Source organism: Vanessa tameamea, chromosome 11 (genome assembly GCF_037043105.1).
Source record: "Vanessa tameamea isolate UH-Manoa-2023 chromosome 11, ilVanTame1 primary haplotype, whole genome shotgun sequence".
Taxonomy (NCBI): domain Eukaryota; kingdom Metazoa; phylum Arthropoda; class Insecta; order Lepidoptera; family Nymphalidae; genus Vanessa; species Vanessa tameamea.
The window spans coordinates 9,136,961-9,209,049 of record NC_087319.1 but is presented as its reverse complement, the minus strand read 5'-3'; the positions used below and the strand labels follow the sequence as shown (position 1 = coordinate 9,209,049).

The 72,089-nt window shown below is 31.0% G+C and overlaps 1 protein-coding gene across 5 annotated transcripts; it reads left to right on the top strand.

The window, feature by feature from the left end:
* Positions 1-12,873: 12,873 nt before the first annotated feature.
* LOC113402539 (transcription factor collier) lies at positions 12,874-66,512 on the top strand. Of its 5 annotated transcripts, none has more exons than XM_026642825.2 (16): positions 12,874-12,991; positions 14,365-14,500; positions 19,426-19,582; positions 20,901-20,964; positions 23,608-23,663; positions 32,653-32,726; positions 33,865-33,933; positions 56,194-56,275; positions 59,048-59,192; positions 61,081-61,238; positions 61,721-61,847; positions 62,723-62,814; positions 63,412-63,586; positions 64,462-64,587; positions 65,332-65,586; positions 66,314-66,463. In XM_026642825.2, coding segments are annotated over exons 2-16 (1,710 nt in total). In that variant the 5' UTR covers positions 12,874-12,991; positions 14,365-14,372; the 3' UTR covers positions 66,316-66,463. The 5 variants fall into 5 exon arrangements, with proteins under 5 accessions (XP_026498610.1, XP_026498608.1, XP_026498607.1 ...); XM_026642823.2 differs by having other exon boundaries at positions 12,906-12,991; positions 59,048-59,165; positions 62,726-62,814; positions 66,314-66,465; XM_026642822.2 differs by having other exon boundaries at positions 12,906-12,991; positions 59,048-59,165; positions 66,314-66,465.
* The last annotated feature ends 5,577 nt before the right edge of the window (positions 66,513-72,089 follow it).

The following is a 72,089-nucleotide window of genomic DNA, read 5'->3' as shown; positions in this document are numbered from 1 at the left end:
TTAGTAAATAAATATAAAATAACTCTAAACAAATGGTCAATTGTTAAACAGTTCTTACTATTCTTGTGTGTGTAGGTACTTGCAGAAGTACACTAAGATCAATATGGTACATCAGTTACAAGACTACTAATTAGGTCTAGCAAGTTAAACAAGATAGAACCGAAATACTAATTAAGTGATACGAGTTCCACCAAGCTGCTAAGTTCTGCTAAGTTCTATTGTCTTAGTTTGCTTGTTAGCTTAAACTTAGACGTGTAAACAAATGATACATGATTAATAATTTGATATTTCTTAAAAAGTAAATCACAATTTGTTATAATTATAAATTTATATTCTTAACAAACGCATTACATTTACGCTTGTCACCTCAATAATATAAATTTAAAGCAGGTAAAACGACAATGTACATTGTACAGCTATTTATGTGGTAATATTTTATATTAAAACTTTGCTTGGTACGAAGTAACTATGTAAATAGACTTAGTGGCTAGGACGCATTTAAACCAACCTGTAGATAGAATACGTTAATTATAGGTAAGCGATATTGTTTTCAAATATTGGCTAGGAATGGATTTTTCGTGATTTTTTATACAATGTTTGTATTTCTATTATAATATTTTGATTGTATGTATAGTTTTGTAAAATCAAATAAAGACACGCATTGGCCTTTAAACGTGGTCGTCCGTCAGATAGTACTTGACTGACAGTCAAGTACCAAAATAAATTAATAAAAACTTTATCAGTATATCGGAAAATCGAATGATTTCTAAAGTCTAAAACAAGGGCTGTTACAACGAAACAAAACTAAACATCAAATATATATAAACATAAACGTGGTCGAGAAGCTAGTATGCTATTCAACAGAATTATTTATTTCTACGTAACATTTTTAAACATATCAAACATCAACGTCAAAAAACACTCAAAAAAGTTAGTATAAGAGTGAACAGATGCACCACAATACTTCGTTAAGTAACGAACGCCTTTCAATAAATTACAAATACGATGTGCAGTCCGCAAGTGCATTATACGGTAATACGGGGTTTGTGTACAGTGCTGTAATTTTTATTTTAGTATTTATTTTGATTTAATTAAGTAGTTTTAATACAATTCACATGTTATGTTTATTATATTTGGTATATATATAGTATGAAATAGGTGGCAAACGGGCAGGAGGCTTACTTGATGGAAAGTGACTACCACCGCCCATGGATTACAACATCGGGTAGCTTGTGCGTTGCCGGAAACAGTACGGACCTTATTATATTATAGGTATATATTATTTTTAATTGTTTTAATGTTTGTTTTCAGTGAGGCTAAATCTTTGAACCGATATAGACTAAAAACTAACAGAGTATTAATAATATAATAATATAGATATTAAAAAGTCGATAATAATATATTTTTCTAGATTACTTATTAATTATCATCGTCCTCAAATTATAAAAGTTGTCAAGCAATTAGGTAACAAATTTAGCATTAAGAAGAAGACGATAAAGCATTGTTTACCTATCAACTCATTTGAATGTTATATTTAATTTAAGAGTAAAACATTATTCATATACATATTTATGTATGTATGTGTATGTGAATATATATATACGTATACGTATTTAGTAGTAAGCGAGATTTTTTTTTTTTAATGACGGTAAGATTTAAAAGGTTATGCTTAATCAAAACAGCACAGAGTAATGTGAGTCGTTAATAGCACAATAAAAAGCTGTAAAGAGTGGGCCACTCGACCCATTACCGGGCATAGGGCTGGTGCTTATTAAAAATGTGGCCTGAATATCAAATTGCTATCTCTCCATTGTGTTCGACCCTACGAGCTTCGCGACCAACGCCCTTCAAATTTTTGACAAGTTTTTGTACAGATTAACAATTCACAGAGAAATTCTTATTTCATATTCGTCAAACACGAACAAGTAATCTGTATAAGTATATTTTTATGATATTTAATATGTTTTGAATAAAATTAGACCCGATTTAGACCCATTGTTTCTGTTAGAGATTTTGTTCATTATAATTAAATATTAGTGTATTAAAGTATTATTGAAAACAAAACATAGTTGCTTCTTGACAATATGTCTTGTTCATATTTTTAATAATTTCGAACTCAATTAAGTATTATGTATACTTAATACCTAAAAATAATTACGATTATTTATCATTAACAGATAAACTGTACATTATAATTTTTTTTAAAAAGGTTCTAATATAAAAAGTATCAATCGTCCTGTAACATCTGATTATAGCTTATCTGTGCTCAAAACGTTGAGACAAGCAAAATCGTCATCCAGCAACAGTGCAGCCCGGTGCTTTGTTTGTTTTTTTTTTTTATAAATAAATTCAGTTGTCACATCTCAGATGATAAATGGTCGCAGCGACATCGTAGTCAGATGGCGAGTTCGGGCACTTGTCGCTCGGGGTTCGTTGTTTCGCGAGAGGGTCACGTTTTGTCATATTGTCTATGATTTTTATATAAGTCTAAATTGTGTCTATTGTATTTTGATGGAACAAGTGTTCATAAATGCAAAGTATACAATGAATCTAATACAATTTTATGTCTAGTATATAGGTTTTTTGTTTGATTTGATGTAGGAATGGTAACCATTAACTGGACTATTGGTAAACGATCACTAACGAGCATTGCGAGTAAGCTTTGACCATTCATAATAATACATACCATAAAATTAAAACGTTATTTCCTTACACAAAAATAGCCATTTCTGTTTTAATGAAGTTATGACATGTCTATATATAAAAAATGGGCTTTTTATTTGGAATTTCTTGCGATATTTTTCTGTAACCGAATAACAATTTTCATTCAATTACCAACACCTACTTACGTTACTAAGCATGTTATAAGTATCTGAGTATTGAGTACATGAGTATAAATTTGTTAACTATTTACGCGATAATTTGAACGAAATTATCTAACATTTCTGTTCAAAATATCGCGTAAAATTTTTAGGCGTAAATAATTGTATAAGCATATTATTAGATATAAAGTTAAATTCGAAAAGTTGAAAGATTGTAGAGAACGTGACTTAAAAATTTGAATAAAAAGAGCTCCGATCCAATTTCTAGGATAAATAAGAAATAAGCTTGCAAATCCATTTGCTGGGGTTTTCATTTTTTTTTTCGGCTCCATTACAACGAAGCTCTCCCAATTTGAAAATATTGAATAAGTAATATAATGCTTCCCGAAATATGATGGCAGAGATTATTCAAAGAAACAGAACTGGTATATTATGAATTGTGACTTTTCCATAGTTGCATCTTCTGGTGCACATGCTAGAATGAATATATATATATACTTATATTTGAATCGATGTGCTCAATGTATAGAGTGAACTCTTCTCAACGAGTGGGTGCTAAGGCTGGCGACGAAGTGAATTTCTGTTTAACGTATCTATCATATCTATTATTTGGGAATGTAGTTTGAAATTTACCGATTTTACAAAAAAATATGGACGTGATAAGTTGTTAAGGTAAGAAAACAATACGCTCATTATATCGTTCATAATAATGGACAGCTATGAAAAAAACAGATGTTAATGTTTGCCCAGCGCTTGTAATAGTATTATCTGCCTAAAATATACATATAAATGTATAGGCATATATATTGTATAGGCAATAGTGCCTGCAGTTACACTGGCTCACTCTCCCCACAAACCGGAACACGAGAATATAAAGCATTGCTGTTTGCAATAACAGGTCAAATAAAACTGGTCAATGAAAGTAATGTTCATTAATGATGCTATGGCATTTGTAACATTAACAATTTTTACTGTATGAGTTGTTCTATCTGTATCTATTATTTAGATAATCTTTGAAAGGTACGGCATGAGCTAAACACATTATGACGAATTACCTTACCTCATATAACCGCTAAAATTGCCCTCGTCTGGTTCTACTGAAAATATAACGCCATTAGGTTGATGCGAAATAAGTATGAAATGCTTGACATTCTGCAATTTTGAGGGTTCAGTGTTAGTAAAATTGTTATTTTTGTAGCGCACGCTGATTTGATTTGGACATTTTATATTGTTAATGTGGTTTCAGTTAAATTATATTCTTGTATACCTATCTATTACTGGTACTTACTGCAACCATGGTTATATCTAATATACACATATATCGTTACAGACTTTGATTATTTATGCGTCTATATAGACTGTCAAAGCTGAGAATCCGTCGAAAAATGCCACTGAGCACACCCACACTAGTAGAATGGTGTGACGTTTGGTGAGTGTCGTAGCTAACACGCACACGAAGATATTATTATCTTTAAACGACCAAACTTTATAGTTTGGTCGTTTGTTTTAGTTCTTTTGTAGTCTATATAGATACAACTTATAATGCGTACCTAATTATTATCTCTAAATTATTTTCAATAAATAAATAATGTTAATTTTATATTAATGCCAATAAAAATTATAATATAAATAATAACAAAGAAGACTTCAGTTTATTTTTAATTCCATTTATAGTTTACAAAATGTATAGTAGATATATTGATGTAAACATTTGTTTTTAAATAACACAAAATAACCTTAAAGCATTAATCACACTATCAAAATGACTATTACTAAATCTATATCTATACTGATATTATAAATCTGAAAGTTACTCTGTCTGTTACCTCTTTAAGCCGCTGAACCGATTTAGATGAAATTTGGTAGCTAAGGACAAAAGGTACTCTCTTCAATTCATCCCTTTAAGGATAAAATTTGTGTTGAAGGTAAAGTTAAATAAATGTTGTGCGGGTAAAGCCGCAGTTTTAGCTATATCTATGCGCCAATATTATTGTGTCCGTTTCTTTCAACCCTTTAGAAGCGACAGTTCTCCAAACTAAATTGCAATGTCATCATTCTTCTTATTTTAAAACGAACCGATTCATTTTCAAATAACTATGACTTTGTTTCCTAATTTCTGTAGAATGTGACCGATTATAATCCTCATCAGGAACAGTAGTTTTTAAACGACAGCCGTAATACATCTCTTGTTGTTATATTTGCGGTCTATTTGTCAAAGGCCTTCTGAATATGTATTCATTGTGGAATCCTTTATGTCAAAATGTTTAGCAATTTCACAAACACAGCGTGTGATTGTTTTTGTTATATTTATTATTTATATCTTTGGTACGTCGGTTTTGAGTTCTTGTGAAATATTATAGATAATGTGATGATACCTATGTAAGTTAGTAAGTACGGCTTAAAAATATACTTCAATACTACCCTTTCCGATTTAATGCTGATAAAATTCATACAAAGATACCCATCTCAATTCCTCCCCTTGAAGTTGTATTCAAAAATATTTTCTTAGCGGATGCTCACGTTGTAAAATAATTTACTTAACTTTAAATATTAACATTTTAGACAAACGATTTTATAAATATAAATATTTTATAACTGCGTATAACATATCCAATTAAATAAGTCTACCATCTATTTAACGGAAATAAGTATTTTAATTTACACTAAAAAGTAGATTGAGTGAGTATGATGAAGTAACTCGATTCGTAATTAATAATATTAATTAATTAATTACTAATATTTCTATTTCAAAAAAGAAAAACAGTTTGTAAAGCATTTCATTCGTTTTTTTTCTGTTTGATAAAAGTATCTCTATCATTTTTATTTGATAATACCAATTTTCTTAAATAAAAATTTTGTTTATAAAAATGTTAATTATGATATATTTCTTTATTAAACATTTTTTAGAACGTAGATTGAAATTTTTAATTAAAAAAATGCAACACCTTATACAAGAATTCTAAAAATATTATTAAGTTATTTGTTGTTGTAAGACGTTACGGTATAGTTAACATAATAAATAAACGAAATGAATACTTTTATTTTCGGTATGTTATTTGCCGTAATAAATAATGACCAAATCGGGGACATCCGTTGACAGCTTATTACTAAAAAATGACCACTGAAGTGGCCACAGGACATCAATATTCGCACTCGCTACACGGAAACATAATCAATTCTTCGCTTCCGTTCACAGCTGTCTGTTTTTGTCGCGGACGTTTTCAGGCCCTTCATAGAAAAGCAATCGGGTAGTCGTAAACGTTAAGGGTCTGGAAGTACCCCCCGGGGGCGTCTAAGGGTACTACGATGTTTCTTCGCACTAGAAAAAGTACGCTGGTAGCCCTAATCCGGGACAGCCGTCGAGGGTGTTGTAAGGACGGCAAAAAGCGTAATTTAAAGCTGACTTAAGGTTTCGAATTAAAATGAAGTGATACTCGACTTTCGTATACGTTTTTGCATTTTGAGTTATCTTCACTAGTTTTTATATTTAAATAGACATATAAATTAATCGGAAATGTAGATTATCGCCTTCAAGATTAGTCAGTATTTATTTAAATAACAGACATCTTTTAAACATGCTTAGATAATTCATTAAAAAAAAAATGGCGGTGAATTTAATGGAGAGATTAAACTACCATTTTTGCTTCAATTGCGCGTTCATGATTAGCACAGTTACTATTTTTAATAATTCTTACAAGAAAAAATTTAAACGCTCAATGTTATTGTATGCGTTCTAAAAGAATGTTTGTTCTTAGATCTTTTTAATTGCATGAACCAGTTGGTATAGTACCGTAAACGCACACCCTAGTGTTTCCAAAGTGATTTGGATGATTTTATTTAATTCAATTTAGTACAACTTCCACTATTACGAAATCATATCACAAAATATTTATTGTATTTATAAATTAACAGTGTTTGTATATAACTATATAATATTGATATAAGTACGTACATGTGTATTTTTTTAATTACATAATAAAATCATAACATAATTACTAATTAGGCTTTCTAATTCATAGCGGCATGTCCCAATAGACTTTGATCTAGTTATGTATTGATGTGGCAGAATTGTAGCTTAATTGTGATGCCTGGATCTAATTCCATTGTTCTCGATAAGGCCTTCAATCAGGATATAGAGTGCGTATGCAAATTACTTCGAAGTTACGCATTATAAATATCTTATAACGCGGTTTTGTATAGGGAATACATTTTAACAGTAAAATAATCTTTTATTAAATAAATCATTAATTGTTTTATTTTTTATCGTTAATCGATTTGTTTGTTGTAAAAGTCATTGAAATATAGAAATATTTTATAGAATATTTTGCATACTTCCTATAGTTAATGTATTTCTTAAAAAAATATTTCATTAATAAGTAGTTTGTAGAGTTTACGGCTAACTTGTGGTAGTAATAAAGGAACAACTATATCATACTATATACATATATCGTACCTAAAAAATAGGAGAGATTTTTTATTATTATTATTGTCTTTTAATAAATTTAAGCTTTTTCAGTTCATAATTCAATGCTTATATAATAGCTGATGGAAGAAAAACAAGTTAATATAAGAACGTTCTTTAAAACAAGGTTTTTTTATCTGTATTCAAATAAATAACCTATTTACATTGATTTTATCGTCACTAGAAGTACTAGAAAGAAACGCAATTTTAGTTGCGATCGGTTGTGTGGATGCTGTTAAAAATGTAATTGCAAAACGAATATATAATTTTAAAACTCTCTCTAGGCCTGTCTGTGTCGTTTTCTTCTACTTAATCACCATCTTAAGATAAACAAAACATATTCTTATATAATAACTCCTTACATTTTCATATTCCATGCGAATAGCATTAACACATTATGCATTACTGACAGTTCATTATTAATAAATCTCTATTCAAAATCAAAATATTCTTTATTCATCTAGGTTCATAAAAGCACTTTTGAATCGTCATGGTACAGTGTTGAATTAATTGTATAACTACCTACCACCTTTAAAATACAACACTACTCCGTAGTCGATGTTCTCGACTAACTACGCCATATCAACTCAGGTGTTGATACGACGAGCAATGCCTTAAGAAACAACCTTTCCCTCGTCTCTTTGGAATCAGGTATTTGGAAGGCGTTCGCAACCTTTCGGCCAGCCTTTCAACTGTAATTTTGTCACGCTATATCTAGGTAATATGATAACAAACTTTTTCAAAATATACTAATGTCAATGAAAATGCATAAAAGTTGGTAACAATATCAATTCTTCAACCAAAAGGCTAATATATAAAAATCAATGTTTTGTATTGCTTAATGAGTGAACCAGTGTAATCGATATGGATCTGGGATCTAGGATCAGTGTCAAGAATCACTTCTAATATTAGAGAAACTATAAACATCAGGACATTTTTCATCCTATGTTTGCAGAATCATATTAAAATTTAATAATAGGTATATTACTAATCTTCGTAATAAAACATAAGCTATTAAACATGTAATTAAATTTTAATTTGCTTATCAGTTGGTACATGTGATACATTATTTATACTAACACTGATATATGTCAACTTTTACCACATAAGCTACTTATAAGAACTTATCACTGGCTCCGTATGTAGATTCTACCAAGAAGAACCGCCAAGAAAGTCAGTACTTAGGTACTTTCTCTCAACGAATAATTCTGATTACAAATACATACCTACATACCTACATACATACATAATGGATATATGGATGATATATATATTCATATGGAAGAAGATGTTCTTTAGACAGACTCTTTATTCAAATAGATGTAAAATATTTAATTTAAAAAAGTTTGGTTACATTTTATGGGTGCTCCTGCAGTTTCACCCGTTTTAAACGTTACTCCGTGACCGTAGAGTAGTGTTGTATGAACTTTCTATAGCCCATTTATTGATAAAAGTTATAAACTTTGCGAATAAATGGGCTATCAAACACTAAAAATATTTTTCAAACAAATACATCCAGAGATGAATGTGTTAGATCAACAAAGCTTTATAAAATAGCATAGATAATTATTGTAAAAATATGCAGGTATATAGGTACTTTAATTAATAGGTTAAAAATATAAGAGTAGGGTTACCTGAGTACATGCCTAGTTTCAACTTAACAGGTTTCTTTTGGTTCAGTCATTCAGAACTGGTATGTAGTTCAGTAGGACATTTCATTGATAAGTACCTATAGCAATATAGGATTAATTTTATTATTAAATAATCTATTGAAGTAGGTCCTTGTTAAAATCATCTTTAATAATACATTTTCAATTTGGCGTGTTTCGTAGTGAAACTTCTTTACGTACTATAAAATTTAATATTTCAAAATGAGAGGGGTCAATCGCAAAATGTGTTACATTCGTTTTTCATGTTCTAAAGGCATTTCTTAGGTAGACACGGATGATGAAGGGACTGTTTTACATCTTACGTTCTTCGTAAAGTCAACCTTTACATAATTTTCTTTATATTTATATTTTCTTTTAACGTCGTACACAAAATCAATGAATAATTCACGTTAGACAAGTGTACCTATAACTTTCTCAGATAACACCGAGACGTAGGTACTCATTATCGATCATAGTTGCAAACAATATTTTAAACTCAGTACTCTGGTCTCTAGGCACTGGTGGGCGTGCCGAGTGGGCGGGGCGTAGGCGGTCCGCGGGGACCTCCCAGAGCGAAGCCTTAACTTGTTGAAACTGTTATTTGTTGTGGACGTCTGGTATGATGGTCAGAAACGTTGAAATATAGGTATGGAACTTTTGACCTCCTATAATTATATTAACATAGCAATTCAATTCATCCCATTTTACTTTTTAATAGAATTAAAACTTTTAATAAAGTCCTATGTCATCTTACAATTTATAAGATGCGGATCAGTAATTAACTATTTTCAGTTTCATAATTTCAAATTTCGAATAGTTATTTAGAAATATATTTTTGTTCTTTATCTGGTGTGTATCTGTGCTAGTTGAGCTCAAAATATTCTGCCAGTGTCATGTATAAATTTAAACTGAAAATTATTATGAGATAGGTTTTTGTTTTTGATACTTAGGTTGGTTGATTAGGATTAGTCTTGTTTCTTATTTTTAATGACAACTTAGAACAATTGTAAGTGATATTAGTATTGCAAGCTTAACGATATAATAAGCAACTGTTCCGATACACCTAGTTTTAAGTTATTAAAAAAAAATTGCACTATCAATAATAATCTCCAATAATCCAAAACACACTAAATATGACAACACAATCGGTTCACTAAAAAGTATAACTAGATTTATTGTAGAAGATCTGATCGAAAGAGGTTATATAAAGTCTTTGTTTGTAAATCTCTTTAATATAATAATGGAACATTGCAATGCATTATCATAATCTAAATTTAATTCGATATAATATATTGTTTATGATTGGTTTTATTTCTATAGACGAAACATCGAATTGATCGACATATAATATATAGATATCCTTTTCTTAGCAATAAAAAAGTTTTTATACGTTCCTTGCCAACATATGTTAGTTATTTTTGTGTAAAATTAAAATATTTCTTTATTAATGAATAGTTCCAAACATTAACTAACAAATCTAATCTACCTATATGTAATAAGGTTTAGCGGTACAATAATTAAACTTTTAAATACTAACTTGCGTGTATATGTATATAAAAGAGTATCTACTACTAGTGGATAAACATGATGTCCTAACGGGTATCGGTCTCAGAAGTCATTCTGCAGGAGATTAGCCTTCTATGCAGGCTATAGTATAGTACCTAAATGAGTATGACCACAAATACAAGTTCAGGGTATATCCCTTTCATAATCCAAACGGCAAGCCGATGCGATTTGTAAACTGTTTAAGCGCAAGACCATTGACTTTAAGCGCTTTCCAAGGAACGGGATTTTAGTCACTAACTTGCATTCGGACTCCGGGCTCGTACTAAGAATTTCTCGAGGAAATACCATATTTTTAATTAAATAATTACGATACATAAAATAATTAAGTAACAGATACTCTTATCGCATATGGTTGGAAGGAAATTTTTTATTGTTTTTTTATTGGAAATTAAAAACCTAATTATTATTTATTCGAGTAGGCTCATAAAATAACTTTCAAATTAATATGTGCTCTACGTATCTCTTGAATTTAAAGCTATCACGAGTTCGGAGATCGAGAATATATTCTGCAGTTATTTGGTTAATATTTACAACGCCTGAATGTTAAACGGAGATTGTGGTTTGAGATCCGAGGAACCAGTGAGTTTATATGTGCTTATAATTTCTGCTTATGACACGCGCTCGGTGATGAAGGAAAACATCTAGAACAAACTGCTTGTTGTAATATAAAATTTTGGCTCATGTGGTTTTGTGTGTGGCTATGTATCAACGCGGTGTAGTGGTATTAAATCCAAATATTCTCTCAAAGAGGGGGGAGGGGCGTCATAGGCAAATGGGGGGATATTAAAAGATGTTACTTTACTTTTTTTTGGTCGAACTTTAATCAAGATTCTGATTTTAAAATTCTAACTACACATTCCTAGCTCTTTTTAAACTTAGGTATATAACAGATATCTAAAAAAAATAATGTATTGTTATATTCTTTTGTGTTTGCTAAAGATTTTAGTTTGCTATTGGACTGCGAGCAAGCATTGCTAAGTCTTTACGTGCATGCTTAATTTATTTTTAACATTCATCAGTGACGAAAGAGTTAGAGAGCAAGGAGGTAATACACCTACTAATATATATATTTTTTAAAATATAACTGAACTATTTAAGTACAACCAAATACCGAGGTACTTTTGAATAGTCCATTTCCATACTACCACAAATGGTATACCTACGCAATAGACTAATACTATTCTAAGTCATACAGACATATTATTTATTGTATGTGAAACAAGAGGTTTATTTCATTGTTTTTACTTTTAAGCATACAAATAATTGTTTAAGCCCTTTTTAAATTACTGAAATAAACTTTAAGAGACTTATTAATTAACAACGTAAATCAAGGAACGCAAATGAAATCGTATATATGTAGACAATGCTAGTCACAAAATGAAACGATTTGCTCTCGCCAAATCTACCCGCTGTCAAAGTTCACATACGTAATAATTAATGTGGCGACAAAACCTCATCTCGCAAGTAGTTAAAGTCAATTCCCACTGAAATTTCATCATCGTCAATCTAACTTGGTTTAATAAGTAATCCTTGAGCTGTGGGCCGTCCCAAAGCAGAGCCTGGCTGGTCCAGAGAGATGTAGTATGTCTCATCTCCCGTTGTCCTTTACCCGCGCGCTCTTATGGTAGTCTCATAGGGAAACTTCGTCGGTGACCCGTCATTACCGACCACAGAGCTCACTAATAAAATTCCCTTGCGCATTTAAAAATTCGAATCAAGGGTAAATTGACTGATTTGTTATCGAATGTCGAATAATAAAATATTTTAAATTTCGAATAGTAATGCCGAAGAACGCAAGTGGCGCCACCTGCATCAGTCGCGTCGTCCCGCTCTTGAGGCGAGGGCGTGTCCCTAGGGCACCTCCCACAGTCCGCGGGGACGGACGGGGGCACCGCGATGCCCGAGCACTCGGCGGCGCGCTCCCGCGACGCTTGTTAGTGTTCCGCAAATCCACAGCGGGATCGCCCGTACAACCGGGACTCTATCCCAGAACGCTCATACGATAACACAGAGCCGCCTATCGGATAGTTATACAAATAATTTTTCAGGACGAATTTAAAAATTACTCTGTTACATTAAATATTCCGTCAATTTTATAAGTTAAATACAATTTTCTTATTTTATATAGTGTTATTTCTTTATAAATAATATTTTCGTAATAAAAAGTGTTTTTTTTTATTATTTTTGGTTGTAATTGATTATGCATCGGACATTTCTATAAAACAAATATCCGTTTATTTATGAAATATACAAAAACAGTGCGCGCTTAAATTTTTGAAAATCGAATCATAAACTTTAGTTCGAACGTTCGTTGTTTTCCGCGAGTGTTCGTGCGCTCTCGGGCGCCTCCAGGCGTCCGCTCGTCGAGATTCGGTCGGACGAGTTGAACGCGGCGGCGGGCGGGTACACCGGCTCGCCGTGGCCGCCGCTCGAGCTCGACCCCGTGGGATGGGGCCGCAAGCTGTACCCGTCTGGAGCGCCGAGATCATCAGGTAAAGTGATGAAAAACTTTGTACAAAATTATTAAGATATTTCTTGTTATTTTTGTCAGTATTTCATAGGCACTGCAAAATATTCAAATTAGAGCCAAGTATTAAATAGTTAAGTTCCTATATTATTTAGTTTATATATTCACCAATACAATACCAACAAACTGTCAGAAAATATAAAAAGTTCTGCATAGTTCTGTAGACCATCTCAAGTTGAGAAATAAAAATCGAAATTAAAAATATTGTATTTGCACAAAGTGTTTCCCGAAAAAAAATGAAATGTTCATATCTTTATAAATATTTTTATCACATAATAATTATTTTCGGAAATAGAATTTATAACTTTAACGCAAAATGTTTTGAAAGTTTTTTATATAATTTTATATTAGGTATTGTTTTTTTTATTATTGTTAATTTTGAATAAACCTGGATGGCAGACAATGTAACTTAATATTTCATAAAGTAAGATCGCGTTAAAGTCCCACTAGTTGCGGAATGCATTTCACATTTAAGGACAAGAATTTGGAGCTTAATCCACCACACACTATTTCAGTTTGGCGGATTTTTTATTTTAGTATTTTAATATATTTTACATTAAATCTCTAAGAGTCCAAGATTAAAAACATCAAAAATGCTATTTAGACAAATAAAAATTTTAATATGTAAACTACATTCTTTCTCTATTTGATATTGTAGATTAAAATTACCTATTTAAATAATAAAAAAAAAAATAGTATATATTGATTTTACAAGTTAGTATGACTATTACTAAATTAACTTATTGATATACTTAGTCGTTCAACTGTAGATATAGAGGCAAAAGTCGTAGATAGACAGCTATTCATTTTTTTTTAATATTACCAGAGACGAATAATTCAACAAATATTACAAACTTATATTTTTTAGTCATAATTAGTTATTAAAACAAATATAACACGTTCCATGCTTGTAATTAAAATATGCAATGCTTTATATTTAAATCAGTAAAATAATGATTCAATATTGATTACAAGAGACTATTTGAATAAAATATACTTTAATTTATACTCTGTGCACTTATTACTGTGTAAATAAATTTCTAGTTTGCTAACAATATTTTAAAAGTAAAAGTTTGTTCTCAGTTTGTTTATTCTAACAGTAATATGAGTTACTCTTTGTCCCGTAAAAAATCTATGCATAAAAACCCAATATTTTTTTTTATCTGCCCGACCGTAAGTTTGAATTTAAGACCTTAGATTTTGCTGTCTTATAAACTTACCACTGTATCAACGATTTAGTCAGTTTATTTTAATCATGATATATTAGTCCGTGAAAATAATAGCAAGATCGATAGAAATTTATTTCGTCATAAGATTATTGAAGGATGTATTTTTCAGGTGGTCTGATGTTTGGCCTTCACCACCAGGAGGCGGCGGGGGTTCACGCTCAGCCGCGAGGACCCGTCACGTCTCTGAAAGAAGAGCCTCTCACACGAGCTTGGATGACTCCCACTTCTTTAGTTGACAATACCAAGTGAGTCGATAAAAACTGTTATATAGAAAATAAATTGATTTATGTAATACATAAATGTAGAAAATCGAGGCAAATATATTATATCAAAATTCTTAATCAGTAAGTACGTGCTGTTGGAGATAAGTTCACGAAACTTACACTACTATAAATATATTTTTTTATTATATAACCCGGTAAATATACTTAACTAAAAGATGGAATTAATTTTTATATAACATATTTTAAATTTTAATTGAAATGTGATAAAAGTGAGAAATTTTTGGAATAGAACTCCGTCAACAACAATTTCACAAGACCCGGTTGTAAGGAAGCTCCTTTCGCTAATATATTATGTATTAAATAACAGACACAATTAAAAAAAAAATGGTTATGAGTGAATAAATTTAAAATAAGAATATAAACGATATAATAATAATAAATACTTTTTTGACTTGACTTTTGGAATGACTTTTCAAAAAAATCATTCCAAAATTAAAGTATAAATATAATTAGGAAAAAATAATAGTCGTAGAGTTTTAATTACATTTGTTGAATCATTAAAGGGCAACTCTGAGCTTTTATTAACGGTTTTGATAAGCCAGTTAGTGAAAAGAGCAGCGAGCTAAATATGTTATAGCAAATTGTATTAGAATCCACAAACGGGCACAAATGTTCAGCGTTAACTGAATAGGATTAAGAGTGGATTTGTTGGGACTCGCGGTCTGTTTAGTATTAAATTGAGAGTGTAAATATATTTGTTTGAATATTACCTATATACACGTACAGAGTTCGTTGTATTATTTATTTATTTTACACTTTAAAATTATGAAATTAAATAGATTGTTGAATACATTGAGGTAATATGACTAATTTACGTTATGACTTAAGTAGAACTTAAAAATTTTATGAAATTTCGGCCGATTCAACTTCATGTTAATTTTATTATAAAACTAATTTATAATAAATTCTTCGTCGCGTCATAATTAATAGTTACATTGTAATATACATGCTATCCTATATGTTGAATAATTGTCTATATAAAATATGTTAATCTGAGGACAAACATAAACATGAACATAAACAAGAATCATTGATTTTATTTAATTAGTTTTTTTTTAAATGTAGCAGTCTTTATACGAACAGAAGAATCATTAATGTATTGAAACAACACATCATAATACAACCTGCCGATACACAATAACGTTATTACCGCATATGGGGTCCAATCAGGGGCGAGCAAATTTCGCACGGGCGATAATGAAACGCGTAGCAATAGCAAGTGTGTTCATAAACGCAAAGGGCGTTATAAATCATGACGGGCGATCGCGGGCGAACGCGGGGCGTTTTACAGTTTCGCATGCGACTGTAGATAATGAACGGTCTATAAATTAAAATTTCAATAGCGATATATCATTATAGCGAATGATACGAAAATAGTTGCGGTAACCGTATAACGTGGCGGTACGAAGATTGAAGTATTCGTTTAATACGATAGACATATAAAAATATATTTATATTAAAAAAAAATATTTTTAGTAAATTTACCAAACGATAAATACGAATGTTGAATCAAACAAATTCCATACGTCGAATACATTTATTTATGTAAAACTTTTTAGGTTCGATAAGAAATACTAAAACCTTAAAGTCAAATTTGGTTTCAACGTTGTCCTAAAGTTTTGATGAAACGTTTCTGAATTTATTTATTATTTTTTTTTAAGTATAAAAAAATATATAAAATACAATCGAAAATATATTGACATATATTTTATTTATTTATTTTATACAATTATGCAGACACTCGACGAACCCTTAGTAAAATTGTTTACCATACCAGTAATGAAGTTGTGCAAGCCGGCATTTGGTTCCGTATAATATGACGTATTGATACTCGAATTAGTGAGCATTGTTTGCGGAGAGCTTCTACATCTGTCGTGTTTTATTTAAACACTCTTTGTGGTATATTGGGTATAGCTAAACAAATATGGAAAGAAAATATGGCTCGATAAACATTTCTGTATAGTCTGTTTGATGTTTTAAAATTATACTTTTATTATAACTGGTGTTCCATCAATGTTCGAAATTCGACTGTAATTATTATTATTGAAATTTGAGGATTGTATGTACTTGCCTATAGGAATCTGCATGTTTTAAGCATTAATTTATTCTAAATTTATATTCTATGTTTTTATTGATAGCACTAAAATTAATGTAGATTGTCTGTAAAATCAAACAAAAATAATAATATCGATTGATAAGAAGAGAAAAAAGGCAATCAGCTCTCTATGCCTATTTAAAGGCTAGACTTTTATACTTCTCAAAAAAAAAACATAATCATCATAATAATACAATTATTAAATTATTAATTCATAATATTGTTTGCATGAAAATATGCTTATATTTAAAAAACAATTTTTAAATTTTCGAATAAAATAATAATTTCAATTTTATTATGAGTTGAAAAATTAATAAAGATATTTTAGAAGTTATCAAGTAAAGTATATTAAATAATTAAGTTAATTGCGCAGTCATCGGGAATGGGTTTGACAAATGTAGACAGATAGCCAACCGACACCACGATGACAACCTCATTCGTATAGTCGATTGTAAATCATTAACGTGCCCTAAATTACACTTACTTTTTAATAATTAGAAGCCCGTTGATTGATTAAACAATTAATTCCCTAATTGATTAAAATCTCTATGTCATAGAGAATTTATTGTACTAAAAATAGAACATTTTTAGTTCCATATGAATTTTAACACGAAAATTCGTTCTATATTCGAAAGCATATATTTTATAGTGGAAAAAAAAAATCGTACAGCTCCAAAGATTGATAAATCTACAGTGATCTGTAAGCGAAAAAAGCGCTACAACCTAATCGCGGGCGCGCTGCCGAAACTGGTAGCGATAAATAAAACAATGGAGCGACGCGAGAGTATAAAATGGCAATCGCGAAACCAATTTGTTTACGCAAATTCTGCAGCGGGAGAGATGAATGGACGACCATAGCGTAATACAGACCAGGCGGGTAATGCGACACTAGTGATGTGTAGTTTTATTGATTATTATCGATGAAACAAATTTCAACTTTATAGAATGACTATTTCTAACATTTAATAAAAATACAGTTTTTATCTGTAGCTTGGTTTAAATAACTGCAAAAAAGATCGTCGTGTATAGAGAGACAAATGTGTCTCACTATTTAACGTATGTCACATCAATTTCTAAAAGATTTAAAGTTATGCATTTCTGGAATATTTCATTGACATATTTATTGTTTTTGGTGAAAGAATTGTCAAACTAACCAAAGATGGATCATATACATTTTGTCACTACGAAATAATCCTTATTGGCGAAATGTTACTATTTTTGTAACGTTAAGCGAACTAGGCAACCATATGTCGAATTCAATGTGTGTGGTATTATTAATCCATCGTCACTTAATAAGTATTATTGATAAATTAATATGTTCGACGTATTTTTTTTTATTTGGCCTCAGTTTATAAAATTTACTTTTTCCTCAATAGTCTGAGTTTTGGACTTTGTACTTTCGTGTTGTATCTATAAACATTTGGGTTCAATAGTCAGCTCGTGGCCATGAGAGGTGCAACATTGTTGAAATATCGGGATATAAAAAATAGGTAAAATATATTTATTAAAAGATTTTTTCTTAGATATCACTTATGTGGCATAAATTCAGTGATAGATAAACTTGTATTTTTTATACATAAATCTACTTGTACTGATTAATTGTCTAATGTCATATACCTTTGTCCTTTTCTCGCCAAGTAAGACAGCATGTTTGTTAGAGAGTGATAGAATATAATAAACTACGGAAGATTTCTCGTTCAATTGAGATGAAACCGCAAATTCACCGTTATTTTTACTACGTTTCAAATGACACAATGTTGAATTAAAAATCATAAGAATTTGCAAATAATCACACGACCGTAAATTATAGAAGGATTATTATCTATTCTATTGTTGTTTTCGTAACCGCATTCTGCTATCCGTGCAAACTATTAGTAATTCCGACGAGAAACGTCTGCGTCTATTGACAAATAGGGATAAATAAAGACAACAGAGGGGTTTCAGATTTATGACTGTCTCTGTGTCTGTATATCTGTTGTCACTCAATAGAATACAGGTTTCTGGTTTATGTAAAAAAACAATTAACTGCCATTGGTTTACCGTTAATTTAGTTATAGGATTATTATAATAGGTGTTATTTTTATGTTCTATCTTAGCTTAACTAGTAGTAAAAATCAGTAAGCAAGTCGATTGTGATGGAGTCGATTTTGATCTGATTTTAATTATCATGTCGATTTGAATATTACTAAGTACATTTTATTCAAGAGGCAGTACAATAATTTGGTAATAGTTTCTATGAGGATGGTAAATATGTTATTCAATGGCTATTAATAATTTTAGCTTGAGTTAATTCGGTTTGTTTTGATGCGTCCCAAATATAGCACAGACAAAATCATATTTAAAAAAAAAAATATTATAAATTGCGATTTAATATTTTTATGCTCTTTGTTTCGGAATTTAAAGAAAATATTATCTTATTTTTCGATACGGAATTTTATTCGATGTTATCTCTTTATATATATATTATATATTATTGCATAGGTTGGCAGACTTGTATATGGGCACCTGATAGTAAGAAGTCACCGCCCATAGACAAAGGCACTGTAAGAAATATTAACCATTCCTTTCATCGCCTTGGGAACTAAGATGTTATATCATTGTGCACTTTGAGTTACACTGGCTCATTCACCCTTCAAACCGGAACACAGCAATACTGAGTCCTGCCGTTTGGCGGTAGAATAACTAAATATCGAAATATTCCCAGACGAATCAAATGATTGTATACTAATTGTTTTTCGATCATTTTAGTGTGAAGACGTAGTTATTTTATTTATCTTTGTCCGTTATATAGCAGCGTGGGCGTAGGGCGCGCCCACTTCGAGAAGCAGCCGCCCAGCAATCTGCGCAAGAGCAACTTCTTCCACTTTGTCGTAGCACTCTACGATCGCGCCGGTCAGCCGGTAGAAATAGAAAGGACCGCGTTCATAGGCTTCATTGAGAAAGATCAGGTAAGTTTTATACGACAATAATATTGTAATTTACAATGATAATAATAATAGCACTGTGTAATTTTGTTCGAACAATCACAAATAGTTAAAAAAAACTCTAATTATTGCTGTCAGATCGTCATAAATGAATAAAAATAAAGGAAAGTCTGTAAAGAAATCAATAATTTAAATTCGATTTAAGTTTTGACGAGATTATTTCGATATACATAAATTCTTTGTGTCACGTTTTAATGATGCGTTTATCATTAAATCCTGGCTGATAATCAGAATCAGTCGTTCCATCAATCAGGATCGTACGGACATCAGTTCATTGTGTACAATGTACATTTACATAATTCAGCTGCGTTGGTGGCGTGTTAAATTAATGTTGTTTTATTGTTGCGTCTCAGATGTTGATACGATTTTCCTGGCAACATTCATACATTTATCTTACTCAACTTTAAATATACAAAGAAGGTTCTAATTAATTTAATTTATTATTATATAACGTTAACCATTTAGCTTTATTACATTAGGCAATTATTTTTTTTATTTTTAAATAACGTTAATAGGTTTAGTTTAGTTTAATTATGGACGCTTACAAAGGGAAATAAAAATGGACAGTAATTATAACTTTATTAGCTATGTAAAAGTACGAGTTTCACGATAAAAGTTTGTTCTACGATTGCGTGTCACCAGCTTATAGATTTTTTTACATAGCCTTAAATGCCACGGAATACGTATTAATTATGAAAGCCTGGTAGTAGGCTACAGCGCGTGTGTCGTTTACACATCTTGTGTTTACTCCTTAACTATTCAAGCGACCGTTTTTAGCGTTGGCGGTCAAAATAGGGTACGGTGTATGTATATATTTACACTATATTCTAATTATTTATGTTTCTCGAATATATTGATTTGTTATAAACAATTAAACTGTAATAAAAGTGTGCTCATTTTTAACTTGTTTAGATATTATCATTAGTTGAAAGAAATCTTACCAAGTTGAGACTACTTTTAACAAAAAACTGGACGGAAGAAACTTTTAACTTAATAAATAGATACATAAGGCACACGAGACTGATTGGATGATCTAGGATGGAACCAATATATATATATACCTATATGTAAAGATAAAGTGTCAATTTTTGAATAATGCCAATTTTTAAGTCTAAGTTTCTACACATAACATCGCGAACACTTTTCATATATTTATAATTACCTGACTAAATTAAGTTGGTTGTTATAATTAAAGTTACAATATATCAAATGATAAATATAAATACGTATATACCCACAATTTTTAATTGGTATCGTTATGTAAATTATTTGATTGTTACAGGAAGCTGAAGGTCAAAAAACAAACAATGGTATTCAATATCGACTACAATTGCTTTATGCAAACGGTAAGCATAAGGATAAACATATTATTCAAACATATATTTATATAAGTATATACACTCATCTACACCTAAAGAATAATGTTATATACAAAAATTTTTGATTGATGTTGATATTACTTGTTAAGGATTAATAGACTTCGACACCGTTTGACCGATTACCAGGAAAGTTGGGACATATATTTTATCTCGGGGAAGGTTTTTTTACTAAACTTTGTTATAAGTTGCCGCTAGATGGCGTTGTAGCAGAATTTTCACACCGTTCAACCTATAACAATGACAATTGACACCATGACAATATATACACAGTCGGCTTCTGATGTGTTCCACTTTGGAGAATTCCTTGATTAAAATACCCAATAGTTTTTTATATCCGGGATTTGAATCCAATTAAAGTAATAGACTGTTAATGTAACCACTGCTGGGCTAACTCTTTCTCCACGAGAAGGCTTGGAGCTTAACCCACAATACTCCATTGCGGGTTGGTGGATATCTATGAAATCAACTGTACTAAAATATAAATAAAAAGTCAATAAACTATGAAACCATATCGAAACCATTGATGGTATACGATTAAAATGATGCTGTTGGAACTCACTTACCATCTCACTCGCGAAATATTGAGACTGACTCTGAATTGATGCGTGTGTTCTTAATTTTTTTATTATTATAAACAATGTCTCATATGACGTCTGATATCTGATGTTCTATGGTGAGCTACGAGTTTGATAATTTTCCATTAGGTTCAGTTCAATGTACTCGTATTTTAATTTCATTGGTCTTGGACATAGTTATTTTGTTTTTTGAAGCGTAGGTACAGGCATTTATATTTGTTCTTTTTAACTATAACTTTGTTAGGATTCGTAAAAATTATATTGCACAATTCATGGAAAACCTTCTCGCAGATATGTTCCAAGTATTTATCCATTACCTATGAGATATATTATATTCAAATTATAAAAAAATCATTTTCTTGACAATTTTAAAATATTCGTCAAATTGTAATGGAAAATCTAATTTCTTCTTTATTTTCCGTCATAAGTTATTATACCTAACTTAGAAGGAGCTGAGAAGATTTACCCATTTCAAAATAATGGCATTACACAGACACTACGTTACGTTACATTGGTACATTCAAAATTCAATCTTATCTAATTGCAATAAAGGTGACAATAGATGTAAGTTAATATTGTATTCAGTATGGAGACAATGCATACGACGGACGCATTGTAAATATTTGCCGTCTTGGCCGTTACCGGGATAATGGAAAATTGGCACCGAATAGACAGGCTCTTAGACTATGAATGATCATTGTCTCAAGCTCTTAGACTATGGAGCTGAATATAATAGCGTTTGGTATTTAAGATAACTTCCTAGATTTATGTTAAAGATCTATAGAATAATTTTAATATTGATCTTAAGATATTATTAAGTTAAAATAATTCGTTTTTAACTAAGTTATGTCGTTAAATAACGAAATTAATTTTCTAAAACACGTTCATTTAATTCCATTAGCCGTTTTATTTCTATCAATATTGTTCAATTTTAATCCCTAAAATCGTTTTAATTTTCCACAAAAACCCCCATAAGAGTAATTTTAATTTCGCCAAAAATTTTCCCGCCATTTTCGCATTTCCACCCCATATAGGCACAGATTAAATTACATCCGAAATGAATTTCAGTTACTTTTTAATTTTCTTACCGTTTTAATTTCGGTCTAAGAAAAACGGATGATGCGAGACAGTTGACGGGTTCATTGTTCTGGATATCCAGGGGTCGTCTTAATTATTATTTCATTTGTACATTTATTATTAATTTAATTAATCTATAAATACCGCACTCATCGATTCTACCGCCAAATAGCAATACATAGTTTATTATTGTATGACATTTTACAAATTCTAACATTGTATTTAAACTCATAATCGATAATTTTGCTTAATTTAATTTATTTTTAACATTTTGACATAAAACCGTATTTAGACTGTTTTCCTATTGTCTATTTTTATTGATTTTATAATGTTTTATTTTATCAATTATATTTTTACAATGTTGACTTATAATTCAATTTCCAAGTAATCTTAGAACACCTGTAAAAAATTTAATTTAATTTAGTTTTAATTTAATTTAAAAAAAAAGTACGCAATTACCCATTTACTTATTATGACTTTTGGTTTCCTGTGTATTTTTGTTGTACTACTTGTTGGTGTTGTCAAATAAATAAATAATAAATAAATAAATAATAACTGGTATGAAGGGCTTAAAAAATATATATTAACTTTCATGACTACCATCAAATTAAAATTAAAATATCTTTACTCAACATAGAAGTAACACCCTTTCTTATTGATTGACAAAATTCTACCACCTGTTCGGAAACAAACAACTCAGATCTGGGAAGAACCAGCGAAGGAAACCCAGATGACTATTAGCCCTTTTTAAATATTACTTAAAAAAATTAAGTATTTAATGGTTCACGGAAACTGAATAGAATAGAGTACTGAATAAATATGAAATAGAATACCGTCTCTTTCTTTCAACATATGTTATCATTGAATTAAGTAAGACAATAAACTTTACGCGTATTCAGATAGCAGATAATATTTTAATCCTTAAAATATAGAACTACAAACTGTTCATCTGTTTCAGGTATACGGCAAGAACAGGACATCTTCGTTCGATTAATAGACTCTGTTACGAAACAGGTAAGCAAAAAAAAATCAAACTATATCGAGATGAAATCTAGATTTTAATAGTTAATATTCCATTCAATACGAAATATAACAGTTGTTTGTTTATAATTGATTACATATAGTAGTTATTAGTATAATGAATAGGGAGTTGAAATTATATTAAACTTTTTATTTTTCACACATAACTACGGATGCGTTCACACAGCGCAACTTATTTTAAATCGAAGTTACCTCAAAATGAGGGTCGCGCACGTGGCGAGCACGCGGCCACGTGGCTGATTGTCATCGCCGGCGCCCGATTAGACCTCATCCACACGCCTACCCGCCTCCGGTCAGCGGAATTATATATCTGGTAGCTGGAGACTGGTAATTAGATGCTGCAATGCATTCGTACTTAGTTGCATATTTTGAATAATATGTACACCAGTAATCCTAAAAAATAATAGGTATATCGCGAACAATTTTTCAGGTGTATTTTTTTGTTCTATTAGAGTCATACTTTTAAAAAAAATATTTTTAAATTTAATATCTCTATGCGATTCTTTATACGAAGTTCCGTTACCATCTTTCGTAGAGTTTTGATTAAAATAAACTTGCGCATTCATAGACGCAATCGCAAGAAATATTCATGAATTTTAACTAGAACAAACGTTCATCTATAAATATGTAAGAATTATTTATCGTTATTTCCTCATAAAAAAGATTTTTATTTTTATACAACACTAAGATCTTACTGAACGTACTTTATGGAAATATCTACTTATTAATAATAATTACAAGTACTATAAAGAAGTATCTACATATACCTATGATATTTCTAAACAAAAAAAAACTACTAACTCAAAAAAATTAAAAGTAGATCCTTTATTCGGCCGTATAATATATTTTAATATATAACTGTTTTGTTTATAAACTATTTTTTATAATTCTTTCTTCGTTGGAATCAATATATCAATTTTATTGGTATTGGACATTATCAAGTATTCATTTTAAGCGTAAATACAGACAATTTTTTGTATTCCATTTTTATTAAATACGAAATTCTATACATAGAATTCATAGGTAAAGCTATAAAGCGCTTAAACAGCGTTATTGTTAACACTTTATATATTAGTGAAATTTTCATAAGTGTCAAGTTCAGATTTCAACGGAGCATTGTTGGGAAACTTTAAATTTGATTGACATGGATTAGAAGGGTGACCATGCTCGATGAAATGTGAGATCTGGAATGATAAACTTTAATCCATTTCATGTATAGTGCAAATTACTATTTATAATAAAATTGCCTATTCTTGATCATTGCTGTGTCAGATTAAATAAACTTCATACTTCATCCTATAAAATAATATAGGGTTACAGATCGTTAATAGATCTTCTTATGGACTTTTGAATAGTCACGTGCAGTGTGTATACTCTATACTCTAACTTATCATCTATTTACTCACAAATTATTTACTATTGTTATTACTACATACAACGAGGACATAGACTATTTTAATTAAATAAAAAAATATATATATTTGTGTAAAGAATTTAAAAAATCTAGTGAATATTAACGCAATAATTTAAACTGAAATGAATATAGATATACTTTTGATAAACAAAGCCGTTTTAACAATGGCGGTGGTACACAATTATCACGTTCGCCTTTATTACATAAATAACAATTTTACCGTAAAGCCATCATGAAACTTCAGTGTACCTCACATATATAATTTCAACACGTCCCGAGCTCTTAGTGTTGTGTAACAAGAGGCCAATTACGAAAGATTTATGCCGTGAACATAATTAACTTAGGCCGAACGTTGTTAACTAAGAAAGGAATTGTGTGTGTGTCTGTACATTTATAGTGCATAGATCGTTTTTTGACTAATGAACATACATATGTATGTTTTGTCAAGATATTATGTAATATGTTCGACACTAATATTATATGTAAATTTATTTACATACATCCATTGAATTTTAGGTACAATTGTATGAAGTCAATCATTGAGCAAAATTTCTGACGTACCAAGTGAATAAAATTTTGTTATTGGTTTACGTTCCTAATAAAACAATGTAATAATTATTTTTACTTAGTCACAACTACATTCACTATCATTGTAGTAACGAAAACAATGGTAACTAATATATTTTATTCTAATTTGAAACTAACCTTAAAACAAAATCGTAGGTAATTGAGTGAATGTTAGGAATATTAGAATTAGCTCGAATACTTTCGAGTATGGATTGCTACCAATATAAAGCGACTCTAGATATCAGTTTATAACTTATAACTAATATGTGATCACGACTTTTACATAGGTTTTTAATTTCATTTTATATATGCAAATGTTCAGCAAAAATACAAATATATATATATATATCAAAACTTCACATTACGTTTTGTAATTAATACAATATAATTATTTTATGAATATGATTAACAATTAAATTAATATGATTACAAATTAAAGACATCAGTGTCTGACACGCAAAATAGTCGTTCACTAAAATGTCCGCAAAGATGGCGACTAGATAGTTGCGGCTTATTTAATTGTATTAAATCGTTAGGCTGAGGGCACACCGCCAATCAACTAATGCTGCATGCGAACACAGCACGACACGCAACTGTACCGAAAAAATTTGCCTGTCTTAATATTTTATGAAACTATGCACGATTATCGAAAGTGTAACAATAAATATAGGTAATTACTGAGTTTATCATGTGGTCCGTTTGCTCGTCCGCCATAATATTTGTAAGATAAAGTGTATATTCAAATGTCATTGCAAATATCGTATATTGTTAATTTGCGTGTCCGTAGCGAAATGTACAAAAAAATAGTCGTATTTGGTATTGAATAAAATCGCAAAATAAAACTGAAATGAATATGTTTAATTTTTTTTTATATATGTGTATATCATATCAAAGAGTTATTATCACGACTTTTGTTGTTTAAAGAGCGGATTATTTCCGTTCACACAGTAAATCACTATCATATCAATATCTAAAATATCTGACCCTCTATTTGAGTATAGTCTTAAGATACTGATTCATGGTACACGAAATGAGATTCTGCTAAATCCTATAGAACTTCTATAGAAAGTAGCGCTGTTTGTAAAGCGGAGCGTGCCCGCGCACGTGCCCCAATGATTATGTTTACTTAACATAGTTCAAACAACATATTAATTTGGTACTTTTTGTTGGGAAAATGACTTTCGGATGTTATTTTAGATGTAATTGCAGGTTATATGTAATCCCACAATCAAATCTCTTTATTAATAGTTTCGTCGTATTTATCTACATGTTTATAATTGAATTGATTACGAACTTTTAATTAATCAAAAAAAAAAAAACTAAATTATTAGTATCTTTTATATGATATCATATTATATTACATTTAGAAGTAGGTTAATTTTTTTATGTATATGTATATACATATTACAAGAACAACTTTATTCAATGAAAAAAATAAATATATATTTTTTAGCGTAGATGAAGGTAATAGACGATGTTCTTTATTTCACTTGTTAAAGTAATTTTCGTAAAGTGATATTTCATATTATTTAGTATGCAAATAATATATTTCTTCCCATATATCTCGCGAGCAGCAAGTACAATAATAATAAAAATATCTACACAGCTCCTTGCCCGCTTTGTCGCGAAAGTATAAATCACTGCACTTCTGCCTTCTTTATGTCCTTCGTTTTATTTTTATTCCTTACATCTTTATTGTTTTTAAGAAATATACTTTAACAGAGTTTGTTAGTACTTTTGCATATATTATGACAAAATATTTTGTTAAAATTTAAATCATTTTAAATTAATAGTTAATTTACAATATTGTGCCGTTTCAATAAGAGTAGATTAGTATGTAGCAGTATTAAATTTTAGTTCAATTATCCTTTTTACATCCAAATAGTATAAATTAGTGAAATTATTATTAATATTATTCTAAGTATTACTATTAATTTATAATAACATTATTAAAGTCGTAGTTTTATAATTTTGAACTTTTCGTCGGTAAATTTATAATGTTATTAATATTGTTTTAAATATAACTATGCTTAATTGTTTTTAAAGATATATACCAGTTCTTTTAATAATTGTTTTTATCGTAGTTTTGCCTTGTTAGAATATTTTAACTTCGTGTACAGTACAAATTCGCAGCCAACATTCGTTGTCGCTCATGTAAATCACGGGACAACAAATTTTCTTTGTAGTTACTCGTTTTCTGTTCGTTGTGTGTGTGTGTGTGTCAATTAGTATTTCAATATAAAATACAACAGATATTTATTTAAAATAAGCTTATAAATTATATAAAATTGAATAAATATATACCTTAATGTATTAATTAAAAAAAAATAAAAGTTACGAAAACATATGTACTGAAACAAATTTAAAAAATAAATACCTACTCAGGTTACCATACTAAGTTTATGTTTAACTGTTGTGATGTTCGTGAGGTTTAATAAAATAAAAAATTAAACGAATTAAAAAAAAAAGTTACAAACATAACTTTATTCTGCCCAATAATGACAACTGCCTTTAATTTTAAAACTTGCTTTAGCGTCTGCCATAGTTAAAAACTCATGTCTCGCTATGTCATCGTTTATTTTGAAAAAAGATCAGACAGAGAAAAAGACACATTGTCTACCCAAACACCCCTATACAACATTTATAAGTAATGCCAACTATTTATTTATTTATTTATTTATTTATTGGAAAAGTTACACCATCAACATATCACTAAGCACTTAAAATTAATATCTGTTGGGTAACATACAAAATGATACGTCATTAAAGGTGTAAACAACATTAACTACTAACCAACTATATTTAACTACTTTATATACATTTATAGAACCTGGTATAACAGCTCTAGAATTCAGTTTTTTTTTTAAATCTCTACAAATTCCCTTGAGATTGAATCCCAGGCGACGATAGTGCATAACGGTCGCGTCGATCCTGAGGGACTCACTCCTGAGTGAACTGAAAAAATGCCCACTACTACAAGATTACTCTCGTCTAAGAGTTCTCTTGTTCATTTTATATCTCTCCGACCTATATTCACGGGCATTTTTAAAATTTGCGAACATTTTGCGTTAAATATACTATGGACTTATTAAATTGACTATAAAGGTTTTCAATAGAATGAAAACGCGTTGTTTACGACGAGGTAGATTATGTAATAAAAAAGTTTTACAAATAAATAAAAATATATAAAAAGTCATAAGTCATAAGACAAAAAAAAAAACATAATGCTATTGTGTAAGAATTCACTCCGTATCTTATTTGTGAACCGACTTACGGTGATACGCAATTTGGATGCGTGTATCCTTAAAACGTATCTATACAATCTCGTATACTACTTTCTAACATTTCACGAACGTGTTCTGCGGTGATATTCGAGTTTGTATAACGTAATATGACTACAGTTTAATATTATGAAAAATGCATTTCCAGACGTATATTATGAAAAGCCCGTTGAACTAAACCGTCAAAAGTAAGTCGATAGCTAATCACATGTCTAATAGCAGTCGCATATTGCTCCACACCTGATGCCATTCCCTTTTCTAAAGCCGACCCTCAAGCTATTTAGTTCCTTAAATACTTTCGTATGACCCTTGAATACATATTACAAAATGCCCTGCTTACAATCCTGATAAATCCTCTGCACAAAAGATGATAATACCCTACTATTTCATATTCAATTAAATATTTTGTTTAGGGCGAACAATTTATTTTAGGATTTTTAGGGATTTTGGCGGCTAATATCACTCATAAATAAAAGAAGTAGGTTTAAGTAGTGCTGACTTATCCGCAACAGAAAAAATGAAATGAAATAAACTCCAAGACATATCCTTAAGAGAACAGGAGGTTTTACTCAGAAATATTACTTTCTCTATGACTTCAGTGGTCTGTAAATGTTTTAGTATTTAATTGCTTCGACACCAATTTTATTATTATGTTTAATATACCGATAAACTTCCTTAAATTATTATCAAATCAATCATGATGAATCTGATCTTATCCTAAACTAAGAAATCAATTTTAAGATTAATATATAACACTTAAAAAAGTCAATGGTGCTTGCGGGTTTAAACCTATCGCTTTAAATTAAGGACTGCCTAACACACTTTAGGTATACTTACTTACGAGTAATATGACTATTTCTTAAGTAAAATCATAATTGTCAATTACAACGCGCTGGTATTACAAATAAGTATTTTAAGATTTTCATCATGTTTGTTTTCGGATTCTTAATTGTTTTAGAGTGACGACTTTTGACTGTGATAGTACCAAAACAAAATTTTAGGGGCATTGATTTCTGTCGCATAAGTATTCTAAATTTTTTTAGAGTGACGACTTTTGATTGCGATTGTACCAAAACAAAATTTTAGGGCATTGATTTCTGTCGCATAAGTGTCTTCATGTCTAGCTAAGAGCCAGAGACTTCACCTCACCAGTTGCAAATGCAAAGCTGTGTTTCCTGAAATAAATAATTACAGTTAATAAGATGAACAATATGATTAATTTAATATTATGCCGATATCAAGAGAGGTTTTGAAGTAAATTAAAAAAAAATGATAAAATTTTATTTCTTGGTAATTACAAATTATGAAGAATTTCATGTTCAATTATAATAATATACTTATTATTTTATAAAAAAACATTTAATACTAGTCAATGGTAATGGTGAAAATACAATGGAAATTCGACAAAGAGTAAAAAAATGCGACTAGGATTAGCGCACACCCTGAGGGCGACCAGTAATTAGATATTAATAGATAAACGGCAGACACGTGTAGGGTACATTAAGTTACTTTGGGGGAGAAACTATGAACGAAGAGAAAAAATGTTTTGCAAGCCTAAATTAAGATAACTTTGAATTGCGACTTAATTGATAATTTCTAACAATATCAATACGTATCATGTAACAATTAAATATAAAAATCCCGTTATTCATTTTTATAACAAGGTATTTTAATATTATAGTCAAAGTTAAACTAGTAGCGATTCATAAAAGAAATATCCGAGTAAACACGGAAAAATATTTTATTAAGACATAAAATTAAATTCAAATATGTACCTATATCATTATAGTTTCTATATGCTAGGCTTCATAATATCGATGCTTATACAAGTTTTCGATTTACAAATATAGCAAGGGCTAACATATAAATGGTTTATTTTTTTAATCTAATTCGGGTAAGTTGTACCTAATATACTAGTACCAAATATCCGTACAATCGTAAAAATCAAACTCTATTGAAAACCATAATAACGATTTTTTTAACGTGTAGTGTAAGAACCGCTCTCATTTTTTTTATAATACGTATCTATATATACAGTGGAACATCGTTAAGTCAAAACTCGATAACTTGAAAACCTCCAATTCGCGAAAAAATGTTTTGTTCCCTTTCCTCCAAACTCCAAAACCTCCTTTACTCGAAATCTCAACCTTCTATTAGTCGAAATAATCAGTAAGTCCCTCCAAACCATTTTGGTACATATTTTCCCTCCATAACTCGAAAAATTAAATTATACCTCTATGTCTCGAATATAGCAATGTTTTATTTTACAACCTTTACAACTTCATTATTTGATATATTACCTCTTTAGTTCGAAAAAAAAAAATAAGTTACTGACTTTAAGAATTCGCCGACAGTGTAAGTACACAATTGTTTTTAGAAACCAATTTAGAGAAGTATACAATGAATAGAATAACCATGAATGATAACTAACGTTAACACGTGTTTGCTTGCTTGGTGTCAGGTATTGCATTTTATTAGTTTTGATTTCATTTGAATTTTAGCGAAGCACAAGTCATTTGCAGTGAATATTGTCAGAATTAGTTTGAATGAACGAATTATCTAAAGCAAAAAAACAATATTTTTGTGTTTTAAGGATGTTTTGAAATATTGTTGATTACATACAAATAATAAATAATAATATGTGTCACCTCTGCAACTTAAATTTTTATTTATTTTACCTCTCTAACTCAAAATTTGCCTAAAATAAAATCTGCCTAATGCGAATACTCTATAACTCGAATTTTTTGGCGTCTCCCTTGATGTTCGACATATAGAGGTTCTACTGTATATATTTATATAATACGTATACATTTTTATAATACGTATGTCTTATTTTACAAGTTTATACGGTGCGTGTAAACAGCTAGTAAAAAAAATAGGTTTCGTTATGGAACTATGCAAATGTGTTTTGGCATAGATAATAAAGCTTGATTATGTATTAAAGGGTGCATAAATTAGCAAAAAGTAATAACTTGATGAAGACGAAAAATTATCTTATCTACACGCAGATTTTTAATTAATTTAATACGCTCAATAGTATACGAGTTTCTGTTATGACGCTATCAAGGAGGACATGATTTAAATGAATAAAATGTTTTAACGTACGTGGCTCTAGGTGAATTTTTGCATGTTATTTTTGCTTTCAATAGTGAACAAGCCAAAACGTAGGATAGATTTCTTAAGGTCACGCGTTATCATGTACATATCTTGGAGGGTATTGTGCTAGAGGGTCTGAGTAGATATTCATCACTCATCATATATTCTACCATCAAACAATTCTTAGGATTGTTGGGTTCCGAGTTGGAGAGTGAGTGAGCTAGTGTAACAACAAGCACAAGGGACATAACATCGTAGTTCTCAAGGATGGTAAAACATTGTCGATGTAAGGAATGGTTAATGGGTGGCCAACGTTTATAGGTCGTGGTGACCACTTTCCATCAGGTGGCCCATTTGCTCATCCACCTACAAATCCCATAATAAAGCATAAAATATACTGAAATCCACAATATATTTTTCCATGTCATGGAAAGCCGTTAAAAGTTTTCATTTAAAAATAATGTATTTATATACCTAGTACATAAGTCAAATCAATGTTGATATTTTTATATAGTAAGTTGCCTTTTTACCATTAAAGCGAGAAAAGTACTGAATTCCAGAGCCTTGTACTTAAATCGATCTTGATGTTCTTATTTTGTTTCAGCCCATCGTCTACGAAGGTCAGGATAAGAACCCGGAAATGTGCAGAGTGTTGCTCACACACGAAGTTATGTGCAGGTAACATACCATTATTAGATATAATTGGATTTAATTCGCAAGTAAGCCCCTCCACTAATTCGTATACAATATTGTTTTGTATCAAAAATAATCCGAGCGTAGAGCGTCCAACGAAGACCAATAAAATGACATATTTATAAATGTCATTTTTCAAAACTGTCAAATCTAACTGAACTTTGCAAGTCATTCTAAAGATTCTCAGAAAACATCACACAAATTGTAGATGTATCGTCGATAAAAACTGGGAGTTTTCAGAGAATACAATCCTATTTTTTGCTTTAAAAAAAATATATCTAGCGTAAAATAAATAAGCCCAAATATAATTTCGCAGCTCAAATATTTATTGTCAGTAAAATTTATGTCACGGCATCACTTTCTACGATGTTGCGGAACACTTATGTTCCTGTGACAATAAGTTTCAGTAAACAAAGCGCTTCATTTGCTGTACTATATTTCAAACTCAATTCCAGCGGCTGCATAATTACAAAACTCTAGGAACAGCCGTTGCGAAACGACAACAAGTGAACGTCCTTATTAATTTAACCATTTGTTTGGGGTGGTTTTTCCGGTCGTAACAGTAACGCGTCTCGCCACTGCACGCATGTGTGCTGTTGTGTTTGAAAACACAACGTGCCTGTGTGAGCAATTAAAATTTTATTCCACCTTAGACGCAGTATATCTATCTCGTTGATCGCGATACATGCGTCCCACTCTGACGTCTTCAGGGGAGGAGTCTCGAGGGAGTCTGTCCTTTCAATGTCTTTGCCCTTTGCGTCAAGGAGCCACGATAGGGCGCGTGTACTGAACATCGTTCACTTAACTTAGATACGACTTCCTTGTCTGGATTTCGTTTTATTAATTTTGAAAATATTATGAAGTTAATCTAATGAGATTTGTTTAACTGTATATATCTTATGTGCGACATATTTTTTAGCGGTTGTTTTTACCTTATAATCGCATTTATATTAACAAATAATTTAAAATGTTCAATTATTTGTTTGTTATTTTAAGTTAGTATTTTTATATTAAACTCGGTTAATACAAAATTTTATATTTGACTTTGTATACATTAATATATCGTGAAACTTTAGAAATAATTATGTAATGTCTATAATATTTTTATTTTATTTTTTGCCAGTCGATGTTGTGATAAGAAAAGTTGCGGCAACAGAAATGAAACTCCATCGGATCCTGTCATTATAGATCGGTGAGTCCTTATCTTATTCGCGATCATGTTTATAAAATTATAATATAAAATTGCTTTGTGTTGAGATATCGTATACTATGTGTAATACTCTAAGAGTTTATATTTTAGGTCCACGTGTATTGAAGAATTAAATATTTATTGGAATAAAAATGACACTGAACTGTATTTACTAAGCAGTCTATTGTTTTATAAGGACAACGAACTAATAATAATTTACTTAATGTTACGTTATGTTAGAAGTATTATTACGTATCTGCATGTCACAATCTACCATTACTGGCGAGCAAAGTTAAAATATAATTGTGATAAGTTGTGTACCTATCTATTCACAATTATACACAAATATATAATATCTGTGAAATGTGACTGTGAATTTGTTTACTCTGTGCCGCGGATAAAGCATAAATATCAACGATTTTATAAATAAATAAATAGATAAATATAATTATTTTAATATATAATATTAATTCTACCACAATTGTGTAGAAAAAAAAGACACTCTTTCTACATCATATTAAAAAAAAGTAAAAAGAAATATCCCTTTTTTAAATTTTAATTCTTACCTTTTTCCTATATTTCTATGTTTACAAAAATACAGATATCAGTTTCAGCTTGCCCTTTTACATCCATATTTCTTTATTTATTAATAAAACTATAAACAATTTAAGTGAACTTTTACAAGTAAACCCTAAATAATGAAATAAAATTTAATGTACTTAGTTAAAAAACAAAATTATAAAAATAGTTGAAATTTTTATTATTATTGGGCGTTATTATTAAAAGTAAAAAACTTACGACTCTTGACAAATTATTCTGCAAATACGAGTAAGACTGTTATAGCAAAGTATAGCACTACCGGGTTGGTCTGCTTGACTTTAATTTCAGTTATATTTGGGTTGGTGTTAGAAATAATAGGCCCGCGGAATATTTTCGGAATTACGTTTATCGTCTACACGTATATTTGATTTACCTCTTATTTAAATCATCTGAAACATTTCATAAAAAAATATATTATTTGGCGTCAACTTCTTAATCATACTTGTATTTTTTGAACATTCATCAAGCGTAATGTCCGCGGACAAAGTTTGCGTCGACAAATGCATTTTTGTGATAAGGAACTTTTAACAGTTTGTAACTTTTTCAAACGTTTTTGTCACATCTGAATGTTTTTCTTTTTTCTATTTCACGATGCCACGTCTATGCAACACTTATTCGTATAATACTTATATTAAATATTTGAAATAATAATATTTGTATTAAAATAAACAAATGAATGTACCTATGTATATCTTACACAATCAATTTAGAGAGCTTATTCCAAGTAAATCAAATCGAAAGAAGTCATTAATATTGAACCGAAAAGCATTCGGTCATGGCTATTGTTTTGAAAAAAAATAATTGAGCCACAATTTGCTCTTATGTCTATACCCGTAATTGCCTGAAGTCTCACGCTGAGTCATTCACTCGGATTCGATAGGGAATTGGAGGAAGCTAATCAGAGTGACAAATATCGAAATTTCAATAGAGTGAGCACTATCCAAAGGTGAGGGTAGTGAAGATCGTGCTGCTTTTATTTCCTATCCTTTTTCGGGAATTCAATTGAGATAGGCGTCTCTCGTTCCGAACGCTCGATATTTTCAATTTAGGGTTGTACCTATATCGTGCATATTAACGACAGAAATGTATCATAGGTTTATATATACTTGACTCAGTTTTAATTTTATAGTAAAAAAAACTGTTTTATAATTATCTATACAAAAAAAATCATTAAAATTGATTGATTGTTGTTAGAATCATTTCATTGACATTGAGCTATTACCAACACAGCCTTATACGCGTATATTAAGTTAATACAAACACTAATAAAAAAAGTAAATATTACAAGTTTGGTATAAAAGCGTTGACAACCCTACCAATTCGTTTGTCGGTTTTGTAATTCGTTCGATTCAAATTTTTTGTACCTTGGAAACAAAAAAATTCAATGACGGCCTTTGTGCGCGAACTTTCCTTTGGTTTTCGACGTGGCATGAAGTTGATCCTGGAATTTCGCAACCACGAATAAACTTGCGATATTTATCGTTTGATGTGTCCAAATTAACCTCAACACCGTGCGAGTTATTTATAATTAGCTGTAAAAAAAGCAAAATATAATTGGGAATTGAATATTCATAGCCTATTATATCTTTGAGCAACGGTAGAATGTATATCAAATCAATTCTGAGGGTCCGAACCAAATTGCCGTATACGTATGACATGATTGGCAAGTCAGTAACATCATAGAACATTAATCTATCAACTCGCCTCGCCCATGTAACGTACACTCGTGAACTAATGCGATAATTGAAATTGTGCAATTGCGTGCAAAACGCTGCCACCGAATTCATTACGGCTTTTGTACTCATGTATACCGCCTTTCTGTATGTTGTGCTAGTATTTGTTGATGGATTAATTATTTTATATATTTGTTTCAATTTATTTTATTATCTTTTCTTTATAAAATGGCGACTAAGATATGTTTAATTTAATAAAGCCTTTATATGAATGAAGTATATTTTTATTTAGTTTTGTTTAAAGATAGCAAAAGTTCTGTTATGTTATGTCTATGTAAGTTATATTAAGCTAAATTTTGACTTTATTGTTCATCAAAATACAGTTCTGGAATGAAAATAATTTTAATTTCAGTACTTTATACGCGAAATAGAGTAAGTATCCGTGGTACCTACTATGTTAAAAATATTCACGCATATGCATCAATAATAACAACAAAGTTTCAATTCAGTTGGATGAAAGATGCGTTTACGCATACAATATTTTGTAAATAAGATAATATAAAATAAAAACAGCTTTTAATAAAAGTATTTTATCATTAATTTTTAAAGAGTAATAAAAATAAATAAAACTACTATGACGAATGGCTCAAAACCATCAGTAGTTATGAAGACAGATTTTCAAGCTTCGTTAGTGAATGATGAACAATTTATTCAATTACGCGTAACAAAATATCTTAATTGTTACATATTTTCTTAGTTAAATACTTAATGATGAAGATTATCTCGAAAGGAGCCGCGGTTGCGGAGCGAAAGCGTTTGAGTATCGATAACCAGGCGAATAACTGACGTAACGGTAAAAGCAGCCAACAATCCTGAACCCTTCGAATCAGCAGCAATTTGTTAAGTGGATTTTTGCCCGAGACACGATCGCGGCTCGTTGCGCTTCTGTACACAATTTCATTATCTCTGCCCGCCTGCCCGCCCGCCGCTGCTCGCGCCCGGCTCTACTATTAACTTATGCGATGCTGTATTCTATGGAAATTTTCACCGAACATATCTCTCACTGTTGCTTAAAACAAAAACACGTTTGCTGATAATTAAAACCGCATTCGTAAAAGTAACTAATAAAAGGATTTTTTTTATAAAAATAACTTATAGCGGGTAATGTAATATTGCTGGTTCATGTCTACTTTTAAGGAGAAGACTTGAAACTAGGCTTATCCAATGCGAATCAGATTACCTCGCTACGAGTTATAACCACAAAAACATAACTCCGAATTTGAACTGGCAATGATCAGTTGGGATTGAAGAGTTCTATGCATTGAACCTTCTCGACTTACTCACTTTTTATTTACGCTAAGTAAAACAAAAAGATAAGACAAACCTTGTAAAATTTAAAAAGTAGAACTTTTCTACCAACATGTCCCCTTTAAAATTGTACCAATCTATAAAGGTACAATTACAATCACAATATCGATAGGGTGCAGGTACTTTAGGAGATGGACTTTCGAAATCAATTCCGACCCACGCAATCTGTCCCTTCTACGCAATCACTTAAGGATTTTATGAAGCGTAATGATTAAGATGTTTTGTCGTGCTTGAATTTAAAACGTTAGTTGACCGAGGGGTGGGAGACACCCGCATTAAACTATACTCATAATAAGCATATTGTGATCGGAATAGCTATTAACGGATTAAATGGTAGGTTTAAAGGTTGTTTGTTTATTGAAAAAGGGGAAGAGATAATTGATTACATGCATGGGCACTTAAGGTTCTGATTCTATTTTATTACTGACACAAGAAAAACTCGTTCTATTAGAACATACCTTTTACTTCGACTACTAAACGGACGATAGCGCTATGGGCTCACTCGACATATGGATGGCATCCATATTACAATGGGATCTTTACACCCTATTTCGGGTGCGACAAAATCGATTTCCAATTCGTTATGACCCTCTTATGCTTGTTACTGAGAAAGAATATTTTATTGACATTAATAATATACTACTCCACGGTCATGTTTAATGTTTCTTTTTTTCTTCATTGCATTTCCGCGTAGTTTACGCTATTTCCGCATATGGTATTGTTTAATTAATGTACACTATTGAACCTAAATAACAAATTTAGTAGATGTCAGTCTAAACCGAAGATTATGATTTCACATGCCCGATAGCATCATTCAATTTGATTCCTGAATTGGTGTTATGAATTAAGAACACCAGTTGTTTAGTCGATAGTGAAGAAAACTGACCTAACGTGCTTTTAATTTATGCTCTTAGTAGTAAATAAAATACTGTTTGAATATTTTAAACTTTTACACGATACCGCAATGAAAAATCTATTTCGAAGGCGAAATTCTAATTTTACATTAGGGAAATGTAACGTTCTAAAACCGAGGTTTCCCCGCCTGCAGTTTTCCGGTAATTTTCGGTCCTGTGAACAGTGGTAGGAGCGAATCACGGCTATTATATTATCTCATTAGATACGCCGCGGCGCCGTGCGCCTCTCTTTTCTTTTCGCCAAATAAATTTGTTTCTGAGCGGCTGAATCCTCTATTACGTTTTTGGTATCTACTCGTTTTAAATATAGACTTTTTGTTTCAATTTAAAAGTAAAATCAATGAATTCGCCTTTATACGTTTGTATTTCATTTTCAGTATTTATATTAAAATAAAGTCTATAAAACGAAATATTATTTAGATCTTTTTAGATTTTTGAGATTTTATATCTTGTTTTAAGTTTGAAAGATATTAAAGTAATTTACAAGATTTCAGAAATAGCTAGTTGTTAACACGAGCAATAAATTTATATTACAAATAGTTTGCAAACATAAGTTTGTTGGTGCGCGACCCGAACAGGTTCGCCGTTCTACTGGTAAAGTTTCGATAACTTCATAAGTCTTTATTAATAGGTTCTGCACTCGCTGTTATAAGTAGAAATAGGCGGAAATAACTTTTACATACAACTTTACCGGTGTTTAAAATAGATAATCATTGCAATTGAAACGAATAATTTTGTAGATTACTTTAAATATATATTTAATATTTTACGAAAAAAACATTTGACAAAATCAGCATACAAAGTGAGACATAACAAAAAATTCGACACACTTTCAGCGTAATGTAAACCAAAAAGAAAACCAGTCCCAAAAGCGTACCCTGGGGAGGGCCGCGCTCCGCAACGGCCCGATACAGACACGACGACTGGTGATTAGGCTCCTTATCCAAAAGATAGCGACAGAAACTGTACAAGACTTAACAACTAGGAACGCTTTCTTATTCCCTCCGACCAAGCATTTTCTTGCCATGGACTTTATCTAATGTCTTCTTTAAGCTTAAAATTTGTACATAATGTTAGCGTGTTTAAGTTTGAATTTAAATATACATAAAACGATTTTTTATTTTTTTCAATTATATTTTATTATATGCAGAATATCGTATTCCACTTAGTCCGATAAATAAATCAAGGCAGTAATGAGACATCTCCTTTCTGATTTATATCGACGTAGGTACTCAGTGCCCCCTGATTTTTCTACTCGATAAGTCCGGGTGACGATCGTAAATTGAAATATGATAGAGTCGAAGTAATAAGCCTCGGTAATCGTATCGACCCTTCGACTGTAGAAGCTCAGTAATGACAAAATTCCATGTTAATTTATAAGTATTTTATTTTCTTTGCTATCATCATTTCTAAGCCATTTATTATAACCTAAACTTTTTTAAAATATGATATTTGAATACAGCATGATATTAAAGGAATAATCTCCTTTATTATGTATATCAGTTTTTTTTTAATGCCAAGTTATTAAACTAAAAGAAATCCATTGCTTTTAAGTATATTACTAACGGTATAGTTTGAATCTGCCTACATTATTCTTATATCCACTTTTATCCTAAGCCATGTACAAGTCTTCTATCTCAATTTCGACCTCATTTCGGATTCCAATACGTGATTCGTCGGTTCGGAAATTATTCGGTGAAAATTCACCATCTCGTTAGAATGTGCGATCCGGTCGGAGGCGAGCCAACCGCTTGATAAATTGTCTGGAATAATAATGATGAATTGCAACTAGTCGGAACCTCGTGTTGTTTCTAATCTATGAAGCGGTTTTTGCTTTACCATTTTTATAAGGTCGAACAATTGTATTTCTGTCAATGTGGATAGATTTATCGGAACTATTTTTATATTTTATATTTTTAATATTTAATTTTAATATATGTATAAGTAAAACACTTTTACTCTTTATTTAATAGTCACGTATGTAACAAACAAAAAATGTGACACTGACATGTATTAAAAAAATAAGTTCTAAACCTAAGATACTTTACTACGTTGATTGATATGCATACAATATACATGGACGTTTATCTTTTGATCTTTTTCTCCATCGATGTACGAGACGAATTGTAGACACAAAGTTTGGATTTAAAAAAGCAGCTAGATTTTTTTTTAAATCCTTCTATGACATTTTAAGTCAATCATATATTCATTTAAATCAACCCAAGCTTTATATAATCAACCCATATAGTTTCGTCTTAATAAACTTGTAATAAAGACTATAAAAGATTTTATTTTTTGGCTATGTTTAAATTTAATTATAAGTTTTTCATAAAATTATTTTTATTTCATTTCAATTCCAAATTAGCGAGAAATTTAATAGGAGGAGGACCTCGGCTCGGGATCTTTAATTAGTGACAGGATTTTATCGTCCTTTTTTTGCCTTTTCGTAAAAATATTCAAGTGCTTTGAATATTTTTACGAAAAGGCCGACTTAGAATTTTCAATATTTGAAAATGTATTGTTTATATATAGGTGTAATAAGACACTAAATATACTTTCTTTGCACTAATTTCGTATATTTTATTTTACATATATTATTTATTTCACTTAAACTCAACTAAATTATATCGTGTGGTTTTTAATGAAGTGGAATAGATTCCATCTCAATGTCTTAGTAAGCGATAGATATGGTGGTAGAAACCAACCAACCTGCCAACCAACAACTAAGATGTGTTAGCAAAGAAAGTTGGCATCAAAAAGTTGGTCGTCAAATTCTGCCAAGAGTTTTTATTCTTGTTTGAAACACTATATCTAACCGAGATACATGCGATATTATTAAGCGAATAAAATAAAGAGTGAGTACCTTTTTGTGGTTGATGGTCCTCCCCCACTCCTCGGGTCTTGAACAAAGACATAACTGGTCCACGTATAAAAATCTGTGCAAAATTAATATCATTATTCCAAAACCGTTTGAAATTATAGAATCATGAAATCGAATCCCAAAAATTATTAAAATGTTTAAAAAAATATTTCAATGGTTTAAATCATATTTTAAACTTTATTAATATTAAAGTCTATTTGTTAAAGCATTGTCGCTTTATCGTGTCCAAAATCTATTTCGAAGCAAAAAGTCCTCATTCAAGTTCAATTAAGACGAGTGCCACATTCAATTAGTCATCAAGATTTGGGTGTAATCATGACTTTTTATTTGATTAATGGCTCTTCAATTTCACGTTATAATTGAGGTTCTCGGATACACTAATATCATTGTTTTAATATCCATTAGCTAAATGTCAGTTTTGGTTAAATGGATTTATTTTTATCAGATACTAGCCACCCGTCCCGACTTTGCACGGGTAGAATAAGTGTCATACATAAATCGTTTATATTAAAGGACAAACATATAAAGGAAAAAAAAATTACGTAATTATATAAAGAGTTATCATTGTATACTTTGGAAGACATAGCTTCGAAAACTTTTTTTACTTAAAGATACTTAATATTAATTAATTCATAAACTAGATGCTATAATATTTTCTTTGAAATTGTATGATATTTAGTAATAAAAACAGATAATATAATTTAACTTATTAATAGGAAATCAATCTCAATGTATCGCGTATAGTTAGACAGCGAGCACCACTTACGGGGGCATATGCACAGCTGTTAGTCCCCTTTGAAGCGCAAGACGTCAGCGCATTTAAGCATCAATTAATTATTAAGGAGTTTCCTTTGGCTCTTTGACGGCGTCTGTACAACAATGTGGTAGTCTTGATTGCCTGCTTTGTAAATTGCATTAGTGCAGTGCGCTTATGTTTTCACTTGTATTTTAGTAAATTTACGCCACACTTTGTTCAAAATATAGGAAATGCATATGAAAGTTTGTTCGTTAATATTAAATACTTATTTATTTACATTGAGAAGTGTGGTGGAATAAGCTTTAAAATCCAGAGGTCGGACATTAACGACCTTATGCATTTAAAAAGTAGACATTATATAAAAAAAAACTTTAATAAATATTTTTTTCATTACTGATTAAAAAAGTCTTTTATTATTCATGTATAATATAAATTAAAATATTTTTTGAATAATAGATAACTATAAAATAAGCCAATAAGCTACGATATATTTTATTATTATATTTTAAAGAAGAAAATATGAATAGCTTGCAGAGTTCTACAAGAATAGAGTGTAGTTTCGGGGAGTATTTGGGCAAACATATCGCGGGTCGCCTTTGATGGCAGCGCCTTCGATTGTCAGTCTGAATCCAATTTTCGCTTTATATCGCTTGTGTCGGGTCGAGATGCAGTAATACACCAGATATAATTCTAATTTTAGAAAAAAATCCATTCACATTTATATTTATTGATCAAAAACCTACATTTGACAATGAATATGTTGTTTATAGAGAATGAAATAAAAATATATTTTTTGGCGAAGTTTACTTTGAAATTATTCATAATTGATAAAAAAATTCATTCTTAATCGAATTCGTATTCGTCAAACGAAACGATTTTGGCGAAAAGTCAATTTGAACAAAATTTGAAAAAATGTTTAATTAATAAAAGTTTTTTATGTGTTAGTGAAGAAAGACTGTGAGAGGAAATAACATAAAGTTGCAACTTTTTAAATTTTCTGCTTCATAAAATAAAGTAAAATATAAATTGAAATCGAAAAGTGCATTGTAACAGAGTCACGTTGATACAAAAAAGAAATTCGGTTATAGCCGGCTGGGGTCGCTTAAATTGCATTGAGCTGGCCATTAACGCCTTGTCAGAACCGATTCCGATTTATGTTTTGATAAATGAGATAAAAATCATTGAAAGTACTGATACTGGGATTAGATGTAGACAATATCTGTGTACTTTTATTTATATATTGCCATTAATCCTTGAATATTTTACATAAATATATCCAACCTTTTGTCCACATCTAATTTATTTAAAATGAATAATACTAACATGAATTGTATCTAATATTTGTATAATATATTAAACTACAATGCACTAATTTGCATAATTATTTCATATAATGTTACCAGATATAAACAATATATTTATACCTTAAGTAGTAAAGATTGTTTTTTGAATAATTATCACAAATTCTAGAGCATTTTTTTCTGTTACATTTTCTTTTTATTTCATAAGTCAATGAATTAAAGTCATAGAACTCGATTAAGCCTATGCTTATGTATAGCTTTGTAAATTACAAATAAAACTACTAGACATTCATTTTCGTTTACCTTACACTTTCTCCCATTGTCACGGGGAGTTAATGAACGAATTAGCCTTCATTACAAGTGACACGATTCGTTAAAGTGCCCTTGATCCGAATTTCACTGGAACGTGTGCCCTTCTAATCTGCTGTTACAACGACATATAAAATGCCATTAGAACAAGAGATAGATTAGAAGAAGAGATTAAATCCTTCATTTAGATTTAAAAAGCGAATTTCATAAATGCAGATAAAGTAAGCGGCACTTAGATACTTGGAAGTATTAATTAGTATCGGTACATGAGTGAAGACTTACAACTTTAATGCATTAATTAAGCCGACCTCGAGTCAAGCCCCGAAAATCGCCTGGAAACTCTCTCTGCTAAATTAGTGCAGAATTCATTTTCTTTTTAATTCGTCTTCCAAATTCAAACAAGATCTCTTTTTTTATTACGCCGCGCCACATAAAAGGGTAGACCAGGATACGCCGTTCTGCCATTCACTTTCAAACGCTAATTTCTCCTGCCCCAAGATACTGATTGGACGATATATTTAACAATGCTACCGACACGCTTCTCTGCGAAAAAATATATCTAGCGAATTTACTTTTTTTTCTCAGCGCCGGGATTCCTTATTTTCTATTTGTTTGTTCACAAAGGTCGGAAGGATCGTGACTAGTGCACGCGTTAATGACTCTAATACAAATTAGGGGAAGGCTTCGTTTGGCTTGCACTTCCGGCGGCATTTACTTTGACGTTTTTCCGGTTATACAAGCGTATTATGGGTACACTGCCCATGGAAAGCCTTAACGGGAGGTCGTTTGCTGCGCTGCCAGCTTTCTAAGATTAATGACATGACGTCAAGACGGTTTGTAAGAGACCAATTCGAAAAACTAAATGGCAATTAAGTTAATATGTTAAATTAGATTAACAAAGCGTTTTATTTGACGTTGTATTGAAGTCACATGCGTATGAAGATCTGTATCATTATGCTAATTTGTCTAAACGATAGACGTCTAATCTATCTGTATTACGGAGCGAAATATTAAAATCTGAAAATATATAATACATCTCGTGCTACGGCCAAAATATTATCGACTAGCCTATAAAAATTGAGAACTGATGCCAGAACAAGAAAGAATTAGATATTACAAGTATGTTAGAGAAGGACGTATATATTGTAGGATCTTTGGAAATTCGATGGTAGCGTTTGCTTTCTTTCCATCGTTTTATCGCGGTCGTTATATTTTGATAGAGCAGTTTTGTACGAGGGATCCTACCAAACGTTTATATTTTAGTTGTCCATTCGTAAAACACGAATTTTACTTTGGCTTGCTGTTTAATTCGATTTTACATTCATAAAAATTAATTGAAAAATTTCGAACGTATAAATTTGCAGAATATAATTTTAGACTTATTTTTGTACTAATACAAATGTTCTTTGTATAGATAAATTATAATTATTGGTATAAAAATGAACATACTTCACATGGAACAGGTTTTATTAAAATTCTTAAACAGCTAAAAGTTCTTAAAATACGATAACGCCAAATGTACTGTACAGATATTACATATTTACGTTATAATAGATGTTATTATGAATCGCACAAATATTATCACCTAGAATTTAGTGAGAAACCAGGTACCAGGACCTAAATATGCTTACCTTAAAAGTTTCCGAGTGATAAATGTACTGTAGGGTTCTCGAATATAAAATTTGTACATTCGCGATGAAAATGATTAGTTTTTCAAATGTTTAGTCTTGTCTTGTGTGTGATTACATAAATGTTCTCTTGACTAAACTACGTTTTAATTTATTTAATTTTAAGCAAACATTGAGTAAAGATAAATTATTATAGAAGAATGAGGTCGTTGGCCTAGTGGCTAGTTTATAAGGCTGCATATTCCAAATATTCCAAGGTTCCAATTCCTGGTTGATTTAGTAAAAGTTAATGCATTTTTCTATTAAGAATTACATAAACAACCAAAAATTGAAGTGTTTTACCCACTTTCTCCAGATAGTACAGACTCTCCTGTCTCGTCTGATTGTCATAAGACTATGTATATGATCACAAAAGTACTCCGTTCATGTCTGTAAATCTCTAGTTGGTCACTTCAGCCGTAATATTGTTAAGAGGATATTGCTTATATTTCTATATTTCGATAACATGATCAAGTTAAAAAAAATATTATGTACACTCTATGGCTACTATTAGAGGTATTTTATTTTTATTTAAATCTCTTTCTCTCAAAATACACCTAAATAATAACAAAGAAATTCGAAGAAATATCAACGTAAAATATAATTAAAATAAATTCGTATACTTCATTCATATATATAAATTAAGGATAATAAAATTACATTACCCGATATATTAGCTAAGTTAAAATGTTAAAACGTCTTGAACGTGAATGTAGCCTTCCTATAATAACTTGGCGAGACCCTCTTGCGAAAATGATACAGTGCGCATTGCAACTATATATTCCGTTCCCCGTTCGAACTGAGGTAACAGTAAAACATTTTAAATGTTGCTACTATAATAAAACTTTTATAGATAAATTAATAAAGAAATCTTCATGATGATTTGTTTTTAATCTGTAGAAAAAGAATAATGTATTTTTATGTATCGGAAAGATAAAAAAATATTTTAATAAAGTATACTCTTAGCCAAGCTCAGTGTAAATCAAAAATTGTTTTGCTTAAAAAAGCTTTTAAAAGATCTACCTATCGATACGAAATTGACATTAATTTACTAATACCTGTGTGTTGTCTACTATATGTGAATGTCTACTACAAATGTGTGTTGTCCACAAAATTTAAAAATTTGTACTATTCATTTGTAAGGACCACACATATATGTATAATTGCGTCCAAACAAATATTATCTATATCTATCTATATAATTTTTAAAATATTTTTGCTGTATTTTTTTTTAAATTAATCATCTCACGCAACCTAAATCATCTCGTAAGTACGAGCGGTATTCATACTAATGCACGTCGATAATTTAACGTAAGTGAATAGATCTATGCAAAAAACTTACATAATAAATAAATTTTAAAAAAATGCAACTATGAACAAAGATCTTTGTTATATATTGATTAATAATAAATTAAACGTAATTAAGCTATTTAAAATATAAAGATTTAAGTCTAAAATGTGAACCGTCTAAAATAAAAGACAGTTTTTTTTAACAGTCCGTTAGTTCCATTCCATTCGTCCGAATGATTTTCCACCTTATTTGCGATAATTTATTTAACACTAAATATGCAAGTACCATGAAACAAGGGCTGTGAATTGAAACATTAATGAAGCAAGCGTTTTAAAAGTCATAGGTGGTTGCCCGGATCTGACATCGTGACCTTTAAATAAGATCCACATATTCAATCTACTCAGCCATCTCGGTTCTCGTGTATGCGTGTCAATAATATAATATACTGTGAGTCATCACCCTTGACCATATGTCAAATCAAGCAAACAATATTAATCCTTATTACTGATAGTAATAAGTGTCATTACATCCAGAATTTGGATAAAACAAACCCTTTATCCTCAACCCATTGTGATATGATCAATAGAGCATATGAAAACGCGTCCGAATTTCCAAATAATAAATTATCCGCCTTGTCCGCTTACCTCGGGTTAACCGGCTTTTATAAACTACTCGGGTAATTTATAACTATTACCCGGCTGAAAACGATCACGTGATATCACTTTATAGCATATTCACCCGGTAAATATGAACGCGGCGAACGTAAATACTGCGTTTTGCATAAAATGGTATACAGTTTTAAAATAGTTTTAAATATAGAATTTAGTTTTTTTTTTTGTTTACGAAACATTGATCAAGATTTTAATGGCAACACCTTTTTTTGAACGTCGGTAATAGATACACTCCGTTTACTTTAAATAATATTCTCTAAATAAAACTTATTAGTATGTATATATATATAAATAAATTTGTACATATGTAGTTAATTCGTTTGAAAATAATATGTTTTGTTATAATAAGCAATAGTGAATTACCTCTACAATTGTTTATTTATCTTTATTAGTATCTCATAGTAAGTTAATCATCATTGAAGTTTCGAAACTTATGATTAAATTATTATATCTACTGTTAAAATAAGTGGTTTGCGCGTGAAAGAGCAAAAGATAGACACAGTTAATTTTGTATTTATAATATTAGTATAGATAAACAGCTACTTTTGAAGTCAGTGTTCATTTTTGATATACATTCGTTGTCTTGCCTAACAAACACCGCCACCAAAAATCGCGATTGTTATTTGTAAAATCTAAACATTAATGACGATTCTTTTAGAATCTCTTTTCGAATTTTAATTCTAGCCGGAAAGCCTTAGAAAAGGTTCATATATTCATTAATCTTCTTTTAGTCGAACAAAAGTAGCAGCTAATGTTAATCTAGAAAATGTATTTTTAATGACATTTTTAAGTCGAAGGTGAAAGTATTTATATGTAATTTAAAGTTATCGTATTTTTATTCGAAATCTGTATTTAAGTGAGAACTTGATATTAAAATCGATTGGACGTTTATCGTCAATGCCGAATCCTCCAAATCGAAATTTCAACTATAAGAACACAATAAAATTCAAATCTTGTACTGGGAATACAGAATAGAGTAATAATTAAAACTACACAACTAAGACGATTTTTGGTCGAAACTAAAACGAGTTTATTAATACTTAAATTTGCTTATCTAAACATAACCGAGGAAACAAACTATCTTACCTCGCTACAAGTACGTACTTAATGTAATCGCGCTCAATATCCTTTGTTCACTTTCAGACTCATTAAAAAGGCGATGCAATTTAATGAGTTGATAGTGTGCGTTAACCCTCGCTACGTTTGCAAATACGGTTAATTATTGCAATCAATTTAGGGCCTTAAGATACTTGAAATAGAATCGAAACTTGTTTAAAAAGATTCGTTTGTGTATTAGTATGTAGGGGTCGAAGATTAGTGGCCCACGCCTACTATCGGGAGCGCTGAGCGGCTGATGGTACCCTGGAGTGTAGTTACAATTAGAGTGGTGCCCACAATGAAGTGACGCGTAATGTTGGACCTTGTCTTTGTATGTTGATTGTGCCCGAAAGAGGTCGAGCTGAATGCGGCATTTTAGGGCAAGCGACTCAGTACACTAGTACATTTAGTTTTTAGTTTTGTTATATTATTCCATAATAACACGACCAGAGTTAGTGGTTATAACACATATGGAAAATGATACTTTTAATATTTTATAATAACATTTATATTCTGCAATATAAATATTAAAATGGCATAATAAACATTTTGAGTATTCGCGATAAACATGTTTATTAATAATAATTTTATCTACTTCTAAATCATGTTTCCACATTAAATTGATCGATACTATGACAATAAATGCTAATCATATGGCATCTATTCTTGCTCCAAGATTCGTAGAGCATTCACTCGTAGCTCATCTACGTCACTACATATAATAGGTAAATTCGTTGTAAAAAGCGGATGGTCGGGAAATATAACGTAGGTATTTTTAGCTGAGCTCCGTAGCGGGGAAAGGCTTACAAGCCACGAGCGATTGGACGATGTCAGCGAGTACTGTCAATTGGAAGATACGCCGAGCACTTTTAGACTCGGCCGTACCTCGAGGATATAGAAAATGTTAAAAATACGTTTTGGAAACGAACGTTGAAGTATCTTGTTGTGCCTTAAATTGAAAAAATAGCTTTGAAAGACTTTTATAAAAAACATTATTTTAATATAGTATTAATAATGATTATTATAAAATAATAAATTTATGTTTTTTTTTCTTAAATGTCTTATATTTTATTCAAAGATGTGAAATGGAAAAATTATTTTTAAATTATCCTTATTTGTCGTTTCCTAATAAAATATTATCATATTTAATATTCACGAAACTGAAACAATTATCAAAATAATTGAGGCAGGATAACTGATGATATTTATTGTGAAGTTATCTCAAACTGTTACGTTTACTGCGGGGCTCTATGAAAGGAGAGGTTTTATCGCGTTACCATGACAACGACTCTTCGTCGCGATATCCTTCACTCGGCACAAAGAAAAAACTATTTTAGCTATAAAAGCTATATATACATATACCTTCTTAAAGATAATTTACGTACATAACAAATAAATAAGTATCGTCACTGTCTCTTATACTAGTTAAACAAGTAATCAAAACTTACGGTTAAATGCGGCTTACAGTATATTTTAAAACCGCTCAGTTTTAATTTACGTTTGCATTTCTGCTGTTTTTATAACAAATAAGTCGAGGTGATCTAGTGGCTAAAATAGTGAAAAACAGCTTTAGGTAATCTACACGTGCTCGATGGAATTCTACCATACGTCTATTCGCCAATCTGCAATGGAGTAGCATGATATAATAAGTTCCAAGTCGTCGTGTGCTTAAGCAATAGTAAAGGATATTTACTATTACTTAAATATATAATAACATTTTATACAAACAATGAAATAAATTATAATTTATAAACGTATGTGCTATATAACTAACTAACTCGTAACACGTAATACTAAATATGAAAGACTCAGTTTTTTAATTTAATTTTCTTAAATTCTCAAACTTTGTAAGTACAAAGTTCGATTCATGCACATTTTCCTATGAATGATACGTATGGAAATCGTTGTTATTGTACGCTATTTACGCGTCAGAGACGGGGACCAGTTAACCCTTGAATTCGTACGTACTGAAATATTAACGCTCGCTATAGGCGCACGCGGAAAAACAAAGTCGAAAACTGGGTCCGTTATAGGCCCGTCGCACGTAACCAAAGATTATTTGCCCGCGCGGGTAAATTTCGCAGAGCGGATATAACTATTCATATGTTCATTTAAATGTTTACGTCACAAAAAGTAAAATAAATTTATGGAAATAACCTATTTATTCTTTTGTTGTTGATGTGTTATTGTATTATTAATGAACATATTTGTAATCAAATAAATATTTCTAAAAATATATATTAAATCAAAAACATGAAATGATACTCGTTATGAAACGAAAATTATATATTCAATGCAAAAATGTTTTTTTATTTATTCATAATTTTCAATTTAAACAAAAAAGACACACCTTAATTTGTGTTTATTAATTATATTTATGTAATTCGTTCGAACATGTTTTTAGTCAATCTTCCGGCTACTTAATCTTTGGCGTCCGCATGGCGTGTCGGTATTGAGTGGAGCGGGGCGTAGGGAGTCGCGGGCCCAGGGGACCGCCTCCCGAGGGAGCAGGGGGGCGAAAGGTTAAAAGGGAAAAGTTATAAGAGACCGCTTGTTGTCAGTGCGAGTTCTTCGCGAACATTCGATTGCCGAATGCGGTTTCGGGTTTGAATGTTTTCTGTTGCTCCAACATTTCCGACAATCGTTATTGCTCGAGTTAGTTTAGTTCAGGGTTAAGTGTGTTGTGAAATGAAATTCGAATAAAAATAAATTAATTTTATTTCAATACAATTTATAATTAACCTTATACTTTTACATTTGAAATGTTTTTAAAAATAAAAATAAATGTTTAAGAAAAAACAATTTTACTTTTAATTAATTTTTATAATTAAAAAAAATATGTAGGTATTTATAAATAATCAGACGTTTCTATAAATAAAAACGTGTTATATGAATTTCTTTATAAACTATTTGAAAGGAACATCCATGCAAATAAACATAGTATATAGAGGGCGGGGTGTGAGGCGGGTGGCATTCAAGTGTACCGACTTGAAAGGCCCCTCTCCGCCCCCTCACCGCGACTTAATGCCGTAGTAGATTTTTTCCGACGTATAGTTGGGAATATGCGAGTAAAAATAAAACTATAAAATGTAAGCGTTTTATACAAAATAATGACCCAATTTAATTGTTATTAAGCCATTTTCATACAAATATATACCAAAAGCTTAAAAAAACCTTTCCGTAGTTCATACAAAAAATTACATCCTTCCTGTCATCCATCCTTGTTATGCTTAAAGCCTCATAAATACCCGCTCGCTTTGATTCTATCTTTTTATCGTTACTGTTGTAACTTTCGTTCTATACATAATTATATGATACTCAAAATAATATTTACCTTTTTAATCTTATGCCAGACAGTATCTAGTGTCGTTTAAAAGTAATTTCCCGCGATAGAACAAGCTTAGTATCAATGTATTCCTTATGTGAAGGATAAGTGAGTCAGTGTTATTAGGTACATAAGGCAACAAACAGTCTGTAAGTGATTGACTGTTGAAAGGCTAAGGTTTCCTCTTCTTAACAATATTTTGCTTGCTTGCTTATTATGTAGATACAAATTTGACGGGATTTTATATGACACATGTACACATTTATTCCCGATGATTTTCTTTACAAAACACTATTAAGCATCAAAATATTCAATATTGTTTGCCTGTATTTGAATCGGCAATCTTTGGGTAATATTCGCGTATTTTGAGCCATGTCCGCTTTCGTATTAATATATACCAAAGGAATAACATTATGGCACACAGCCCATGTTCTTAGTATTAGGAGGTATTCACTCGTCAGCCTTCCTAGTATCAATAAAAAAATCAATGTCGCTTACGACATTTCTTTTGATATCAAAAGATAAGCTTTAACGGATAGGGCTATATAATATACGAGAAGGGATGAAAACCAGGGGTAGTTTTTACGACGAAAAATACAGTTACCTTTCTGTTCGTGATGCGATAGGTAAATATTTTCTATATAGGCGGGCGCTTTTATTGGGAACAGTTTGATTTTGTCGCAGTGTTTCTTACGCAACTACGAACCAACTACGGTTAGAAGTTTTTTTTTGTTCGATTGCAGTATTCCATATAAAATCTTCTTGTGTTTTTTCTATAAACGCACAGAAATTGTATAAGTAAATATAAGTTGTTAAATTTTCTGCTACAGATATTTAAAAAAAACATAGGTTTAAGTTTCGTACTAAAAGGTCTTATTGATATCAGACAATGTTTGTATATCTAAGTTAAATTAAATATATACATCATATATATCACACATTACAAACCTATTAAATTTTCTATTATTAATCGTATAATGTCCAAGTTAAAATATTATTTCAATCTATCTGTACCGTTTTCATAAAATAAAGATACGATTGAGCGTGTACATCAAAGTCCCATTGCTGGGCTAAAGTTCTCCGTGAAGAACGTTCGGAGTTTATTCATCAGATCAAGTTGATATGAATTATGAAATAATTATATCCATGGAATGTTCTCCTTCTCATCCAATTAGACTTAATTCACATCTTTCTGCGTAAGTATTCACGTACACATGATAGTCGTTTGAAATAGCAATAATTTGAATGCCTTTATTCCAGTTTGAAGGTTAATTGAAACATTGTAATTACATGTACAAGCGACATAATATTCCTTGTGATATTTCAAACGCTGCAGTTGTAAATTTATGGGTACATGTGACCACGCTGTTATCAAACGTTGAAATAAAAAGCACAAATAAGTACGGAAATTCAGTGGTAATTACGCATCAGCGGTTAAGATATTAGTATCCCATCTACTGGGCCATCTCAACTCGATGCGTCATAAGATCATGCTCAATCATTAATGAATAGGTAATAGGGTAATAGGGAATAGGTTATAAAAAACTTTAGAAACATTTCATATCAATGTTTCTTTTTGTAAAATATGTTTACTAAAAAAAATGCGTCTAAGCTCCCTGTAGTAATAAACCAACCTTTGCTCTAAGAGCTTGGAAATTAGTAAATATAAATATTATATTATAAATATGCTACTTGATGTAGAATTTAAAATTAATTAACACAACAATCATTTAAAAAAAAAGTATCGATATCGCGTGTGAACAGTTTTTTTTACAGTATTTGTAAGCGTACGGCCAAATGGACCACTTGATGGGCACCACTGCCCATAGACAATGTACCGTAAGAATTTTTTACCATTCCTAAATTTGCCAATTAACCACCATGAAAACTAAGATGCTTGAATACCCCTAGTACCTATAGTGCAACGATTTTCCATCTTACTTTATTTCAAACTAAACCTAGATGAAACTGATTATATGTCTCTACAATAGTAATGCGTTGATATAATTATATTTGTAATTACTCAAACGATATTTCGATACATACGTTAAAAACTAATTAGATATGAATTGAGTATGAATTGGTAAAACTAAGTAACAAAAGAGTTACACAATGTTTCATTAGAGCAACCTCATTCAGCGGCACATAAGGCGTCGTAGTCGTAAATTACGACTTGCCTCGTATAAATTAGCACCTGTCGAGTCTCCAGTATTGCGAACAGTGCACCATGTCTAAGCTAAAGTTAGTATAAATAGTTAGTAGACTTCGATATTTTCCCTAGATATATTTTTAGTTAGTTTTCTAGTTTAACGAACAAACCTTTAAACGAATCATCAATCAAAATATTTGAAAAAAAAAAATGTTTATTATTCAAGTATTTTTATGTGAACTGTATTGGTTAGTCATTATTTTTTTTTTTATATTATGTACATTATTTTAATGATGTATAATATATTGATACCAATGCACGATAGCTTAGTCGTGATAAATAAATACATTTTTAGCCTATTTATTTCTTGTTGAGAAATAAGCAGTGTCCGTCTAATAGATTTTACTTAGCGGCATTCGCTATTATCCCAGGGCTTAGGGCTGACCGCAAGAGTAATTTAAACGTACAACCGGTGTCAGTTGACCTTTGTGGATTCCTTAAAGACTATACCGATTTCATATAAATGTTTCACGTATATTTTGCTATCTTCAAATAAGTATTAGTATAATCGAAAAAAAAACTAATATGATTATGACTAAAAATTTTTATTTGAAATCCTGCTTAAAAAAATGATTCCAATACAACTATTAATATAGTTAATGTGACAGAATCCATTTGTCTTTTCTTCTAAAATAAAATCTCCATACCTCTATTTGGTTTGACGTGTAAACTAACTCGCAATATTGTGACATAAGGTGTTTAACATAAATAATGCGGACAGATGTGCGATGCCGCGGGCTCTACAAATACGTTCGCGGCACAATGTTCATATCTGCCCCGTGTTGACTTTTATTGAGGAGATATCATACCTCTTTTTAAACATATACGTATTATTTTTAATACCAAGAATTTTATTTAAATATTCTTTTTTTATTTAATTATAAAAACCATCAGTAATTGTCAGTAATATGAGAAAACCGATTTAGAACACTCTTACCTTATCCATCTACAATTTAAGGCACTTATGAAGTAATTTATGCAATGAGAACTCGTCTTAGCCATTTTATGTATTAACATTCATGTGAATATTTATAAAGTGCGTGTGTAAGTTGTAGCAACTCCCGCTATATCCACATCTGTTGGCACAGCAATATTCGGCGTGGCGGCATTGTCGGTGCCGGAGGCTATGTAAAATATTTCTGCTAAAGCATTCATCGTGATCGCCTGCCTGATCGCGCGCTCTACGTTACGCACCAACCAACTTACTTCTCCATCCCGAGAGATCCTTAACACAACATAACAAAGCCTATTTTTGAATGTCAGGAACGTACACCCAATATTGCAAAGATCAACTATTGTGTGTAATCCGATATGCCGGTAGTTGAGCCTATAGACTTTCATTGAAAATTGTTTGATTTAGTTTAAAGCTAACAGTTTCATGTAAAAGGTTCGTAATATTTTTTCTCAACTAAATTCAGACAAAAACTTGTGAACTTCGCACTCGAACGCTTAATTGCTGTTTCACAAAAACGGGCATGAAGGAGCGGAAGATACAAATTTGTGAACGCGAGAAACAAATTAATACTATAATAGGGAGTTTACGGTTTCTACTGAAGTGGAAACAGCTGGGAGATGTGCTCCAAAGCGATTTCGGTGCTGCGACAATAAATTGAAATCATTAATAAGTAACTTACCGAGTTAGTAGGATTATATTTTTTTAAATGTAAGTTTATTTTAAGCTTAAGCTTATGTTACATTAATAATACTATTATAATACTGGGGAATGTAGCTCCTCTTGAGGAATACGTTTGAAACCTTTTCTACCACGCTGCTCGTATGCAACCCGCATATGGAACACACCTGTAATTCCACCCAACTCATGCAGGTCCTTCACGGTATTTTCTGACTATTAATACAAATTAGGCAGATGAAAAGTCACAATGGTCAGAGTTTCAATCCTCAAATTTCAATTTAGATACACAGGTAATCACTGGGCCTTCACGGCCTTAGCTTACGATGTGCAATGTCAAAAAGTATAATGGTTAATTTTTGTTTATTTGTAGCTAAATATATATTTTTACGATGTAGTTATTTTAATATGTTCGTATTTAGACTAATGAATATCTTCCGCCCAATTAGACTTTACAACACAAGTTCACATATTTACGTTCTTCAAAACCATCTTAAATTATAAACACATTTTATCATTTACAAAATAAGAAACATAAATATAAATAACGGTTTGTTTTTTTGTTTCAGATTTTTTCTAAAATTCTTCCTGAAATGCAATCAAAATTGTTTGAAAAACGCCGGCAACCCGCGCGATATGAGAAGGTTTCAAGTAAGTGTTTTTTTTTTTAATTTCACATGCAAAGTCAAGTTAGAAATCGATTATGAGTCAAGTGATAAGCTCGATAGCTGATTGTTTTGCATGAAAATAAATACATTTTGAAACCAATTGTCGATGGAAATGCTATTAATAGTTACCTGAAGCTTTGATACTTTCTCTTCTTAAAGAGAAGTATTAGAGCTTATGACACGACGCGTCTTCTATACTGGTTTTAAGCAGTTTCTTTTTTTACGATAATATTTACCCTTTACTATCAAGCACGAGATTAATTTTATACACAAAACAATAAACTTAGTCGTCTCGCCAGGTTCCATCCATTTCGCGGTTCCTATTTCATTTAATAGGTGTATCATTAATTAATTCAGATTTTTTTATAATGTTTTTTATAAATACATGAAAATATATTTTTTTTTAAATTCCATTCTATATTTCTGCAGATATTGAAAGAACATGTTATTTGAATTAAAAGATATACATTCTAATTGGAAATTCAAATACTTGCTGTAAAATATTTGAAATATATATTTATTTTAATAAAATGTATCACGTACAAGTGCCGATCTTTTTTTCGACTGTATTCCTTTGACTTTGGTCTAAGTTAAGACGATTTATAAAAGTATATGATGCTACGACAGTATTTGAATGAAATAAATAATAATAAAATGATATATTGCTAAAATAAATTATGCGAGAATTCTCTTCGAATTCATATTATTATTTATTTATTGAATATCTTCGAAGCTAAAAATGTATTGACAATTTTTTTTTATAAATTAACTAATTTTTTTTTAATATTGATCAATTATATTTTTTTTTTTTTTTCTGTTATTACAACATAAATATGAATTAAACATCTATATAAAATGAATATTATATTTATAGATGATGGTTTTAGATATCCTTTAGATTTATATATATATGTATAATTAAAAAAATATATCTGAAGTGACTTATACCGTTTGTAATTGTACCATTCACTCGTATCCCCTCAGCTGAAGGAAGGGTTGCATTCACGGCTGCTGAATATTTGAAGCGCCTCCAATTTAGGGGTAGGATTAAATTAAATTTATTTATGTGAGTTTATCTATTTACTCGAGATCTTTTCGTCTTTGATTTTGACTTCGTATAACCAAATCTAATTTTGGTAATTTTAAAAATTTAAACCAATTTAAAGTAAATGAGAGTAATTATAACTTATTCCTTTAAGGTTTATTTTTCAATCGTCAATAAAAATGTTTAAAAAATTAGTTGGATATTTTATATAGAAAAATTGTCAAAACATAAAATGAAGATAAGATTTTTTTTTTATTTTGTCCTATTTATTTAAAAATATATTTTGATTGATCTTTAGTTAGGTAAATATAATAGAAGAAATACGTACAAAATATTTTCGGCACTCTGTATAAACCGTAAAGGTGCGTTTAGAGTCTACTTATGAGTACAAATTTACTTCCTCACATGCCTTCGATATATTTGTTTTACGTGTCCTCTAACCAACTTTAAGCAAATATAGAACTTAGTGTTACTTGCATATAGTGCTCATTTTAATATGCATAAGCGATTGTACATAGAACGTGTACCCTGTGTTTATATTTATCTTTCTGTGTGTCATTGAATAATTCATTGGTCTTTCCCCAACATTTCAAGGGTAAGGAATATAAGCGAGTAATGTAAACCGTGCGTTTATAATGTCTTCGATACTACGTAGTAACATTGTAGATCTCTATAATATTTTTAATTAATAATAATTTATGATTACGAGTAAATCATAATTTCAAATGATTAAAAATCACACTTTATTAGTATTCACTTTTATAGGTATGAGTTAAAACGACATACTATTAAAAACAAATGATTGTATTTTCTAGAGTTATTTTTTTAATCGCGATAAACAATAATATTAGACTTAAATAATTTAATCTTGATACCTGAACGCTTTATTGCTTTATCATTCTAATTACTCTTAGCTCTCACACACAGAGCTAAGTTTAAATATTAGTTATATTGAGAGATCAGTACTATTTTTTTTTAACATTTTGTTTTTTACAATTTCTATATTAATTATGATAGCAAAGGTCACCTTAATATAATATTAAACATATATAGATACCTAATAAGACCACCCACATCATACACGCTTGCACAATGCACTTCCTTGCATACCTACTACTTCGTCCATTTCGAGACGCTGGCCCCACCTCCCCAGGGACTCTCCCTTTCATCCCTGTCCCTGTGTGGACGTCCATGTGTGTGTTACGTCGGAATGCGCACGTTTTTGTACGATATCGATGCAGGTCGAAGATTGGTGGGTTTTATTTTCGTATCCCTTCGCTATGATCTTGAACTTCGGGTTGAAAATAGATGACTCGTGTACGATTTCACGTAATATTTTATAAATAGAATGAAATTAACTCTGGAATGACGTTCCATGTTTTTGTATAAATTATAATCAGACGACGATGTACAAAACAAACATACTCTTTAGTATATCTTATTTATCCTTTTATATAAAGTATTTTCATTTATTTATTGAATACGTCATAAATGTTAATATTAATATGAATTACAATAAGATATATTTACTACTTGGTAGTTTTAATGTAATTAAAAGTATTTACTTCACTATAGTGGAATGGACAGAATTTTCATATTTGAGTAGGTATAGTTTATTAATATACAGGCTTTCACGCTTGTGAAGGATTGTCGATTTGAACCAGTTGTCTTTGGTTAAAAAGCAGTTGTAAAAATCATTCGATTTCACAGGTGGTGATATCAACGCAAGTCATGGTGGACGGTCCACTGCTGGCGATATCGGATAACATGTTCGTCCACAACAACAGTAAACACGGGAGACGAGCGAAGCGACTCGATCCGTCTGAAGGTACTGACGCCGCGCCCGAGCCTAATTGTACGTTTTGTTTTGTTTTTTATAATTTTCATTTTAATAATAATCTGTGGTCACGATTACAATCGAAAAGCGAGTGAATTTTATCTAACGCTGAACCAAATGGATTATCTTTATTATTATATATTTATGTTTACATTTTTATTTATTTTAATTACATTTGTTCTTTTTTTTTTAAATCGAGATTTAATTAATTACTTTATTTGAAGTAATCGTTACTTTTAATTATTAATTAACACAACCGTTTTATTTTCGTCTAATTTATCAGCCGTTTTTATTTTGTCACGTTGCTTTTAGTATGTATAGCAGTAGGCATGTTTTGAAGCGTTAAAGCAAATATGTAAAGTCATAATACAAGATTTGAGGATGTAATTTGTATGCAAGGAATCACAGTAGACATTTCGCTAGGGGGCGATGGGTGGTTGAGGCGAACGTGAAGAGAGATAAATTAGAAGAATAATGTCTTGAAAAAACTATGGGTCAATAGGAAACTAAATTATATAACAGTTTCTAGTGTATTTTTAAATGTGCTTCTTACTGGTTTGTGACCGAGTCGCATCTGTAAATTTCATATTATATATTAAACGAATTGTTGTATATTTTTAATGTTTTTATTATAAAAATACGTGATCAACATATAATTCGAGAGTTACTACCACGGATGAATAGAATAAAATTAGGAATACAAATGACAAACGTTTCGATGGATATGCATAAGATTGAGGGACACATTCAACTTGGTGGTAGGGCTTTGTGCCCTGGGTAGGTACCACCGACTCATCATATATTCTACCGCCAAACTTTAATACTTTGTACTGTTGTCTACCGGTTTGAAGGTGAATCAGATACTATAACGACAGGCATAACGGTCATAACATATTAGATTCCAAAGATAGTGGCAAATTGGCTATGTAGGAAATGGCTAATATTTCTTACAGCGCCAATGTTAATAGGCCTATTGACATCTGTCTGTCCAACTCTTTATATCATGTTTCATTAAAGATTCATTGCTATACACTATATAATATTTACTAGTGAGCGAAATTAGATACAAATACTGCTTCGTCAAATACAAAAAGTAAAATAAAGTATTATAATTTACTTAAGATATGCATACCTTTTTTATATTTAAAATTCCTTTGAGTACTTCCACTTATTCCTATTATTCCACAGTGTATGTAGACAAAAATACATACGCAAAACTGTTGAGGTTATCTTTAACCCTCATTATTTACTGATGAAACGAGACAAAGTATATAAAATATTAATTACTCACTCGCAGGGGAAAAGAAAAAAAAATGTTTTTATTACTTAAATTAAAAAAGTACCTCCGACGTAATCTTCTTTCGTCCCCTTAAATTCACTTTCTCTTCTCGTCTTTATTACCGAGTCGTTTTGTTCGCAAGATTTCAGATTCACCCTGTTGTCTTCCGACGCGTGTCCCCCTCACAACCTTGCAATTGTAATAACAATTCGATAATGTCATAACAACCGTTGCATTTCAATTCTATCTCCGACTTTATTTGAATCGTGTTAAAATTTATTATCAATTATCAATATAATAGTTGACAATGGTAAGCAAGTGTAACTTTAACGAGGTACGATTGTCCCTTTTCCGATACAGCGAAAGATAAACGTCCAAGTGGGACGGCGTGAGTTTTAGCAGTTTGGCGTTTATTCAAGTTTATAAGTTGTTGGGCATAAAATACTTTTACTAGTAGTGTAACGACTTCAGTAACGCTTTTATTACTTTAACGCTATTTATATGATTTGAAAGTTTTCAGTTTATTTATTTCAGTAGTAACTGTTATTTTAAAATTTGTATCTATCAAAGAAATTTCAACTTTAAAGTGGATGGACTAGTGAACAGAATTGTTTGTTTTATCAATAGCGGGGCTATACCCACCGTTGCCTGTAGCAACGCCATGCATCAAAGCAATATCTCCGAGCGAAGGCTGGACGTCAGGGGGTTCTACGGTCATAATAGTAGGGGATAACTTTTTCGATGGTCTCCAAGTCGTGTTCGGAACTATGTTAGTTTGGAGCGAGGTGAGTTTACTGTGAATACATTTTACAAATCAACACTTATTATGACTTTAGTCACTTCAACTCCAAGCACGAGATGAATTATGATTGAGCACACGATAATTTGCATTTGAGATCCTCGGTTAAGATGGGCGTGTTTTATCCACGGAGCCTACTCCATTCCAATTGTCACTTACGGTCATTCATATTATCGATCGTAAAAAAAGGATTACTTTATTGCAATAAGATAAATCTACTCAAAAACAACTCTAATGAAAAACAATTATTTAAAGATAGCTTAATTACTAGAAGGATTAACAGCAATCTTAACCTATTTGTATCAGTAAGTTTAAGCCAATTGATAGTAGGAGGCGACGATAGTGAATATTAAATTTATTAATGTAATGTTTTCACAGAGTATTTCACTGATAACGTACTTAGAGACTATGATATGAAAATATAAGAAATAATTTAGTAAAAGCTTTAATCGTGTATTTTGTCAACAGCTTATAACGTCACACGCGATCAGAGTACAAACTCCACCACGACACATACCCGGCGTCGTGGAAGTTACTCTTTCGTACAAGAGCAAGCAGTTCTGTAAGGGAGCACCTGGAAGATTTGTTTATGTTTGTGAGTAAATATATATATATATATATATACATATCATATCTGTGCTAATATATTTAGACCATGCCGGCACGAAAGTAGAATATATACAGCAAAAGTGTGCACGCAAATACAGTACAATTGCCATTATTTTATTCTCATAATCACTTGGCAGTAAGGAAGTCATATTAAGTTTATTAGATTCTAAGTTGGTTTGATTTTTATAATTGTGTTTTGATACTGTGTTTTGCTTGTACGGGGGTGACATAGTCAATCTGATGACTAAACTCCCAGGTATAATAAAAGATTAAAAAAAAAAAAAAAAAAAAATCACTTGGCAGAAAAATCCAATTAGGTTTGAATAACTGATAAATGATAAATGAGGCAATTATTATTTTATTTATAATAAAGAAAAATTTTAGTGATTTTTTAACTTCTCTAATTTTTTTAACACAATTTCAACTTTTAAATTCGTATAATTACGTGAAAAATTATAGCAAATAAAATAAATTATAATTACATTTTTAAGTTACAAGAATAACAAAACGATTTACTTAAATAAAAATGAATGACTTCGGTTGTATCCGTTACGACACCGTTTCAATCAGTGCCAAGAAATGATCACGACGATGCTCTTCTATCAATATAAAAAATAAATCTTATAACTTCAGTTCGAATACAATACATAAAACTAATCATTTATAAATTAATATATATTAAATGTTAAACTTGAACTTTTGTGATAATATACAAACATACAAAGAAGAATCGAGAACGACCAAAACAGGCTAGAAAGTAATCCCTGATACGCAATTTCTTTCGATAGCGATCCATCAATTAGGCTTTCATTTGTTAGTGGGGCAGCTAATGATTGATTTTGTTTTTCTTGTTGCGCATAGCAGCTCTCAACGAGCCGACAATAGATTACGGATTCCAGAGACTACAGAAACTTATACCGAGACATCCGGGTGATCCTGAAAAACTGCCCAAGGTAAATGTTTTATACAGCTGACATCGTAAAATATACAATGAAATCTGTTTTTATGCGAATGATAAACGAGGACCGTGTGAATGGATAATGAAAGTTATGAAACATACTATTGTGAATTTTGTACTAGATTTTATTTATTTATTTGAAAAAAAATGTTAATTGTCGTTTGTAGTACTACAATACTATTTCTATTTCTTAAGAGTAGTAAATAAGTAACAGCACATAAATGTTTACTACCGGACTTTTGACAAATGCAGGGTTCCTCGCGATGTAGCTCTATGTAGCTCTATCACCAAGTAAAATTTTGGTGATAGAGCTTTGTGCACGTCCGACTGGGTAGGTACCACCCACTTATCACATAGTCTTCCGCCAAACAACAATACTTATCTAGTATTGATGTATTCCGATTCGAGAGTGAGTAAACCAGTGTAACTACAAGCACAAGGGACATAACGTACTAAATTACAAAATTGGTGGCGCATTGGTGGTGTATTAAACAGAAATACCTCCCAAAAATCATCCTTCAGTTAGGACATTAGACATTCACAGCATTTACTTTAAAATAAAATTAAGCCTGCGTTTTTTTTTTTATAAAAGGAAATAATACTGAAGCGAGCGGCAGATTTAGCGGAGGCTTTGTATTCTATGCCTCGTAACAACCAACTGGGCCTTGGGGCGCCGCGCTCGCCGCCCGCCAGTATGCCGTTCAACTCTTACACGGGGCAGCTGGCTGTCAGTGTACAGGACACTGCCGCATCGCAGTGGACTGAAGGTGAGTCTTTGTTGATTGCCAAAAGTATTGTTTTTTAGTAAATAATAGAGTAAATTAAAAACATCCAGTAAATGCTCAACTTGCTGGTGAGGCTCCTTCTGAGGAGAAGTACACAAGTGGCAGATTTTCATCCGACCACTGTAAAATTTTTTACGATGTTTTCTTAAAAAAAATGTGGTGAAACACCGACCATAAGATGAATTATGAATTACAGATTAAGTCCGTGAAAGTTTAGTAGGTTCTGTTTAGTTTTGTACTTGTGATGTTCACTTCTCGTGTTCTGACCACGGGGTCATCTCGGTAAATTATAAATAGAAGGGAGTTAATAACAGCCCCTAAATATATCACTCCTGGTCAATCATGTTTAGGCAAATTTTCCTTTTACAGCTAGGGGAGTTTTTCGACTTTCAGAAAGTTAGTTCCCGAAATACTTAGCGGGTTCAGATTAATTTATGTTGTCTCATTTTTTTTTAATCAAATCCGTTCCTTTCAACTACTCTAATTTATTAAGGAGGTACTCGAATTTATTTAGGAGATACAGTATTTAGTATTGCATAATGTACAAAAAATTATTTAATTAAAAAAAATATGTTTATTAAAAAAATTAAACTTGATGACTTTGAAACATGATTGCATTTTTTACCGACTATCTTACAGAAGTAATATAATCGTTTCGAATTGATTCGGTGGGTAGCAGCTATATAGAATGACAATGTAATTTTACTATTTATTTTTTTAAACATGATTAATGATCAATAATTTCTCATTTATGAGGCTGACTTTATGTCCTGTTTTTAGCAAACAGGCTTAGATTAGCGACTAACGACGAAAGAGGCTAACCATACTTTGGTGTTGACCCAGGCTTTTTCTTTTAGAGGAGTACGCGCGCAGCGGCGGCTCGGTGTCGCCGCGCTACTGCTCGGCCGCGTCCACGCCGCACGCCGCCTACGCGCCGCAGCACTACCCCGCGCCGCCCTCCTCGCTCTTCAACTCCTCCTCGCGTGAGTATCTCTCTACCGCCACTCCGCTCTACTCACGAGTCTTACTCACAAACCTTGCTTGAAATCATTGTATTTGACATAATCACAATACGTAACGAGCTTGTAGATAGAATGAACGATTTGTATAGTAAGTAAACATTTATGTCTAAGATAATAATTTCTTGGAGCCCGGTTTGCACATACCAGCGCGTTTGACCGTAGTTGATGCAATACCAAAGATTTTGGATTAGTTGTTAGCAGTTATTTTTTAGATCACACTCACTGGCGAAAATAGAGTACAGTCCATTTACATTGCTCCATATTTTTAACAACTGAATGTACTACCTAGTAACCTTTTCCGCTAATTGTATTTTCTGTTTAATGATCCCGTCATTATAAAGAAAAAATATTGATTAAAAAACGCCTTAATTAAACATGATCACGTATGTATCTTATGTAACTTAAAATCTCACATAATATCTTCCAATTTGATCATTTGTCTGAAGAGATAATTATCCATACACTGAAGCTAAAATCTTAAAAAAAAGAAACAAATCTATATATTTTTTGTGAACAGAAAAATATATGTTTTTAAATTTTGTAGTAAATGATTCTATAAAAATACTTTGAAACAAAGTTCATTTAATCTAAGCTCGCTCGTGTATCCTGGAACACAATTAAGTTTTATACCGCAATACAAACGCTTCCGCACGCCATGTGTATGTGTCGCTTCGTGTTAACTCGTGTTTTCTTTATCCCGTCCAGTGTCTCTAGGACCGTACCATCCGGCGAACATGAACGGACATATATCCTCCGAACACTATAGCACGTATAGCACGAAAGATAGCGAGTATTACGCTGAAAGAAATGGCCAGTGTAAGAATGAATGTCCTGTAAACACTCATACGAAATGCAGTGACGGGCTTGGCAAAGGGAAGGCTAGAAGTGCGTTCGCAGTCGTCAGAAATAGTCCACCGCGTAATTTACAACATCAAAATTGGCAACATCTCGCCGTCCAGTGTTAGTAGTTTATTTTTATTGTTTTGCTTCTGTGTCGCCTTTGTTTTTTGCTTACACGCTTTGAACACCTATGACATATTTATTTTAATAATTATATGTTTAATACCCATGTGTACGTGACGAATTACGATGTTTGGTCAAATAAAGTTATAGCCCATTTTTTTTTCTTATTATGGATTAGGAGAAATTTGGTACATAGTAACTATTTAGCAAACAGTTTGTTTTGTTTTGAGATATATATTGCTTTTACAATCGCGATAATTTTATTTTTAGTATAAGATTTTAAATATTTTTATTTTGGTTTTAATATCAAAAGCCTCAGTCACCAGTACAATTGTATATCGAAAAATATATCTATGAAGTAATTATCAAGAAAAATATTATAGGATAAATATATTGAGAAAGGTGCAAAAATGTACGTTAAGCTTAATCACGGTTAATTTAAAATAAACAAAAACTGTCTTTGTGAAAGAGAAATTAAATAATACGAGGGTAGTCGCGTAAAGTTATATAACTTTTCACGATCCATGGACGGACTCGGTAGTTCTTAAGATTACAATCATTAATCCAAAGTATGTAGGCTCCGGCTATTTAATAACCTGCCCCATTGCGGTTTTGCACGGGTCACATACAGCGCGTACTCTTCTTTAGAACAGTTTGAGGGAACAACCCTGGGTTTTGTTATTATATATAGATTACAGAGTAATTAGTGTTATCTTGTCAACAGGAATGAGCGGTCTGGTGTCGTCGCCGTTTAGCGTCAACCCGTTCTCGCTGCCCACGTGTAGCGCGCAACAATACGCACAGACCGCCCCGCTCGCTTCCAAGTAACGATTTTTTTACGTTGAGTAATTAACTTGCTATACTATAAGAAATTTACTATTATTGCAATATTTATATTTTTTATTAATGGCACGTGACGCATACGTTTGTTGACAACGAAATTATACATTTTATAATTTTTATCATTTCATACGGAAAACGTTCTAAATTTAAACGCACTGCGTTCTAATAATAGTCTTGTAAATTCCACAGATAAGATAAATAGATAAGAATATAATTATAATTTTTTTTTTTTAATTGCAGTAATATTTTATAGACTGTGGAAGATTTTATTTATGTTTGAATTCAAATAATTGTTTCTGTTGTCGCCACGTGTCTTTAAATACGTTATGTTTCAACAATATCAATTGTATTTTTATAAATGGCACCTGTATTTAATCGAGATGTGATCATCATCAGTTACCCGATTCTTGTAATATATTCATATTCTGAAAATAATAATCGAATATGGCGGCGTGCACAGGTAATGTTATGTAAATACCATTGTAATTTACCTGTAAATATTAGAATTTATTACGTAAACTCACACATTTCATAGATCGGTTGCTAGATTCAAAATAGTCATGTAGATTTTATAAAAGCCCATGAATTTTTTTTTATCAAAAACCCTCAGGGCTCGAATGTAAAAAGTTTAATCTCTTTCACACATGTGTCTGTTTAATTTGTTTTTGTAAAATCTGTGATATATTTATTGTAAGTAGAGTTGTATAAAAATATGTAAATTTTACGATTCTTCAATTCGAATTGATTAGATTTAATTTTTAAGTTAAATTCATGTGTTATTTGTAAACGTAACAACGAATGTAAGGTAGATATTGAATGTCGAATAATTCTCATATCTTGAAACAATACATATCTTTCTTGTATCGCAACGAAACGGGGAAAGAGAGAGATCTCTTGAAATGAACAAAATGTATACGAAAAAAAAAAAAGTGTAGATTCCTATATGATATTTTTCCCTGAAAATCACACCCAATTCTGTAAACTGTATTTTGAGCAACGTCTCTCTGAATATAACATTATTACATAGTACATATTATTTAACACTATTGTATATCGATTAAGACTTGTACATTGTAATTATTAAGAAACAAAATATCACAAAACACGATATTAAATACTTACTTATACATAATGCGAAGTTTTATTTTAACCTATATCTTTTTTTTTAATATAAAAAAACTCCTACGATCAAAATATAAGATAAAATATAACCTAAATTATTTATCTAATACAGATAAAATTACCAACAAGGGTCATCATCATTCCGTAGTTCTCGATCGAAAGGGTCGGTACACACTGGGTGCAACCCATCCGTCATACTCGTAACTCGAACAAAAACATCAACTTAAATAGTTTAAGCTATTGTGATTTCGCACATGCTACCTTTTTCACCCTACTTGTAATATTATACTAACAATTTTTGTCCTCCAAGGGTAATATTTTTCATTGTTGCCCACGACTAGATAATGCATGGGTTTATCGCTGCTCCTAATTGTGTCAGTAAAGAATGGGGATTGTATTACTGAATTAACATAAAATAGTGGACGGTAATATTTAGTTCGAACTGTCTGTGTAATTAATTATCATAATTTAAATTTTATTACATTTAAAACTAGAATTATTTATCATCTATTTTTCTGAATAATATTCGTAAACATCGGACAAAAATATTCCTAATTGATTTAACTTTTATTTTAAAATATTTTTGCGCTGTTTGTAAATTCCTACAAAAATAAAATATATAACTATAATAATGTTTGTAACCTTATACCCAATTGGATTAAGATATTTATTACAAGGCCTACCGATTCGAATGTACTCTATAAAATTACTTTTAACAAAATTGTCTTTAGTTTCACACAGTATGCAATTTGTTGTAAACGGATTACGTTACAATAATCCAAATGAGTCTTTAGTTGCACTCGTTTGTCGGCGTGTGCGGCGCACGCGGCCGGATGTCACTCCGCCGGCGCGACCTTCCGCCTTCAGATTAGGTTAGTTTGTTTTTATCATTGATTATTAAATATCGTACTTGTGTAATTTGTTAATGTTAAGATAAATTAATTTTCTGTTTGTTTTCTTTTTATTGTTATTTAGTATTCCTTCAATTTTTTTTTCATAGTTTGGATAACTAATCTTTCTTATTGCCATGCCGCTTACTCAATAATAATTAACAATTTAAATTTTAGATATAATGTTCAATGGCAAAGGAGCCGGGTTCAGTATATCTGAGTCGAAATACTGCACTAGTTTACCACTGGTTCCTTCAGCTTGGAAATTACGCAAAATTTACAAACAACAACAAATAAAAACGTATATTTATAAATGAATTTTAAAGTAAAATTCTACATAATAATAAGAAAACTAAAAGGATTTGAGTGAATATTTAAATGAAAAGAACAAGTGATTTAAAATTTTGAGATATTTTCGTTATTAAATATTTTTTAATCGTAAAATATTAAAACACATGTTTGATCAGATATAAAATTGTATTTTTTATTTATCTTGCAGTCATTTGTCTACCCTTCATGATAACTAAGTTAAGTGAACAAATCGCACAAACCCGCTGTCGCGTGGCGATCGCGTGCCACGTGACGGCGCATTACCAAATTAGCGTCCGGTGTGCATCTGCCCTTAAATCACATTAAGTGTGGGCGGATCAGGTTACGAATTGGAATTATTTTTGAAATACATTCTCATACAATTTATTTCTATAATCTTTAATAACATTTAAATAATAATAATCTGTTAGTACCAGTTTCTTACATTCGTACTAACTAGGTATAATAATAATTTAATGATTCCGGAAATTACTTGTACGGACTTTTTAACTATTATATTCTAATTTAAAAAAAGTTCCAGCTTGGAAATCTTAACTAAAGATTGCTGGTTCAAACTCGGATAAGAACCATTGAGATTTCATCAGTGATTGCTAATATTGTGCTTATCATTCATCTCATGCTCGGTGTTGAAGGAAACCATCGCGAGTAAACGTGCATAGGTGTATCGGATGAAACTCAGCCATATATATAACCGATACGAATTGGAGAAGAATTGTGGAATAAGCTCCAAATCGTTAAATATTTTTAAATATATCTATTATTAATATTTTTATAAGCTACCATTAGATACTTAATTTCAACCTGTGACGTCATTTCACTGTAACGTCTACTAACTGTGTAGTAAAGTGATTGTTGAATATATCATCAATTTAAAATTTTCCCTCAAAATCTAAATACAATAAACAAATTCAAAAATAGATCAACCGAAAAGAAAAACGTACAAACAAAATAAAACCCCATCACGACACGACAAATTGATGTCATCCATCCCTCTCTCGCTAACAGTCGCAACATATCACTCCGCACACGTCCTCGGCATTTTTCCTTTATATATTATTAATACATAAGTATAAGTATGCGCCGTTTACACTCCACAGTGACATATAAGTTTGTCCTTTTCTATATTGTAGGGTCTAGTTTTCCCAAGCGACCGAGCCTCGAGGGTAAAACTCCCTAGGGTCGGTATTGACTCTACTATGGAAGTAAAGTTATCTGTACACCTATTGTCGGCCACCACCCAGCCACCCTGCCACCCACCACCCGCCGAAGGACTTTCTTACGCGTTTTACGTTTTGTTTTATTTTTGCGAGCGTTCTCGGTTTAAATCAACGTTATTAAATGAATAGTTCAGGGAATTTTATTATATTGATGATAGACTAGAAGATTTTTTTTATATTTCCTTGAACATATCTACCGTCTATCTATTTATATTATTAATAAACTATAAATGGCCATTTTGTTCGAGAATCACGCTAAATCTACTAGACCAAGACACCATTATATATTTTTTGTTGTTTAAATGAATCTGCGTTTAATAACACGAATAATAAACCTTGTACTAAACTAAAATCATGAGCGATGTCGCGGGCATTCATAAGCTAGAGTAAATATTAAAAATATTTATTAACAAGAGCCACTATTATGAAATACTTTGATATAAACATACAGCTGTAACTATTACTTAAAAAACAATTGACATTAACCAATTTATAAAGTAAGTTATCAGTGCAAAGTTTCAGCTGTAAAACAGTTATAAAGCGATATCGTGACGTCGGTACACCGAGGCGTGTCAACGAGCGGCGTTAAGCGAAATTGAGTGAGAGTCAAGTTAAAGTATTAAAAGTTTTCAACGCGATCTTCGCTGAGCCGACGACGCCGCAAACCTGTCGGCTAGTGCTGTGTAAGAAAAATATCGATGCCTCACATTTTCAACCTCTATGCAGCACGAAGCTGCAACCTGTTGCCTAGTGTTGTATGGAAACTATCGATTTATTATATTATTTTATTGTTATCACTACTTAATTTGAATATAAAATTAACCGTATATATATATATATATATTGTAAAGTAATTGTGAAAATTTAAGTAAATACCTACTCGTACATATATAAAATTATATTAAAGTATATAAATGACCTACTTAAAAAGGATATTCAAAGTTTATTTCACCAATTTGCGTTACTACAAATTGTTGGCAAATCTACCACCATGTAGCAAAATTTTATCCGATACTCAGTAAGCCGCTCAAACTCAAATAAATTCAGTAAGAAACTCAGTAGAGCCATCATCCAACCATTCTATCCACGAGGTTATTTCGGCCCAACAAGATATAATTTTCATAATAACCTGAAGCAGTTTACTTTAATTCACAAAATTCACCTACTTCAATGAAATTGTTGGAAGTCGAATTAAAGCGTTAAAAGTTTTTATTGTAATCATTGCTTAAGAAACATGTGACAACTGGAAAATCTCTGCTAGTGTTGTCGTTACATAAAACTTATCGACTTTTTGGATTTTTTATATTTGACAACGATGTTTGTGTCTAATTTTATAAAGTAATGGGTATAGTGTGTGGAATACATAAATGTTTCAAATATTTATTTCTTAACAAGCTGAAACTGCAGCTTCGCCCGCATAGTATTCAATTTGTGATGAAAATTTTAGTCTAATAAAATTTAACCATTTTAAAGTTTAGTTTAATCAATTGTCAATAACAATGTAAATTTGTTTAAATTATAGATGCAAAACATTTGAATTATTAAGAAGCACTTGCTGCTTTGTGCAAGCTCGTCTGGGTAGGTAAGGGTGGTTCCTATACCTATATTTATCAGATATTTTACCGCCAAACAGCAGTACTCAGTATTGTTGTGTTCCGGTTTGAAGTGTGACTGAGCCAGTATAACTACAGGCACAAGGGACATAACATTTTAGTTCTCAAGGTCGGTGGCGCATTGGTGATATAAGGAATGCTTAATATAAGAAATATTAAAGTACAGCGCCATTGTCTATGGGCGTGCTGACCGATTACTATCAGGTGGCCCATTTGTCTGTCCGCCTACCGATATCATTAAAAAAATATGCATTATAAGTGTTGAAATTGTTAGAGTGCAACGGTTAAGTTTGATCCCACGGTAATCACTTCTTACTTTTCGAGGTTATGCTCGAAATTCAAATTGATGAATGATTGTCGTTGTTTTCAACTTATATTTGACATAAAATCCATTATTGCGGCTTACTTATTTGTAGCTTTAGATTAACTAAAGACCATTTTTTATAATACATAGTATTTATGTTAAACGGAGCATTAAGTAAGCG

Coding starts and splice junctions, on each gene's coding strand:
- LOC113402539 (XM_026642825.2), top strand. CDS start 14,373: ATGTTTGGCCTTCACCACCAGGAGGCGGCGGGGGTTCACGCTCAGCCG. Junction 20,965..23,607: donor ACAATTGCTTTATGCAAACG/GTAAGCATAAGG, acceptor CATCTGTTTCAG/GTATACGGCAAGAACAGGAC. Junction 32,727..33,864: donor ACACACGAAGTTATGTGCAG/GTAACATACCAT, acceptor ATTTTTTGCCAG/TCGATGTTGTGATAAGAAAA.